This window comes from Impatiens glandulifera, chromosome 5 (assembly GCF_907164915.1).
Source record: "Impatiens glandulifera chromosome 5, dImpGla2.1, whole genome shotgun sequence".
Taxonomy (NCBI): Eukaryota; Viridiplantae; Streptophyta; class Magnoliopsida; order Ericales; family Balsaminaceae; genus Impatiens; species Impatiens glandulifera.
Genome location: NC_061866.1, coordinates 2399187 through 2471275, shown reverse-complemented (window position 1 = coordinate 2471275; position 72089 = coordinate 2399187). Strand labels below are relative to the sequence as shown.

Genomic DNA, 72089 nt, shown 5'->3' with positions numbered 1-72089 from the left:
TTGTTTTTATGACCAGCTCCGTAGTTAGAACTCGGTTTGATTTTTTTTTTATTATTTATTTAAAAATTTTATTTTTTAATAATATTTTATTAAGGTGTTGATTTAAGTGAATTAATATTTTAAAATATTTTTTAATTAAGTATATATATATATATATTATCAAATTTAATAATATTTATTTGTTCAACTTCAACTCCCGTTTATATTTTCAAACATGTCGGTAAGACATGTCGGTAAGAGTAGTAAATAATTTAGGTGAAATATAATGTGTTAAATTTAGGTCTATTGAATTGTCTCAGACTCAGAGTGTTTTGGGTCTTTTTCTCCCAACCACAAATTAAATTTTTTTGGTTCCATTTGAATTAATTAGTCTGACAGTGGAAGGTTTCATCTATCTATTTCACAATCTTTTTTTACAGGAAATATTAACTGCATTGCTTAGATATCACTGCTTTTTTTTCACTTTTTTTACAGTATAATTATCTTTCAACTTTAATACCAAATATCTTGTAGATACTCGAGGAGTTCGCTAGCTGGGTATTTATTATGTCATAATTTACGGCATTATATTTACTGTGTTAGTTAGTACATGGTATAGCTATCAAAGTTCAGAGAAACTGACTGTAATGGTCAAATAAATCTAGGTAGGATCATGAAAAATAGAACAAGTAAAATAGAAAATGGAATCAAAGTTTGTTAGATAAATATATTATTGTGATTATAATATTCTCATAAGTCAATAATTTTAAAAACGAAATCAAATGTTTGTTTCAAGTTTGATTTTCATTATTATTTTTTAGTTCCACCTAATGTTTGTTTCTTAATTTGCATAATTTTTTTTCTTTCTGTTTCGTGCTTTTTCAAGAAGTATATTTGCTTAATTCATGTCTCTCTTGGGTTAGTTAAAAGATTTACCTTCCTTAAATACTATTTGGAAATATGGGTTGGGAATTTGCAAATTTTTTATAGAAATTTTGTCTATAAAGATGTCATTTTAAGGTTTAATTACTCAAATATCTGTTAATTAGTATTTAAAATTTAAATTTAATAAAAATAAAGTAAATGTATTTTAGTGGATAAAATGAGTGATTTAATAGATAAGAGAATAATAATGTGATTAAGATATTTTTTAAAATTAAATATATAAAACAATATGAACCTTAAAAATCCATATAAACATGAGCTTTTAGAACTCTTTTTGGGATTTAAAAAAAAAAATTTGTTAGATAAAAATAAAATTAATTATCAAAGTTTTTAATTGATTTAATTATTAAAATATTTTTAATATTTAAATTTGAATATAATAAAAGTAGAGTAATAATAAGGGAAGCGCAAATTTTATAGCGAGAGTGTAACCAATGACTTACGTGTGATGGTGATTAAGATTGATGACTAAGCCTAATTCAAAATATTAATTTATCCCTTCTCCTTTCATTAATAATTTCTATCTTCTCTTCATTTATATATATATTTTTTCTATATATTAATTTATATTTATATATTTAATTTATTTATATATTTTTAAAAGTAATAACTGGAAAAAATGAATAAATATATATAAAAAAATAAGAAGTTAAATAAAAATATGATTAATTTTTAAATTTAATTAATTATTTTTTTCATCTATTATTAATTTTTTACAGTTAATAATTAAATAATTTATTTATGTATTTTTAATATGAATAATAAATAATAATAAGAATGAATAAATAAAATTAAGAAAATATATAAATATGCATATATTTTTAAAATATATATTAAATTATAAATAAAAATTAAATATATATATTTATAATTTATTAAATTATTATTTCTCTTCTTTAAATTTATCATTCTTATTTATCTTTCGGAGTTTTTTTTCTTATTTAATTTTCTTATAAATATATATTAAAAATTCACCTTTTACATAATATTGTAATTTTCTCTTTTATATAACGTTTTCTTTATATATAGGTTGAAGATTAGTAATTTGAATTATATTTATTATGAATATTAATAATTTTTATTTTGAGTTGAAAATTAAGAATTTATTTTTTTAATTTTAAATTAAATGAATATTTATAATAATTTTATAATAAAGTTAAAGAGAAGAAAAGTATTAAATAATAAAAAAATTAAGAGAGATAAAGTATTAAACGCAGTTTGGTGACATGTACAATTTTAAATCAAATATAGAAATTGATACGCGTCTTATTTCTAAGGTGACATGTACAATGGCACATCATTCTTGCTTCATCCGTAACAATTTTTTTCATTCCCCTATCATTACTCATAAAATTAAAGTACTCGTATTTTAGTATTTAATTAAAGAAATAAGTGATTTAATTGTTAGAAAAACATGTGTTAACAAAATAATTTATAAAAAAATGTTAAAAATTAAAAAAAAAAACAAAATAATCAAAAACATGAAACCAATTTTAAGAATTATATGATTCAAAAGAGTTATTGGGTTAAATAGATCACAAATTATTATTTGATTCTTATTTACAATGTTGTCTTAATTAAAGTACAGATTATATGGGTTGGGAAAATTAGCATCAAATATATATATATATATAAAACACTTTTAAGGTTATTAAACTACTTCTAAGTTTAAAAAATGCACTCTTGAGAGGGTTTCTTGAGCTATCTGTTGGTGTCAGTCAGGGAGGATTATTTTTGACATAGGGTTAAATTTACATACGGCTATTTGTGACAGGGAAAAATGTTACAAGTAAAAAGTTGAAAACATGAAAAAAGATGAGTACAAATTAGATTGAGGTAAATCATTGAAGAGTACAAAAAGTTGTAAATGTATTTATCATGTAATACAATGATCTCTTATCTTATCTGAAAACCTTCGGTTTTGACCCTTCCCTAACATTTAGAATTTTTTCTGCTTTTTTAATCAATGGACAAAATCGAAGGTTTATTTGAAAACCTTCGGTTTTGACCCTTCCCAACACTTAAATTTTTTTCTGTTTTTTATAATCAATGGACAAAACCGAAGGTTTATTTGAAAACCTTCGGTTTTGACCCTTCCCCAACACTTATATTTTTTTCTGCTTTTTTTAATCAATGGACAAAACCGAAGGTTTATTTGAAAACCTTCGGTTTTGACCCTTCCCCAACACTTAGAATTTTTTCTGTTTTTTAAACAATGGACAAAACCGAAGGTTTATTTAAAAACCTTCAGTTTTGACCATTCCCCAACACTTAGAATTTTTTCTGCTTTTTTAAACAATGGACAAAACCAAATTATTGAAAAACCTTTGGTCTTGACCCTTCGGATCACTTATATTTTTTTCTGCTTTTTTTAATCAATGGACAAAACCGAAGGTTTATTTGAAAACATTCGGTTTTGACCCTTCCCAACATTTATATTTTTTTTTTGCTTTTTTTAATCAATGGACAAAACCGAAGGTTTATTTGAAAACCTTCAGTTTTGACCCTTCCCCAATTTTTTCTGCTTTTTTAAACAATGGACAAAACCGAAGGTTTATTTGAAAACCTTCGGTTTTGACCCTTCGGATTTTTTTTTAAAACGAAGGTTTATTTGAAAACCTTCGAAATTACCCCTATTTTTTTGTTAAAAATATACCATGTTCTATAATTTTATCAAATAAAGGCAATCTAATAAATAAAGGAAAGAAACCCTAAACAACATTAATAAACCAAAACCAAAAGATAATAATAATTCATAATTATGAAAAAAACACACCAAAATGTCATCATTCGTACGGAAAAGATAATACATAATTAATCAAACAATATAATCTAGAAATTAGTAGATGTGGGGGTGGTTGATTCTGTCTCATCAACAATTCAAGTTGTTGTTCGAGATTCTCCAATTTTTGCGTCATTTCAGCCCCGTCTGATTTAATTTCAGTAAGCATTTGGCCTCTTTTCGCATCCCTCAATCGGATTTGCTCCAATTCCAACGTCATTTTTCTCACCTCTTCCTCACGTGCCGCAGTCTTTGATTGTGCTAGAAAATTTTGGTATTACCGGGACAGTTTCTCTGGTGTACGTCGAATACTCATCCATGACTTACCCATCATAAATGCATTTCATATATATATATTACTCAAACAAAATTACCGTAATCCAAATCTGATATAACTTAAATCAAACACATGAGAAACTGACCTATACAAAATCAGTTTCTCATTTAACCAAAATATATCATTCATTTAACAAAATCTAACAAAATCATATACATTTAACAAACTAACCTAAATCTAATCTAATCAATAACAAATCTAAATCAAACTGTCAAACAAATAATCTAAACTAACGGCCTAAATCTAGATAATATAAACAAATCTAACCTAATAATTAACAAAAGAAAATAAATCTGACCTGGAACGCGAGAAGAAGAAGATGAGAAGCGGTAGAGGCGACTGTGGCGCGAAAGAGAGAGAAAGGAGAGAGGAGAATAAAAAATGAAGGGTTAGAGTTTGAATTTATAAAGGTATTTACCGAAGGTTTTCAAATAAACCTTTGGAAGTATTACCTTAAAACCGAAGGTTTTCCAATAAACCTTCGGTAATAAGAGTCACGGGATTTAATTTTTTTTTGTCTTTTTTGGGATGGGTCAAAACCGAAGGTTTATAGGATAAACCTTCGCAATTAACAATTTCAGGAAAAGGTAAAACCAAAAGTTTTTAAAAATACCTTCGCAATAAATCATTCTCCAACTTAGAAATTTTTATTATTTTTCTGGGATGAGTCAAAACCGAAGGTTTATTGGACAACCTTCGCAATTAAGAATTTCATGTAAGGTAAACTCGAAGGTTTTTTGAATAACCTTCGATAATAACCAACTTCCAATACTTAGAATAATTTTGATTTTTTTGGAAGGTCAAAACCGAAGGTTTTACAAAGAACTTTCGGTACTAATTAGTAAACCCGAAAGTTTTACACCCCTCTCGGAATCTATTTTTAATAACGAAAGATTTGTTCCTCTTGAGATCAATTAGGAGAGTTTTATAAAACCTTCGGTAAAATCTGTCGGTAAAGGTCATTTTTTACCAGTGTACAAAACTCGAGGCAGTACTAGAGCCTTACAAGATTCGCGGTAGTCGGATCCTTACAGGATTCACATTAGTTGAACCCTTACAAGATTTGCGATGGTCTTGAAATCTAAAATGATTTTTGGAGAGAAATCGAAAAAGAAAAATCTGGAGAACGAGAAGAAGGAAAGAGATGGAGAACGGGTTTGAGGAAAGAAAAAAATTGTTTAGGAAGGGTAATTTGGTCAAACAAATTTTAAAATAGTTTTTTTTTTTAATTTGATCCAACATTAATTTTGAAAAAAATCTAAATACCCACCTCCTCACATGAGCCCAAGTGACCTAATTAGTTCTTACAAGAATCATAACATAAACATGATATTTGAGTTTTGTTTATTATATTGTTTGAGTATTTTTTTTTTGGGATATACTTTACGCCATTAAATAATGACAAATCGTGTCATAATCTATATTAAACGTGTTTTTGTCTAAATCTTTTATCATAGTTTCAATAGATTTTCAAGTTAAGTACAAAATAATGAAACAAGTGTAAGAACACAATCTTACAAATTATAAAAGAAATATCTAGGATAGGCTAGAATCAAATGAATGCAAAACTCACAAATTTTATTACTAACCAAAATAAAATTCTTTATAAATAGTCTACACAAAATACAGGAAATTAAGAGATCATTAACTTCTTATTACAAAAGTAAAGTCTTTATTATTAATTGTAAATTGAATTAACCTATAATTTGAAGATTTAATATACTATTAATTCTCTTTATTATTTATTAAATCAAACAATATTTCTCAAACTAAAAACTAACATTTCAGTTACTTCACTAACTTCAATTAACCCCAACTTCTTCCTTAACTCAAAAGATTCCAATCTTAATGACTTTATCATAATATTTGATAATTGTTCATAAGTAAAATAGTGTACCAATTTAATATCATCATCATTGGACATATTTCTTATGAAGTGATACTTAACATGAATAATGTTCACTTCTCTCATGAAAATAACATATTTGGACAATTTAATGGTTGATACATTATCACAATAAATTGTTGAACCATTATTAGTTGCTGAAGAATTTTGATCACAATCTTCATCTACAATACTTAACAAGTATATGTTGCTGTAGCTATAAATTCAGCCTATGTAGTCGACAATATCTATATGTTGTTTCTTTGAAGACCAAGTAACAATTCCATTACCAATTAATAACATATACCTTGAAGTATTCTTTTTTTCATTTATATCCCATTTGCAGTCACTTAGTAAAGCCCAATAGTTCACTATTTCTATTATTTTCATAAAACAAACAATAGTTCAAGGTGCGTCTAATATATCTTAGCACTCTCTTGACATAATTCAAATTAATATTAGTTGCTCTTGATATAATTCAAATTGATTTTAGTGGGAGATTCTATGTACCTTATAATTAACCAACCCAACAACATACATCAAATCTTGTCTAGTTATAGTTCAATACTTCAAACTTTTCACAATTTGTTTGAAGTTAGTCGAATTGAACTTTATTCCATATTTATCTTTGGTGAGTCTTGTTCCAAACACAATAAAATTTCTCATTGAGTTACAATTACTCATATCAAATTTCTCTAGAATTTTAGAGGTATATTTCTTTGACAAAGTAATTTGTTCTTCATCATTTTCTGTCAATATTAAGTCATATATATATAGACTAATTATCAGAAAATAAATTTTCGAACCTTTTTTAATAAACAAAGTTGGTTTCGAATGACATTTTTCAAATCTTCTATGATTGAAATAAGCTTATATGACTACACCATGCCTTAGGAGTTTACTTCAAACTATATGTTGTATTTCTAATTTATAGACTTTGTACTCTTCATTCTTCTATTTAAAATCTCGTAGTTGCTCAACAAATACTTCTTCATTCAATTCACCATGTAAAAATTCACTTTTCACATCAAATTGATATAAGTTCCAGATTTTGTGAGCAACTGTTACAATCAACATTCGAATAGTGCCCACCTAGCTATTGATTTGAAAACCTCCTTAATAATCAACTCCATATTTTTGGGCATAACCCTTCATGATTAATATGACTTTATATTTTTACACTTCCACCTTTTCATTTAACTTGGTCTTGTAATCTACTTAACATCAATTTTCTTTGTTTTTTTTAGGTAATTCAACTAAATTCCAAGTTTTGTTTTTCTCAATAGCCTGAATTTTAGTCTGCATTGCCTCCTTTCAATGGATACTACCAATATCTTCTTCAAAGGTAGTTAGATTGGATGATAAATGGAGAGCTAGGTTACTCCGCGTCTTCCTCTAATTATTAGACATTGACAATGTAGTTTTCTTGTCAATAAGGAGCTCTTCTTATTATTTTTGACAAAGTTGGCTATGAAGTACATAGTTTTAGACCTTATGGTTGTGAGAGTAATGGTGAGTGAAAACATTCATCTATTTATTCAATTATTGGTTCAAAACTTCACCATCTTTAATTTCATTTTCAATTTCACACCCATCGTCTTCCCATTCTAGTTTCTTTTAAACTAAGTTGTTTTTTTATCAATCTCATCAAACATCTTCCTCGAAGATAACATCCCTGGTCACTACCATTCTTTAATCATAAAGTCTATAAGATTTAGATTCTTTACTTATACCAAATAAAACATAAACAGAGCTCTTACTATCCAATTCAGTATTTTTTTTTTAAATACTCTTAAATGATTTACAAAGGTTTTATATCAATTCAAGCTTCTTTAGAAGTTTTTTCTTTGATTGCACCAGTAAAACTTATGTTCATAATGTGTGCACACCACTACATAACTTTAGCAAAAATAATCATAATCTTATTTATTGGACAACATGCTTCCCACAATATTCATGATTGTTCTATTCCTTCTTTTAGTTACCCCGTTTTGTTGGGAAATATATTGTATAATTAATTGTCTTCTTATTCCATTCACTTTACAATAGTTATTGAATTTATTGGAAGTAAATTCTCCCCCTATGTCTATTTTCAAACATGCATTGTCCACGCACTTTTTTCATTCACTTTACATAATTATGAAGTTTTTACACAAATCAAATGCCTCTGCATTTGTTTTTAAGAAATAAACCCATAGTTTTATGTTGAAATTATCTATAAATGTGAGAATATATCTTCTTCCACTACACGAAGTTGGTATTATGGAACCACATATATCTGAGTGTATGAGTTGTAGTTTTCTAGTTACTCTCCACTTGCTTCTCTTTAGAATAGTATCTTTGTTATTTTCTAGAGAGACAATAAATGCACCTCTTATTGGATGTGGTAATTTTTGGTAATTCTTCAACCATTATCTTTAGTTTCATAGTTTCTAAATTTTATAATTTTGATAACTCATCTTGCAAGCCAAAGATATGACTCATTTTCTATAATAGTCTTATAACAACTTTCAAGCTCTTTATTTGTTTTCCTGTTTTCTACCGGATACTTGATAATTTGAATATTCTGTTTGCGTTCATATGCATAGTAACTTTTTGTGGGTGATACAACTTACATTCTCCACATTTTATAACATTTTTGATCCCTTTCTCATTAAGTTGCCCATACTTAAAAAATTGTTCCTTAGTTCTATAACATAATAGATTTCTAAAATTGTTTGTCTTATACCTTTTATCTTTAATTTTACACTATATTTTCCTATAATAGCCAACCTTGTAATGTTCAAAAGTTTAACCGAGTGTCTAAACTCGATATCCAACTGAGAGAACCACTTTGAGTTCCCACACATATGATGTGAGCACATATAGTCTAAATAACCACATCCCTTCACTCATTTTTTCAAGTGATTCTACTAAAGCCATTAAGAGTAGTTCTTCTTCCACATCAGCTTCAACATATTGCGCATTAACTTCATAGTTTGATAATATTCCATCTTGTGACATTCATAACTTTATTGCGATTTGTCAAAGTATCTTAATCTGCCTCTTTCTCCCATTCCTTCACTTGTTACTCTAAGAACTTGATCATTTTCTTTTGCAAAATACTTGAACTTTTTGTTAAAGAACTTTGAAGCTTATCAACTGTCATTTTAAGAGTGTCATTGTTTTCTTCAATAGCCACCACCACATCCATGAATCTCTTTATTAGTGTTTAAATGATCTTTTCTACCAAAGTAAGTCTTTCATTCTTTCACCATTACTTCTTATTTTGTTGGCTATTACTACAACTCTAGTAAAAAGTCATTTATTGTCTTGTTCTTTTTCATCTCAAATATTTCAAATTCTCTGCGTAGAGTATTTATAATTAATCTTTTCCCCTTCTCATTGCCTCTATACTTGCTCTTCAAAGAGTCCTAAATGATTTTAGAGGTATTTTTGTCTAATATTTGCTCGAACGTCGCTCGATTCAACGTTTGATACAAATAATTCTTCACCTTATAGTCTTTCATCTTCATCTCGTTAAATTTAGTTATGACTCCACTAGTTGTTGGATCGTCGAGCGCCTCGAATCTTGTCTCTACTAAATCCCACGACTTTTGGAGCGAAATAAGTTTTCCATTATCGTAGTGGAGATCGTCAAGCTAGGGATTCTCATTGTAGTTCCCTCAACTCTTTCGTCTGTCATTTCTCTATTATCTTCTTTGATCTCAAAGATTTGATCGACAACCTCAAACTCAATTCATCACTTCAAGATCACAACTTGATTCATTCGTGTTTGAGAGACTTTGGTCTCTGATACCACTTGTTGAAATCAAAAGAATACAAAACGAGTGTATTTTATTACTAACAAAAAGTATTTATAAACTAGTCTAAACAAAATACAGGAAATTAAGGATTATTAACTCACTTATTGCAAAATCAAAATAACCTTGCATTAACCTAGAAATTCAGTACAAAACGTAACTAATAACATTAATTCCCTTTATTATTTATTAAATCAAATAACAATATAATTATCAAGAGTCTTATATAAAAAAAAAATCAAATGTCTAATAAGCATCATCTTATTTCAAAGGGAGTCAGAACACTAAAAATAAATATATATACTTTTAAGCAACTATTCACTCAATCATAATAACATATTTTTTCAAGCAACTAGAATACATAGTTGACTTTAACATTTTAACTACTCTTAACTAACCGTAATGTACATTTATTATTACTATTGAAGTGAAATTTCTAGATATATGACACAATTGTGAAGTATGATTATCGTGTTAATATCGATGTATAGTTATAGTAAATACATTAATGCAAAATGCTTATGCCAAACATGTAATTATTACCTTATTCAATAACATTCATTAAATAAGTAGACAATTGTAACTATATAGCTTACTTTCATATTATTAATGTAGGGTCATTTACAAAAGAAAAACAGTCTAAGCCTAATTTAATCCCATATTTACAATTATATATTATAATATTATTTAATCTAAATTAATATTTAAATAAAATATATTAAAAAATAAAAAATGTAAATAAATTTAGATTTGCTGGTGTCCAGATCCAGTTTTGGATATAAGCACTTCTAGACTAGGCAAATATTTGTGTTAACCTAATATTTATCATTTTTAATATATATTTGATTCCTTTAATACAATTTTATTTTATCTGTTTTAATATACTGTCCAATTTATCTTTTATTGGTAAAATATATTTTAATCTAAAAGCATATTTTGTATTGGTTTAATATATTTTGACTATAATTTTATTACTTAACTTTTTTTTATTATTTAAAAATTTGAACACCGATAAACATAATTTTAGCTTATTTAACAAAATTTTAATTATTTTAAACAATTTTTAATTAAATTAATATGTTTTGTTTTACGGTTTATACAATTTTATAAGTTCAATAACTTCATTAATGCTCAAGGGTGAGTTACCCTAATTTTGCACAACTATGCACGACTCGTCGAGTTGTTAATTTACGGTTAACTTAAACACAAAACTTAAAGCGATACTAAACTAAAATAAAATAAAATAAAAATGATTTTTTTTCTATGTATGTTATTTTGACATTCTTATGTACATTTTGTCACGGGCAGAAACTCAATCACCGAATATTTTCTCGTCCCGCGTGACACTGGTCTATATTGCAACAATACTAGCTAGTTAGTCTTTCTAAAGATGCAAGAAGATGGAACACTTTAAAAGAAAAAGATCTTAGAGAATATCTTGTTTATTACAAGGGTGAGATATAATATTATGAGGTGCTTGGTTTATAGCCAAGACTTGTTTAAATACAAGTGAATGGATCATTCTAGATCCTTCTTAACTTAGGTTTTCTATACTCTTCTATTACTTAACCTAGACCCAAGAATTCCTAAAGACTTCTAGAGAATTCTACTAACTACTTAATCTTGAGAACTCCTAGAGAATTTTAGAGAGTTCTCCTATCTACCACTAGTAAAAAAAGGTCAATATCAACGGTTTTTACTGTTGTTATTAAACAAAAAATGGTTAGTATTGAGTAATACCAACAGCTCAAAAAGCGGTTGACATCCGTTACTAGAGCCTCCGTAGGCATTGCTCAAACATGAAATATCAACCATTTTGGGGCGGTTGTTATTACTCAATAACAACCGTTTTGTGAGCGGTTGTTATTAAGAAATATCAACTGTTTTACATGCAATTGTTATTAAGCAATATCAACCGTTTTAAAAAATGTTGTCATTACTCAATATTAACCATTTTGTAGGCGGTTGTTATTAAGAACTATAAAAGTGGTGTAATTTCTTAATTATAATGGTTGTTGACATTTTTTATTTCAAATTTATAAAAAAAATATTTCAATTATTTAATTAAAAATCACTTTAAAATAAATTTAATTATTTTATACAAAATTTCAAATGAAAAGATAAATTTTAAAAATAATTTCAAAATTAACATTAAAATAATTTAATTCCATTACATACAAATACTACATTTAAATAAAAAAAATTCATAATACAAAAATAAAAAATAATAATTCTATTTTTTCTTCCTTGATCTTCATCTTCTATCACTTCTTCCTTGATCTTCATCTTCTATCTATTTCTTCTTCCTTCAGCATAAACCTCATTTTCTTCATAATTAACTACCTCCTCTTTTTTATAATTAATTCCGTCCAAATTTAGTATACCTACATATAAAGACATTTACAACATAAATAATTAAAATTAAAGTTAATAATATAAACATTGTTGGAGGAATCTGTTTAATCTATTTAACAACTTCTTAGTGTATCTCAAAAACCTGATTATACAATGATAATTTTACCTATAAGGCAAATGAGAAAAGAATTAAGAGCATTGATTTGAAGGAGAGTTGTCTCTGGAATTTGAGAGAATATGGTTGAGAGTTGAGGGATGAGAGAGGTTGAGGGATGAGAGAGAGATTGAGGAGAGAATAAGTAATCGAGGTCATAAAAATAAAGGTTGTGGGAAGAGAGGTGATTGAGGAGAGAAGAAGTTATCGAGGTTAAGGAGAAGTTATTAGATAATGGAGAATTAATTAATTAATTAATTATTTTGTATAACAACCCACGATTTTAATGATATTTTATTTATTTATTTTAATTATATATATATATATTATATTTAACAAATTTCATTACTTAAATATTATATATATATATATATATATTAACTATTAAATATTATATATAAATATAAATTATTAAATTCAAAATATTAAAAAATATTTAATATCAACTATTTTTAAAATGGTAATATTATATATATCTACTCTATTAAATAACAAATCAAATTAATTTATATAAAAATTTTAAATTTTAAATATTTTATATGTATATTTTATTAAATAAATATGAATATTTCAAATTTAATTATACGATTCATACATTTAAATAGTTTTTAAAGTGGTTGATATAGATGTGGTTAATATCAACGGTTTTTAAAACTGTTAATATAGATTGGGTCAATATCAACCATTTTAAAATTTCGTTAATATAGATGAGTTAATATCAACCGTTTTAAGAGCGGTTGATATTAACCCCCTTTATATCAACGGTTTTTGAAATCATTGATATAGAGTGGAGTCAATATCAACCGTTTTAAAATTTCGTTAATATAGATGAGTTAATATCAACCGTTTTTAAGAGCGGTTGCTATTGACCTCCTTTATATTAACAGTTTTTAAAACGGTTGGTATTACCCCTTTAATATCAACCGCTGAACAAACGGTTACTATTTTTGGTTACTATTAATGATTTTTTTACTAGTGCATACTTTAGGAACTCCTAAAGAATTTTTGAGAATTCCACGACTTTATTACAAATTAAGAACTCTTAGAGAATTTAGAGAGTTCCATTTATAAAGAGTTTCACAAAAGGGAAATACAATAAAAAACTAGAACCTTCTAGAGAATGCACATTGTGGGCTTGACATCTTCACCCCATTTGAATGGGACGTAACATTCTGTTAGGGTCTAAAATCAAGGCCTCGGTCCTAGAATAAATTCCAGCAACGTTCCTCGGCACCCGGTCTCGGTCTTAGTGTGCACATGGGCCATATTTCTGTTTTGTTGTATTATTATTTTGTTTTGCTTTCTTTTTCTACTTTACAAACCGAATTCTGTTATTTTCTAGTTATTGTTGTAACCGAATATTTTGGGGCAAGACATCACCTATATAAGGCTGATCTTTCTTCCCCAAGGACCCATGAATAGAATGATGAAGATGTGACTTCGCCCCTATTCGTCTATTATTATTATTATGGACTGTTTGGTATAGACCAACAGTAATTCTCTTCGCACCCTTGATTCTTCTATCTCTTCCCCCCAAATTCTCTATTGAAAACCTTCCGCTGCCCTTTGATTGTAGAATTTCCACCGGTCTTATAGATCAAGAACGTGATTCTTGAACCAAAACTCATCTTACGAAACAAGTCGTAACATTCTTGGTATCAGAGCAAGACGATTCTCAAATGAAAGAAACCAGATAGCAGCAAAGATGGATGATCTTAAGACCCTACTCGAAGGGCTCACCCAACAATATGCCTCCATGAATGCTGCCCTGCAACAAAATATGACCGAACAGGCTGCCTTGCACAATGCTTTTCAGCAAAATATGGACAGAAGGTATGCTGCTGGAAAAAGCTTGACAGCCATTGAAAAGGTGCGTTTAATAATGGCCAAGATCCCCGCACCCGACCCCATGTTATTGCTTCTTGCTACCTTCCTCCAACCCGGCTCACAAATATTGATATTCCTGAATTTGATGGGACTGATTTGGAGGGCTGGCTCTTATTTGCCGAGCAAATATTTAGGGAGAGCAAGACGAATGATGCCACAAAACTGGACATTGTCCGCACTCACTTCTCAAAAGAGACAAGAACGTGGCATGAATCATATTTGCGGAATCGCAACCATATGGAAGCATTGACGTGGCATAAATTCAAGAAAGATCTCTTGCTGCGATTCGGTCGCATGCCCTTGTACAACGCCAAACCGCCGCTGCTGTCCAAATCATACATTGTTAACACGGTCTGGCCGAGCACAAAATGGGAGCCCAATCATATGTGCAAATCCAGATTGTTCATGGCCCCGGCTGATCATCAAGAAGTCCAAGAAAGCGTTCAAGAACCCGTCCAAGAATCAGATTTTTATGTCCCACTTTTGGTGCTTGAGACAAGGGACGAACGTGTCATTATCTTGCACACTTTCTCGGTCCAGCAAGATGCCCCTCGGTCGCGGGTCAACATAATACAAGGCAGCCAACTAGAAAAGGCCTTTGAAAATCATAATGTTGCTGCCACGGTACAAATAATCAGCAAGAACGAATGCCAAAGTGTTTCACTTGTTTTGGAAGACGTTGCTGAAAATTTCCAAAAAATAATCAAAGGGCTAACCCAGCAACCCAACAACCGAACACCAGCCAGGAAGGTAGTCGGAAGACATGGCTATGTTGTTGCGCATGTGTTGCTGGTCTGGATAAAGGACTGTGCTTGGTTGTTTGAAGACATTCTAGAGTATGCCCGGAAGAAAAATGGCCCTTTTGCTGCACTTGGCGTGCTGGGCCGAAGGAAGGACTGGTCGTGGAGCAGGAAGACCGAAGGCTTCTAAGAAATGCGGTCCTAAGACTCCGACACTTGCTGGACTTGCTGAAGTCCGACCGAATTCTTTGAAATATTCAGCATGCGCATTAGAGGCTCGGTAGACTCGGCAGACCACGGTCTTTTTCGTCGAGGGCGACGAATTTCGAAGGGGGAGATAATGTTAGGGTCTAAAATCAAGGCCTCGGTCCTAGAATAAATTCCAGCAACGTTCCTCGGCACCCGGTCTCGGTCTTAGTGTGCACATGGGCCATATTTCTGTTTTGTTGTATTATTATTTTGTTTTGCTTTCTTTTTCTACTTTACAAACCGAATTCTGTTATTTTCTAGTTATTGTTGTAACCGAATATTTTGGGGCAAGACATCACCTATATAAGGCTGATCTTTCTTCCCCAAGGACCCATGAATAGAATGATGAAGATGTGACTTCGCCCCTATTCGTCTATTATTATTATTATGGACTGTTTGGTATAGACCAACAGTAATTCTCTTCGCACCCTTGATTCTTCTATCTCCCCCCCCCCAAATTCTCTATTGAAAACCTTCCGCTGCCCTTTGATTGTAGAATTTCCACCGGTCTTATAGATCAAGAACATGATTCTTGAACCAAAACTCATCTTACGAAACAAGTCGTAACACATTCTCTCCCACCTAAGTCATGGCCGTCCTCGGCACGACCTTAGATTGATGTTTTTCAATTTTCTTCTTGGCATCCCATGAGTGATCTTTCCCATGCTCGTCTAAGTACTGGGTACACTTATGGTTGCCAGCTCCAACCGATATGAGACGTTTCTCACACGTCTCTTGATTGTAAACGGTTCTTCGTATCTACGCTCAAGCCCCTTTAACACAGATTGTAGAGACTTTAGCTATTGTGGGATAACTTCCCCATTCCTCGGTCCCCTTCCTTGACTGCACGCCTCTTTAAATCTGCCTACTTCTTCATCTTCTTGGTGACTTTCTCCAAAGATGCCCGAGCACAATCTTTTTCCTCTTCTACGGATTTGGCGAGAGCGAAGACGGACTGACTTTCGCCAACATAACATGTGGCCAAATCTTGTGGAGATGATGGTTGTCTAGTGCCTTTATCCTTGAGCTCCTTGAAGTCCTTCTCGCACGCTTTAAGGACTCCCTCATGTACTTCCCCTTTCCCCTTGGAATCGCCCCCATCATCCCTCCTAGCAAAAGTGGCAAATGTCCCTTTACCACGTTTGCGACCTTGACTAAATCGCATTGCCGAGAACATGCTCATTCCATCTGATTCTTTCTTTGTTGGTAACGCGCTAGTCTTCCCGTGATTCAAAATGATTAGTGAATCTAAATAAGGCATTATAAAAGTACGTACTTGATCAAACCATTGTAGTTCCAACACTACATCGTAGTCTTCCATAGGGACTAAGGTAAACGAGATTGTCCCATCCAGTCTCCGATCATGGTGTGCACTTTCTTAGCCTCCCCGACCACCGACTTGGCTATATTAAAGGACATGATCGTTCCTCTCATTGGGTTGATGCAAAGACCTAGCGCCTTAGCTACTCCTTCACGCATGAAGTTGTGAGTAGTCCCTATATCCACTAGTGCCTTGATGCGCCTTCCCCCGTTCAAAGCTTTCGCGAACATCAAGCACCTTTTGTTCTCTTGATCGGCTCCACAACACTAGTCTTTAAAGCATTTAGCAGTCTCAAGGATCCCATTTAAGTCCATTCCTCTTCCTCGTAGGACTCTATTCCTTTCACTACTGCAACATTTCCCCCTTGAACGGGCACATAAACTTTATGTGAGTATGGGTACCATAATTATGACAAACTCTTGGCTTACCCGATTCGTCAATTTCCCCTTGAGTTGTTGTGTGCATGCCCCTTCTTGGGTGGGCGGTCTCCTCAACCTTCCTCCTTGTCATGTAGGCGGTCTCCCCCACCATTCTCCTCATCATCTTGGATGAACTTTGGCATGTCCACGGACATCCTGAGCTCGATCAACCTCTCCGCAACTGCAATTGCCTCAAAGACGTTCTACACCTTGACCATTTACAGCTCTAATTGTGCCCAGGTCTTTAGGACATTAAGAAACGCGAACAGGTCCTCCTGTTCCGTTAGACTAGGTAACTCGAACATCAACTCTTGGAACTCCTTCACATACTCTTTGATGGTCTTGTTGTGCACAAGTTTGCTTAGCCGCTTCTATGCCTCAAAATCGGCGTTCACTAGGAAGAATTGGCGTCCACGTCTTCATTCGCAACGTACCTCGTTCAATATTTGCTTTTCGCCTTCTCCACCACAGTAATGTCATCTCTTGTAGAAAGAAGGGTGTTGTTTCCAACTTGGTATGATCATCTAGTATGTTTGATGCTCGAAAATACCTCTCCATATTCCAAAGGAAGTCCTCCACTTCCTTTGCACTCCTCGAGCCTTTGAATGAAGTTGGCTTGGGAATTTTTATCCGATGAGGTGTCACACCTCTAAGTTCCCCTCCACTCCACCTGATATGACCTTCCATTGATTCTAGCCTCCCCATGCTCTCCCTTTGAAGGGCGTCGACCATCGCATGGACTTCTCTTCGGATTGTCTCGAGCACTTCCTTCCGGATATCATTAACCTCCCCTCAAATCGATCCTAGCACTTCCTCACAAATGTTACGATTCGCATTGTTAATGATCCCATGACCTCATTCTCCAACTTTTCACCAGCCTCGTCCAACATTGTCACCCTCTTGGCCACCGCGCTAAACATCTTGAGAGACTCCTTGTGCTCGTACATGCTTTCCTCAAGTCGGGTCACCCGCGCTTCCAGTTGGACATTTCTCTCGACGGACTTGTCCCTCTTGGACCTCTTGTCCTTCTATTTGTCAGTCGAAACCTTTGTGACTTTGGAATTTGAATCCATCTCTTCTTGGAACGATCTTCTTTCAAATACGGAAACACAAATGTGGATACGATACCACTTTCGCTCTAATACAACTTGTCACAGGTAGAAACTCAGTCATCGAATATTTCTTCGCCTCGCACGACACTAGTCTAGATTGCTACAATACTAGCTAGTCAGCATTTTTAAAGATGCAAGAAGATGGAACATTTTGAGAGAAAAAGAGTTTGGAGAATATCTTGTTTATTATAAGTGTGATGTACAAGATTATGATGTGTTTAGTTTATGTAAATAAAAATTAGAAGTTAGTTTTTTACTACAGGAAAAAGTATGTAAATATTAAAACGATGCCGTTTTAGTGATGAGGTCTATTAAGAACGAACTTCGTGTGTGGAGGTCGATCGGTAGAAGAAGACACCAGAGCGGGCGGCTGTTACGTTGCGGGATCAGTACGACATGACTATCAGATCCATCAGGAACAAAACGGGTCTACAACCCGTCGTCCTTCTCCTCAATCGTGTCCTCTATTCGCCGTTGCAACTGCCACGATTGACCAATGCAAGATCACTAGGAACTCTTGCTTTCGAGGAAGTCAGATCTGAAAAGCCGCATACTTTCACAGCTTTTGTGCTTCACGGCCTCTTGGGTTCCGGCCGGAATTGGCGTTCATTCTCTCGCATCCTAAATTCATCCCTCTCTGCATATTCACCTCCTTCCGGTACACCACTAGCTGGATTATTTTAAGTCTGTTGTAATTTGATCTTGAAAATGTTGTTTTTCTGTTGGGTGCGTATGCATACAGATTGGAGGATGGTTCTTGTGGATTTGAGAAATCATGGGAAATCAGCTGAGATAGATAGTCTTTTCCCACCTCATGACATGTTCAATGCTGCTAAGGATTTGGCTAATTTGGTGAAATCACAAGGCTGGGATTGGCCTGATGCTGTAATTGGACACTCTATGGGTGGGAAAGTCGCCTTGCAGTTTGCTGAGAGTTGTGTCAATGGCGATTATGGTCAATCCGCTCAAGTGCCGAAACAGGTTTATAGTTAGAATTCAAATATCCATATCCATTCTAATTCGTTTTAAAACAACATTGCGAAATTGAATTGATAATCCTCTGTTGCAGAACAGCTATGGGTGTTGGATTCTGTTCCTGGAAAAGTGAATCATGAGGATGTTGATGGAGAAGTGGAGAAGGTTCTGCAGACATTGCAAGGTCTACCTAAAGATGTTCCATCAAGGAAGTGAGTGATTTTCATGTTCTTATTGTTGTGCATGTTAAAATTCATATTGGTCTAGATTTGTTCAATTGTTCTCTTTTCGAAAGGAAAACTTCATGAAATCTAAAGTAATCTAGGGAGGAAGATACAATCTTTCATACCATTCCAATTAGAAGTCTTGATATGTTCGTTTATCTTGCTTTTTGCACTTTATGTCACATAAATATATTGAGCCCGAAGCCCCATTTTGAAACACTTTTATTCCCTATATCAGTATCCAGACCCATAAATTATAAGTGTTTCCAGATGGGGCCACTGGCTAGGAGGAGTTAGAAAAATGCCTCATGTCTGTCTTAGAGCTAAGTTTCTATATGGGAACAAGTAACATATGTTTGTATAATGCTTAGCTTATTTGTTTACTTGTCTAATCTCAAACATTAATTGACTCTAGATGGCTAGTAGACCACATGATTGATCTTGGTTTCTCCAAGTCATTATCACATTGGATAGGAAGTAATCTTAAAAAATCCGGAGAACAAGAGACATGGGCTTTTAATCTTGAACCTGCTATTCAAATGTTCAACTCATACAGGTATCTTAACCTAACCTAACCTAACCCATTTCATTCAATTTGCGTAAGTTTATCTTAAAACTCCATTCTTTCTCAATAATCAAATTTCAGAGAAACCGACTACTGGTCTTTGTTGGAGAAAGTTCCAAAGGGTACCGAAATAAATATTGTCCGAGCTGAGAACAGTGACAGGTGGCTGCCGGATGTGTTACAAAGGCTTGAAAGCTTGGATAGCCATGTAAGTGATGATAATATGGGAAAGGTGTTTGTTCATGTTCTTCCCAACTCGGGCCATTGGGTTCATGTGGATAACCCGAAAGGGCTTCTTGAAATTGTGACTCCAAGAATTGCAGCTATGGCTTGAATAAAAGCTTAATTCAAACACTTTAATGGTTGGCAACACTTCATTTTAAATCAAGTTTTATTACACTTGATACTCTCATTTAAGTTTGAGGTTCAATTATTATTATTTTTTAACATCTCTCATTTTGTTGTATATTCTATAAACTTGTATTGCTTTTTATATACCTTCTAGTTTAGTTTAGCTTTATAAGGATATTTTCTGAAGTTGGTCGTGACCTATAATAAATTTGTTTGGTTGTTTTTCTTAAGTTGATTGAGGATCAATGAAAAATACATCATTTTAATGATAATTTATATGTTAAGAAGTATGAGAAATTTATAAAAAATTTAATGGAGAAAATCCATAAATCACACCATTTTTTATTATGATTAGAAAAATGAACTCATTGAGTTTCAAAATCATTAATCTTAGTATGGTATAGAAGAAATCTCTACCTAACTTTTAAACTCGCCAGTGTCATCACTCACTGGATGAGCGTTTGTACCAGTTTCGGACGTCTGCCCAAGACCCACACTTCAAGCCTTGTACCCTACCACCTAAACTCCGCTATGTCTTGGTCTGGTTAATTGTTTCGATCTTACTTCGGTCTGATCCACAAGTCATATATATTTGGTCTTTAAAGACAACTGGATCAAAACTAAAGAGAGGGTTGGTTGTTGACCAACGAAAAACATGGGAGAAAGATGTACAAACAGAAACGAAACTGGAACCATGTATATTCATTATATTTATGCTATTTAAAATAATTTAAATTCATCTTACTTCAACTCAAAAGGAGTAGAGAATGTACATCAAGTGATCAAACAACTTAAACTAGAAAATAAAAAGTACACAAATTAAATATAAATTTAAACGAAAATAAGTGAGGGTTATAATTATCATTTGATTGTATAATTTTATTTGTTAACTAAAAATGAATTTCGATAATTTGAAATAAACAAACACTAATGTCATCGATGCTGATATTCATTTAGGTGAAAAAATCGACTACCTCAATTAATGAATTTTTTTATAAATAAAGTCTTATTAGCTTAGTTGGTTAAAAAGTATACTTGTTTTTTAACTATTTTTCAAAAAAAAATTCAATTAAAATTATAATTTATTCATTGAAAATCAACATTACCGTCAAAATACAAACAAGTTCATCGTTGACATTTACAAATCCGATTTAGACACCCAAAATTTACAAGGTTAAAATTTGATACTAAAAAATGAGATTGTGAAAAAGAAAAATTATATACCAATATAAAAAATGAGGCAAAATTTATTTGTATTAAGTACTACACTTTGGACATTTTTTTTCTCAAATATAACTTGGACTCTGACTTAGAGAATTTCTATGGGCTGATGTATTATGAGGCCCATTTTATGAAACCCTAAAATAGGGAGATATAAACTGCAGAGATAGTAGATTTAGGGTTTTGATTAGCAGCTATTGTAGATCGTTAACTTGAAGCAGTAGAAGATGCAGATCTTCGTTAAGACTCTCACGGGGAAGACTATCACCCTCGAGGTAGAGAGCAGTGATACTATCGATAATGTCAAAGCAAAGATTCAGGACAAAGAAGGTAGCTTTCTTTCCTTTTCATTCTGTTTTCAAATTATATTTCTATCGTTTAGAAATTATCCAAACTATCTTCCTTATGCGATTTGGTTAGGAATCCCTCCGGATCAGCAGCGATTGATCTTTGCTGGAAAGCAACTTGAGGATGGCCGAACTCTTGCTGATTACAATATCCAGAAAGGTATCCACTTGTTTCACTTCATCTATAGTTCATTGCTCTATGCATTCAGATCGAATATTATTGTAATTTACAGAATAGTTTGAAGTTCTTGCTCGAATACAATCAATTTATTCATGTGTCTTGTTTTGTTGCTTTTTTTTCATTAGAGTCCACATTGCACCTTGTGCTGAGGCTTAGAGGTGGTATTATCGAGCCTTCATTGATGGCTTTGGCTCGGAAATACAATCAAGAGAAGATGATCTGCCGCAAGTAAGCTTCATTTACCATTTTATTTGCTGGGTTACCTAGTTCCCTGTAGTTATGAAGTGGGTTACTAGTTCCCTGGATTTATTGTGTTGCAAATTGCAATTGATTTCCTTTGCCGGTACATATTATCTGTTTGTTTTTTTAATGCAGTTACTTAATTCTCTATGTTTAGTCCCAACTTAAAATTTATCAGCTGGATTCATTTTGTTGCCAATTGCAATTGATTTTCTTTGCTGGTACATATTATATGTTTGTTTGAATGTAGTAAGCTAGCACAACCCACATAACCATGGATTTTACTTCAATTTAAAGCATTGATCATTTGGTATTTTGTCTGAAATTGATGAAACACATAGCCTTGCTAAGTTCAATTTCCGAAAGTTATAATGAGAATTCAGACAAAATAGTCAAAAGACTTGAATGATCTAATGATCATTTCCTTTGATCATATGATAATAACAAGCTTAAGTAGATAAACAGACTATTCTTTTGTATAATAAGAATTTTCAAACATTCTTATTCAATTGATTGTACAGGTGCTATGCTCGTCTTCATCCTAGAGCTGTGAATTGCCGTAAGAAGAAGTGTGGCCACAGCAATCAAGTATGATAACTGGGTTTATTGGTTTTGAAACCCTTGTATTCATTGATTATGTAGGTTTTGATTTTGTTCTTTGTTCTTTCTTTTTTTTTTCCAGCTGAGGCCCAAGAAGAAGATCAAGTAGATCATTCCAGTTTACAGTACTTGGTGCTTTATTTATGAACAATGGTTGGTTATTGTTGTTGGATTGGATATATATTTGACCACAATCAAGCACTCATTTTGGTTTATTTGAAAGATCAGACAAACAGACAGATTGACAATAATATGTATTTTGTGCTATTTTCATCACAACTCCCATCCATCACCCATATTACTTCTTTTTCTTTGGTTTAAGTCTTTTTTCTTTAATATAATATTGCTGTTTAGAAAAACTTTCTAGAGAGGTATCAAAATATCTTATATTAGTTCATTTTAATTTATTAAACTATCATATTGGTTCTTAATATTTGAATTAAAGTTTTAAAGTAAAAAATTTTACAATTTTATAAATTATTTTATATTTAGGATTTTTTTACGTCAATAAAGTGCATTTATATTTTTCTAATTTCATTTTTTTTAGTTATTCAAATATAAATGAACTTATTTTCTAAATATAATTTTTTTTATAGTGTTACTTTTTTTTTATTATTTTATACTTAATTTTTTGTAACTGTCTACAAAACAAAATTTAATTGTGACATTTGTTCTTTTTTTATGTAAGTTTTGTATTTCATTTGTTAATAAATTACTAACAATTTAAATAACTATTAATTTTAAGACATTGATTTTGAAAAGATAATTCTTTTTAACATGTTTATAAATGTTTTAATCGATATTAATGAACAATCAATATCATTTTGATATGTAGAATTAGTATTGAATAATAATTTAAATTATAAATTTATAATATATATATATATATATATATATATATATATATATATATATATATATATATATATATATATATATATATATAGAGAGAGAGAGAGGTAATGATTATAATTTATATATGACGCTTAATTAAATGATTCACATCATTATCATAATATTTTTATTTTTTTATATATATATATTTATATATATATATATATATATTTATCTTTATTAATTTGTTTTTCTTTTCCTTACCATATATATATAATAATAAAAAAATATTAATATATATATATATAAGAGTATAATTAATAATGAAACTTCGTTAATAAAATTGATAAAAAAAATATATTTTATATTATTAGTGTGAATATACACTAATAATATAAAATATATTTTTTTTATCAATTTTATTAACGAAGTTTCATCATTAATTATTTTATGTCCGGTTACTCTAGATATTAATACATTTTTTTATTAATTATTTTAAAAATAAACATAATGAATTCTCGTCTAAAATATTTTATATATATATATATATATATATATATATATATATATATATATATTAATCATGCTCTTTTCAAAATGATCCACATTATCCTCATAGATATTTTCTCTTTCTTTTATATATATATATTCTTTTTTTTTTCATAGTTCTCGATTAAATTTCTCAAATTCATAAACGATGTTGGAAGCTAATGATGATGTATATTTTCAGCAGAAAATAAGCTAATGATGATGTATATTCTCAGCAGGATATCGTCTCGCTTTATGTCTTTATTTGTTATGGAGAGTGGTTGATTATACAAATTTTGAAAGGTCTTTATTTGTTATTGATGCAATTATTTTTTTTCTTGAGTTTTTGTTGACGTAATGTTGTCGTTTTCATAGGGAGATCGAGGCTTTCAGTTATTTCAAAGAAGATCCATATTTGTGTAATGTGGTATGAACTCTTGAGCTAAAGTCTAAACTTCTTATCATATATTTTTATTAGTTCTTGAAATATAACTTTTCTTCTCTATTATATTTCGTTTCTCCTTAAGTCTTACTTTGTTACTCAGAGACAGAGACAGATGAGAGCAAAGTTATCTAGAGACTATATATATATATATATTATAATAATTCCTGATTTATTTGGTTGGTTTCAAGTACTTTTAGTCATCACTTTAATAGGTTGATTTTTAATATTTTAATTGATGGAGATGATGGGTTGATTGAATTCAACATTAAACAACTTTGATTTTTTTTTATTAGGTTTTGGCGATAATTGTGTTTTCATGGTTATGCAAAGTTGTTTTGGTGATAATCGTGCTATCATGCCTGGAGGTGTGAGCATTGTAAGTCAGTGAAATTTTGATCATTTTATCATAAAATTCGTTTGTAAAAAGATTTTTTGATTTTTCTATTGCATTAATTCATGATTTTGTTTGGTTTATTTCAAGTACTTTCAGCCATTGTAGGCTATTATACTTCTGGATGCAAGCTATTGTATTTCTGAATGTTTGTTCACTTAAAATACTTTAATTTTGAGATAATTGTGTTTAGCTCTAGATTTGTATCTTCTTATGTATACACTAACTTGGAATAATTGAAGATCAAGTATTTTGTTTAATACTCTTATTTTTAAAGAAATAATAATATGTTTTATGAATTTAATTTTATTGTGCAACTTCTATTTTGATGGTATACTTTGGTTTTGATACTCCTATTTTTATAGAAAATATGTTAGTAAAAATAAACTCAATAAATATAACCTACTATCCATATATATTAATATCTTTTTATTAAATATTTCATCAAAATAATTTGATTATTTATAAATAAATTCAAATAAAATAAACTCTTCTCATCTAAAAAGTCATCTATAATTATTGAGATTTGCATTAAATATTAATATTAATTATGAAAACTATTTAAGAGATTTAAATAGTAAAAAACTATACTTACATTGAATATGTTCATTATTATAACCTCTCATCCATAAAATAAATCATTCAATTTCATTCTAATTTATAACTAATTAATAAAAATAAAAATAACGGATAATAAATATTATTATAACTTTCAATTCATATATATTAATAATTTATCCAAATAATTAACATCAAATAAAACATAAATAAAATCAAACCCTTTCAGTTCTATTTCAGCCATAATTTATAAATAATTAATAAAAATAATAGCAAAAATGTTAGTAAAAATAAACTCAATAAATATAACATACCATCCATATATATTAATATTTTTTATTAAATATTTCATCTAAATAATTTGATTATTTATAAATAAATTTAAATAAAATAATCTCTTTTCATCTAAAAAAACATCTATAAATATTGAGATTTGCATTAAATATTAATATTAATTATGAAAACTATTTAAAAGATTTAAATTATAAAAAATATACTTACATTGAATATGTTCACTAACTGATAATAAATATTATTATAACCTCCCATCCATAAAATAAATCATTCAGTTTCATTCTAATTTATAACTAATTAATGGATATAAAATTAACGGATAATAAATATTATTATAACCTTCAATTCATATATATTAATAATTTATCCAAATAATTAACATAAAAAAAAAATATATCCCTTAAGTTCTATTTCAACCATAATTTATAACTAATTAATACAAATATTGTGGAAATTGGATTAGAAGCATTTCGACACAAAAAAAAGAGTTTCATTTTACAAAATTTTAGACAAATTATTAGGTGGTACAAGTAAATTCATAAAGAATGAATAATTTATTTTATTATTATTATTATTATTAATTTTATTATTATTATTTTTTGACATATTTTAACTTTAATGTTACATTGCTGGTAGTTCAATATTTACTTTATTTTGGTATTTATATATGTATTTGTCTTTACATTTGGTAATAATTTTTTTTTTCACTATTCTATATTTTGGTAATTTAAAATTGAAATAATAATAATATGTTTATTGAGAATGTTACTAAACTCTTAGCTTTTTGATATTATTTTTTCATTCTCTATTACTTTTTTATCTATTCCATTTAAAATGAAATTATCTGCAAGAACATAAAAAGTGAAATTTCGAACAACAATTTATTGTTTGAATGTGTAGAACCACTAAATCCTTATCAGATGATAATTTCAATCGTATTTATTGATCTCTCTAATTTAATTTAGATAAGTTTTGATTGAATCAAAACTATGAATAAGAGTTTTGTTTGATATTTATAGTCTCAAATTGGTAGGATTTTTAAATGATATTGATAGTTATAAATTTTGATAAACTAGAACTTCTGATTCCTCATGTTGTGTCCAATTACGATCCTTACAACCTTAAAAAAATATAGTAAAAAATATTGTTCAATTATAGATATTCATTCTACTTATTATTTCATCTTATATTTGTTTTTATGTTTACAACTTAGACTAACTATTATAATATTATTAATATTAGAATCTCAAAAAATAACATAAAGGAATCCATTTGAATGGTAAATTTAAGTAGCGTGGACAACTACAAACATTCAGTAGTTCGACGAACGACGATTTATTAAGACGAAAAAAATAGAAAATTATTTTTTCTTTTTCGATTTTCATTTTTTTCATATTTTTTTAATTAATATAGGTTAACTTACATTCGTGCAAACGCATAGACTTTCTGCTAATTATATTTAATTTCTTGTTTTTCTAATATTATCATAAATTATAAAATAAATAAAATGATTTAAAATACTTTTAAGGGGACAATTAGAATGAGTCTCACTTTTTTTAATCTTAATTGGGTTGACGGTTAATATTTGTGTTTATTCATCGGTTTATGGATGATAATGAATACTCATATACACGATACCCGTAAGTACCTGATGATTGGGTTCGAGTATTTTAAATTAGAAATATGCGAAACTAAACCCAATGCGTGTAATATTAATATATATATATATATATATTTATTTATTAAAGTTAAAAATTATTTTACAAAATTCATGTCATTAAAAATTTATACTAAATATATTATTTATGTTACTAATACCCACACTTCAATATCGTTTTAATTTCTCTTTTCAATAACCCTTAATTTTTTTCTAATAACAAAATGTTTTCACTCACTTCTACCTCTCCACTTTTTATTTTCAAGTTCAACCATTATTCAATATTCTTACTGAACTATAATATATAATAACAACAAAGTTGTTCAAATTTTTAACTTCTACAACATAACTATAACTATGTCATGTAAGTAATATTTTTATTTGTATTTTTAATATTTAGTATTTTTAAAAAATAATAAATATAAATTCATATTTTAATCGGGTAATGGGTATTCGACGAATCGAGGATATGATACAAATAGAGATACTCGTCGGGTTTGGGGTCTAAATTAAAATCGAGTTCGGTGATGGGTATTTCATTACCCGACGGATAAGGTATCCGTTACCATCCCTGCCCCGATTCCATATACTAAATAAATTTATTTATATTTTATTTGTAAAAATTATAAGTTCAAATATTTATAACCATATAAATTTTAATATATTAAATTATATGTACAATATATAAAAATACCATTTATCATAAAATGTTTTTCACTAGCATTATTCCTAGTGCAATTACATTGAAATTCAAAGTATATAATTAAAGTAAATTCAAATTTCAAATATTGAGTAAAATTATAATTGTAATTTAAAATTTGTGTAAATTATTAAATGCTGACTAAAAATAATTAAATATTTATTTACTCATACTTATAATATAATATCTAGGGTATTTAATTAGTGGATAAGAAAAGTTCTTATTTTTGGGGTTAATTTATCACCCCTCCATACCATAGTTTCTAAAAATAACTCAATCTGTCCATAATAAACTCTCTTTCCAGATTAAGATTATAAATATATAAAAAAAGCAATTATGTTTGTCCATTTAACCAGAATGCTAACTGGTTATTTCTTTGGTTAATTGAGAATTCGATTAACCATAAGAAAATAAAGAAAAAGGCGAGAAAAGGCCCATGCTATGATGATGGGTGACTCAAGAATTTCTTCATTTTTACTATCAATATTGTTATTTTGCTTAGCATTGATTGACAATATTGGAGTTGAAGCTTCTCATCATGTCTACATTCACTTACAAAATTATACACCTAGAAAAATCAATAAATTACTCCGAACCACCTACCATTTCCAACCCAAAAAACATTGGATGAATGATCCAAACGGTGAGTTCTTTTTGTTTATTATTTAGAGTAAGTTTACACATTATAATGAACTATATTATTCGACAACAGGACCAATGTATTACAAAGGATTGTACCATCTATTCTATCAATACAATCCAAAAGGTTCAGTTTGGGGAAACATAGTTTGGGGTCATTCGGTTTCAACGGATCTGATAAATTGGCAGCCGCTTGACCCGGCTATACACCCTTCTAAGAAGTTCGATAAATTCGGTTGTTGGTCAGGGTCAGCCACCATCCTTCCCGGAGACAAACCTATCATGATCTACACCGGCATCACAGACGAAGAAAACACGCAAGTCCAAGCCTTCGCTGAGCCCGATGATTACGAGGACCCGTATCTTGAAAAATGGGTCAGACCATCATCAGGTAACCCGATAATTGAACCCGACGAGAAAGACATGAACAAAACAGCTTTCCGCGACCCATCAACCGCCTGGTTAGGCCCGGACGGGGAATGGCGGTTGGTGGTCGGAGGGAGAATGGAGGAAAAGGGTATTGCGCATTTGTACAAGAGCAAGGATTTCAAGAAATGGACCAAGGCTGAAGACCCTTTACATTCTAAGGAAGGGACCGGAATGTGGGAGTGCCCGGATTTCTATCCGGTCAACCTGACCGGACAGAACGGAATGGACACGTCGTCTAACGGGAATGGCGTGATACATGTTCTTAAAGTTAGCCTTGACGAGAAGAGATACGAGTATTACACCATCGGGATGTACAACACCGACAAGGACAAGTTTACACCTGATAAAACAAAATCCATCGATGGACCTGGCGGTTTGAGATACGATTACGGAAATTTCTATGCTTCGAAGACGTTTTACGACCCTTCGAGAAATCGTAGGGTCTTGTGGGGTTGGGTTAACGAATCGGATTCGAGTGATGATGATGTCGGCAAGGGTTGGGCCGGGATTATGGCGTTTCCCCGTAAGGTATGGCTCGATGGGGGCGGGAAACAATTAATTCAATGGCCGGTCGACGAAATTAAAATGTTGAGAGGAAATAACGCCACCATGAACGAAACTAAGATAGGCAAAGGAATGCATGTTAGATCTCGAGGAACAACAGCTAATCAGGTATACTTTGAACAAGCCCGATTCCATTCCGAATGTAGGATATCGATAACAGTCCGGTCAAGGGCGAAGTAAGAATTTAAAATCTGGTCTAAAATAATAATAATATCAAACAAACATACTCGTTTAATATTGCTAATTCTCTTAAGAATATCAATAACAACAATATTTTTCTCCATCGTTACTGTCATTTACCTACAAAATATTTTGAACAATACAAAATATTTTGAACAACTCGCACGGCTTGAACATAAATCCGACTTTTGAGTCTAAGAAATTCTTTACAAACACACACATACACACAATAATTCTAAACTTAATTCGTATGTGAAGTTCAAATCTTGAAAATAACATGTTTTTTTTGAAGTGGCCATGTTACTCTTTATAAATATTTGCATAACTCTAGAACCGATTCTATATAGTCTATCAATTTAGAACCGGTTCTATTCAAATATATAAGTTGTGTTACTCTATAATCCACCATGACCTAAAATAAATTATCATTCTTAAATATTTAAAATCTTGAAAAAAACATGTTTTAAGTATTTTTACCCTAGAACCGACCATTACCTTTAATAACCCATCATTCTTAATGACCTAAAATCTTGAAAAAAAAATGTTTTAATATTTCTTTTAGTTGGCCTTGTTTGTCTTTAATTAAGTGGTGATACATATGCTACATTACTCTAGATTTCAATAACCTGTTATTCGAAAATATTATCAGGCTGATGTAGAGGTGACGTTCTCATTCCCAAGTCTAGACAAGGCAGAAAAATTCGATCCGAGCTGGAACTCGATGGAGGCCCATGAACTATGTGAGTTGAAAGGATCATCGGTTGAAGGCGGAGTTGGGCCGTTTGGATTATTAACACTTACTTCGCCGAAATTTGAAGAGTACACTCCGGTGTTCTATAGAATCTTTAAAACAGTTGATAATAGTTATAAGACTCTCATGTGTACCGAAACTGGAAGATCTTCGTTGAAGAACAAGGCCGGTTACAAACCAACCTATGGTGGCTTCGTCAATATTGACTTGTCCACTAAGGAGATTTCCCTTAGGACATTGGTAAGTGTTACATAAATATTATTCTCGATGTTTGATTATTAGTTAGTTAATTAATTAAACATATATTCATAATGTTTTGTTTTTGTATATAGATTGATCATTCGGTTATAGAGAGCTTTGCAGCAGGAGGAAAAACATGCATAACTGCTAGGGTTTATCCAAGTATTGCTTTGCATAAAGACTCCAATTTATATGTGTTCAACAATGGAACAGAGATTGTTACAATTAAGTCATTTACAGCATGGAACATGAACAGACCTTATCAGATGAATAACTAAAAACTCTGTCGATTGCTGGATCAATGTGCATTTTTTTAAAAAATTTGTACTCTTTTTTTATAATTAATATTATTATTATTATCATATATATATTTGTTGTTTCAATCACAGAAAAGAAGAGGCCATGTTCTTGAACATAGATGATGGTGTAATAAAGGCTTTTGAATGTAATTATATGTATTTATATGTATAATCCATTGTTTGCTGAGATCTTCCTTATAACATGTTTGTTTGTTTTTTTCCAATATTGAAATGAACATTACTTTTATCTTTGGTTGTATTATTAATTTGGATGAAGTATTAGATTATTGTTTAATTAATACAAGATAATTTTTATAAATGATGGGTCTTCAAAAATTACTTAAAGAAAATCACTAGACTAGTTAGAAATGCATATTGACATACTCTCGTCAAGAAGGGATACGATTTAGTGTATAATAAATCATTAGATGAGTGATAGGGGAGAGAATTTTGGAGAGGGAATATGGGAGAGAATGACGTGTCACCACATCACTAATTAAAATAATAAAGGTTGAGAAGAGAGAGAAAATTTGTTATTTTTTCAACGAATTAGATTGCGCCACATAATTCTCTCTCCCAACTTCTCTTCCATAATCATTATACGGATATAGTAAGAAATCGTCGATATATACCACTTAAAAAATCCTCGGTATTTGGGGCTTTATAGCGAACACTTAAAATATTATCTATATTGTAACCACCATACAAATGGTTTTGAAGAATACTATATATCAATTTGTTGAATTATCATAATATTTGAAATTATTTATTGACTCTACAAAAAAAACAAAGTCTGATTTGCAATACATTTTATCAATTAAATTATAAAAATAAGTAAATTTACTTGATAGGAATAAGTTCAGTGTTGGAAAACAACATTGTTGGAAATATTGCGATTAGATTTTCAGTTTGAAATTGATTACATTATAAGGAATATAAAATATTGTTAAAGATGTTATTAAGTTTAATTTATAATATTTATCCCCATTTTTTGAATAATTTGTTTTAATAGTAAATCTTTTATGAACACAGCGACGGTTAATGTTTATAATATTACCCTATTCAAACGCAACTTTTCAAACTTTCACTTTACTTTTGAACGCTAAATGATTAGTGACCTTGAGATTATATTTGTTTGATGATTGTGCGACTATTTAATTCATGTCACAAATTAAGTTTAGTTGAATGACTTATGAGTACATAGTGATTAATCCAGTAATACATTAATAAACAATATATATGCGGTGATATTTTAGTTTATGATGCATTAACAATTGAAGGAGTGAATGATGTGGCTGAACATAATGTTGTAGTTCTTGTGAATTTCAAAATTACATCCTAATTTACCTAGGGAGTGGGCATACATATCGCATAGGGCATGGGCGTGACTAATCTTAATGTTCTAGTTCATTAAAACATGTATCTTCTAAACTATTTATGTATTAATTTTAATGTTCTAGTTTTCCTAATATTATAAAAATTTTATTTAACAGAAACCTAAGAATGATCTAATCTTGAATGTTAGCCGATTGAGAGTAGGAGTTCGTCAGAATTATATAAGTCATGAATTATTTCAACTTGTCAAGATAATGTAGAAGTTCGTATGAATTCCTAAAATACATCCAAATTACCTTTGGGAGTGAGCAAAGATATCGATAGGGCTTGTGTGTGGATAATTCTAATATTCTAGTTTTATTAAAATTATGGGTTACAAACTAGTGGTGATTCAAGTGAGTAAGACAAATTAGTATATATAAAATACAAAATTAATATCATCTAATAATAATTAATTAAATTTTTGTTGACAGTTAAAAGTTAAAATAAAAATCATAATTTAACAGAAACATAAGAACTATCAAATCTTGAATATTATCCGATTAGGAGTAGTAGTTCGTCATAATTATTTAAGCCTGAATTATATTAGCCTAAATTATTTAAACTTGTCAAGATAATATAGAAGTTCGTAGGAATTCTTAAAATATATCCAAATTACCTTTGCGAGTGGGCAGAAGTATTGCATAAGGCTGGTGTATGGCTAATTCTAATTTTCTAGTTTCCTAATATTATAAAAATCCTATTTACCAGAAACCTAAGAATCATCTAATCTTGAATGTTAGCCGATTAGGAGTAGGAGTTCATCAAAATTATATAAGTCCGAATTATATAAGACTGAATTATTCTAGCTTGTCAAGATAATGTAGAAGTTCATATAAATTCCTAAAATACATCCAATTACCTTTGAGAGTGGACAGATGTATCACATAGGGTTTAAATGTGGCTAATTTTAATGTTCTAGTTTCCTAATATTATAAAAATCTTATTTAACAGAAACCTAAAAATTATCTAATCTTGAATGTTAATCGATTGAGAGTAGGAGTTCGACAGAATTATATAAGCCTGAATTATTCCAGCTTGTCAAGATAATGTAGATGTTCGTATAAATTTCTAAAATACATTCAAATTACCTTTGGGAGTGGGCAGAAGTATCGCATAGGAATTGGGTGTGAAAAATTTTAATGTTCTAGTTTCTTAATATTATAAAAATCCTATTTAACATAAACCTAAATATTATCTAATCTTGAATGTTATCCGATTGGGAGTAGGTGTTCATCAGAATTATATAAGCCCGAATTATATAAGCCTAAATTATTTTAGCTTGTCAAGATAATGTAGAAGTTCGTATGAATACCTAAAATACATACAAATTACCTTTGGGAGTGGGCAAAAGTATCGCATAGGTCTTGGGTGTGCCTAATTTTAATGTTCTAGTTTCCTAGTATTATAAAAATATTATTTAACAGAAACTTAAGAATTATCTAATCTTGAATGTTAGCCGATTGGGAGTAGGAGTTCGTCAAATTTATATAAGCCCGAATTATATAAGTCTGAATTATTCCAATTTGTCAAGATAATGTAGAAGTTCATATGAATTCCTAAAATACATCCAAATTACCTTTGGGAGTGGGCAGAAGTATCGCATAGGACTTGGTGTGGCTAATTTTAATGTTCTAGTTTTCTCTACATCTCTTTCAAGACTATTATCAAACACCTCCTGGAATATTCAAGATAACCAAGATCCACATACATTTGGATTAAAGAACTAATATCAAAATATAATTTACAAACTCCTCACCGGATTTCATGAGCAATATATACATAACATTAGAAATCTTGTGATCTCCAATTTTAAAAAGAGTAAGGAAATCATTAGTATATGAATTCATTTGCTTCAACCTCAACTTGTTCTAAGTCGTTTGAATATATACTCCCACCCGAGTCAAAGGAAATTTTTGATCCATTGTGAACTTCTTATGATTCAATATCATCCTCCTTATTTTCCCCTTCCACCTCCATGTAGATAAATTTATTAGGGTCACGCAGCTCACTTACATCGTACGATCGTATATCTAGTGGCAAGTTGATATGAATACTAGTTATAGGAACCTCTTGTTGATACACCACATTAACATTGGTCCATTGTTCCTCCACTTGTCCTCTAGCCTTAGTTTTACATACGGACATCTAAGAGGATTGTCTCGATGTTCTGCTTGGATATGGACTATAGAAAACTTGTATGGCTTGTTGTTCTAGAATGAATGGATCGTATCTAATATACTTTTGCTTCATGTTGACCTCAACAAGTCTACCGTTCTTGTTCATTCTTGTCCCCTTGTTGGGTCAAACCACAAACACTTAAATAAGACAACGCCCGCACACGGTCCTGGATATTAAAGTTGTATGATCTTCTAGTAGTCCATAGTATTCCGCATCATTTTCTTTTACACATACACCACTATTCATGATTGATCTATTAGACCCGTAATCTTTTGGCCTCCAAACATATCCGTTAAGGAAATATATGAGAATAAAGGTAACAGGTGTTAGTGGCCCATAGGAAACATAATATAGTAAGTCACTTGAATCTTCTATTGTAGTATGTTCATTTTCTTCATGAATCTACAAAAGAGACCATGCTTGAGGTATTCATTCATTAGGAATTGCAGAAGATATGGAAAATCAAATATATTCACCTGGCATCGGAATCAAGTGGAGAGTTCTCTATCTATTGATGCAACTTGTAATCCTCATTTCAACTGAAAAAATGTACTGGATAGATAACAACATAAAATTCCATTTTAAAACATGTAAGCAATGTGCGTATAAGTACCAACAGAATCAACATCAACGCACATGTAATACGTATGTAGAGGTCAACCATTTAACTTAAGGACAATGTTGTTATGAACAATCAATGATTTTCTAGCTTATGTAATGTTTTATGGATGGAGTACTCATGGTATCCATGGATGCCCGATATATATGAAGAGTTCTAATTCATTTTGCCTTAAATTTGGTAAGAAACCATGCTATTTTATTTCTCATAGGCATTTTTTGGCACAAGATCATCCATATAGAGTCGATACAAGATCATTTTTTTATAATGGAAGACTTCCATAAACCAAATGCCTTCTAGGCCTACTGGAGTCAAACTATGGAATGCTATCTCAGGATTGAAGTTTGCATTTGAAGACCCTGATGGATATCCACCGGGTTATGGAGTATCCCATAAGTGGACGAAGAAGAGTATTTTCTGGGAGTTGCCATATTGGGGACGTTTTCTCATAAGACACAATATTGATTTTATGCATGTGGAGAAAAATGTTCGAGAATATAATCAACACTATGATGAATGTTAAAGGGAGGATAAATGACAACATTAATGCTAGGAATGACATATTCTTTCTTTGTAACTGTACAAAGAGCTTCACATAGACCCACAAAACGGGATGAATAGGATGATTAAGGATGTGTACACTTTAACAAGAGACGATAACCAAATTCTTTGCGAGTGGTTTGAAGGGTTTGAAATTTCCAGATGGATACGCATCCAACTTATCGCGACGTGTAGACTGAAGTGGTTGTAAGTTGATCGGTCTAAAGAGACATGACTGTCATGTTTTTCTAGAATGACATTTACCAATTACTTTTAAGAATTTTCTCCCCAACTTTGTATGGGCTACACTGACAGATTTAAGTAATTTATGCATGACCTAAGCTCTACCACTTTGTCGGAAACTAGTATGAATAACTTGGAAGTTGCGGCTCCGGTAATTCTTTGTAACCTAGCAAAGATATTTCCACCAGCATTCTTCGACTCAATGGAGCACCTCCTCGTGCATTTACCATACGAGGAAAAAGTTGGAGGACCAGTTCAATACCGATGGATGTATTCTTTCGAACAGTAAGTATTTCAATTTAAATAAACTAGTTTATAAATCATCTTATACTTTATAAGTGTTTGCTCCTATCGCAGGTTTTTTCACACCACAAAGCAAAAAATTAAAAACAAATCCCGAATCGAGGCATCCATTTACAATGCCTACATTCTTCAAGAGATCACAACATTTTCTTCTCACTATTTGAACCAAATATTCAATGTAAACAACGAATGTCATAGAGAAATACAGAAGGACCAGTGAACATTAAACAACCACCAATTTCTATTTTCAATTATCTTGGACGTAGTAGATGAGCTAAAAGTAAAAGATACTTAGATAGTGAAGAGTTATTGGTGGATCACATATATGTGCTACTAAATTTCCCCAAGGTTGAACCGTATTACATGTGCGTTGATGTTGATTATGTCGGTATCTATACGTACATTGCTTACATGTTTTAAAACGGGATTTTTTGTTATTATCTATCTAGTATATTTTTCCAATTGAAAGGAGGATTAAAGGTTGCATCAATAGATAGAGAATTCACCATTTGGTTCTGATGCCAGGTGAATAGATTTTATTTTCCATATCTTCTGCAATTCCTAATGAATGAATACCTCAAGAATGGTCTCTTTTGTAGATTCTTGAAGAAAATGAACATACTATAATAGAGGATTCAATTGACTTACTATATTATGTTTCATATGGGTCACTAACACTTGCTACCTCTATTCCCATATATTTCGTTAACGAATATGTTTGGAGGCCAAAAGAATACGGGTTAAATAGATCAACCATGAACAATGGTGTATGTGTCAAAGCAAATGATGCGAAATACTATGGACTGTTAGAAGAGATCATACAACTTCAATATCAGGGACCGTATATGGGCGTTGTCTTATTTAAGTGCATGTGGTATGACCCAACAAGGGGCATACAAATGAACGAGAACTATAGATTTGTTGAGATTAACATGAAGCAAAAGTATCTTAGATATGATCCATTAAATCTAGCACAACAAGCCATACAAGTGTCCAAAGACGAACATCGAGACAATCTGATGTCCGTATGTAAAACCAAGGCTAGATGAAAAGTAGAGGAACAATGGACTAATGATAATGTGTTGTATCAACAAGAGGTGCCTCTAACTAGTATCCATATCGACTTGCCACTAAATATTCGACCGTATGATGTAAGTGACCTGCGTGACCCTAACAACTATATCTACATGGAGGTGTAATGGAAAATGAGGAAGATCTATTGGATTAGAAGAAGTTGACAATAAATCAGAAATTTCCCTTGACTCGGGTGGGAGTACATATTCAAATGACTTAGAACAAGTTGAGGTTATAACAAATGAATTCAACATACTAATGCTTTTCATGTTCTTTCTAAAATTGGAGATCACAAGATTTATAATGTTATGTATATATTGCTCATGAAATCTGGTGAGGAGTCTATAAATTATATGTTACTGTTAGTTCATTAATCTAAATGTATGTGGATCTTGGTTATCTTGAACATGCCCAAAAGGTATTTGATAATAGTCTTGAAAGAAATGTAGAAGAAACTAGAACATTAAAATTAAACACACCCAAGATCTATGCGATACTTCTGCCCACTCTCAAAGGTAATTTGGAGTATTTTAGGAATTCATACGAACTTCTACATTATCTTGACAAGCTGGAATAATTTAGGCTTATATAATTCGGGCTTATATAATTCTAACGAACTCCTACTCTCAATCAACTAACATTTAAGATTATATAATTTTTAAGTTTCTGTTAAATTAGATTCTTATAATATTATGAAACTAGAACATTAAAATTAGCCACACCCAAGTCCTATGCGATACTTATGTCCTCTCCCAAAGGAAATTTGGATGTATTTTAAGAATTCATACGAACTTCTATATTATCTTGACAAGCTGGAATAATTCTGACGAACTCCAACTCTCAATTGGCTAACATTCAAAATTAAATAATTTTTAAGTTTATGTTAAATAAGATTTTTATAATATCAGGAAATTTAAACATTAAAAAGCTGGAATAATTCAGGCTTACATAATTCTAACGAACTCCTACTCTTAGTCGGCTAACATTCAAGATTAGATAATTCTTAGGTTTTTGTTAAATAAAATTTTTATAATATTGGGAAACTAGAACATTAAAATTAGCCACACCTTAACCCTATGTGATACATCTACCCACTCTCAAAGATAATTTGGATGTATTTTAGGAATTCATACGAACTTCTACATTATCTAAACAGGCTAGAATAATTCAGGCTTATATAATTCTGACTTATATAATTCTGACTTATATAATTCTGACGAACTCATACTCTCAATCGGCTAACATTCAAGATTATATAATTCTTAGGTTTTTGTTAAATAGAATTTTTATAATATTAAGAAACTAGAATATTAGAATTAGCCTCACACAAGCCCTATGTGATACTTCTTCCCACTTCCAAAGATAACTGAGATGTATTTTAGGAATTTCTATGAACTTCTACGTTATCTTGACAAGCTAAAATTATTTAGGCTAATATAACTCGGGCTTATATAATTCTGACGAAGTCTTACTCCTAATCGACTAACATTCAAGATTAAATTGTTCTTATATTTCTGTTAAATATAATTTTTATAATTTTAGGATTTGATTTTTGTTTTTGACTATCAATTGACATTTAATTAATTACTATTAGATGATATTAATTTTGTAGTTTATTTACAATAACTTGTCTTACTCATTTGAATCACCACTAGTCTGTGACTCATATTTTTAATGAAACTAAAACATTAGAATTAGCCACACACAAGCCCTATGCAATACATCTTCCCACTCTCAAAGGTAATTTTGATGTATTTTAGGAATTCATATGAACTTCTACATTATCCTGACAAGCTGGAATAATTTAGACTTATATAATTTGGGTTTATATAATTCTAACGAACTCCTACTCTCAATCGGTTAACATTCAAGACTAGATAATTATTAGGTTTCATTTAAATTGAATTTTATAATATTATGAAAATTAGAACATTAAAATCAATACATATAGAGTTTAGAAGACACATGTTTTAATGAACTAGAACATTAAAATTAGCCATGCCCAAGCCCTATAGAATATGTATGCCTACTCCCTAGGTAAATTAGGGTGTAATTTTGAAATTCACAAGAACTACAACATCAACATCAACATCAACATCAACATCAACATCAATATCAACATCAACATCAACATCAACATCAACATCAACATCAACATCAACATCAACATCAACATCAACATCAACATCAACATCAACATCAACATCAACATCAACATCAACATCAACATCAACATAAACATAAACATCAACATCAACAGCAACAGCAACAGCAACAGCAACATCAACAACAACATTATGTTCAACCACATCATTCACCATGCATTAGTTAATGCATCATAAACTAAAATATTATCAAAAATATATTATTAATGTATTACTAGATTAATCACTATGTACTCATAAGTCATTCAACTAAACGTATTTTGTGACATGAATTAAACAGTCGAACAATCATCAAACAAATATAATCTCAAGGTCACTCATCATTTAACATCGAAAGTAAAGTGAAAGTTTGAAAAATTGCGATTGAATAGGGTAATGTTATAAATATTAATCGTCGCTGTGTTCATAGAAGATTTACTATTAAAACAAATTATTCAAAAAATGGGGATAAATATTATAAATTAAACTTAATAACGTCTTTAACAATATTTTATATTCCTTATAATATAATCAATTTCAAACTGAAAATCTAATCGCAATATTTCCAACTCCAACACTGAACTTATTCCTATCAAGTAAATTTACTTATTTTTATAATTTAATTGATAAAATGTATTGCAAATCAGACTTTTTTTTGTAGAGTCAATAAACAATTTCAAATATTATGATAATTCAACAAATTGATATATAGTATTCTTCAAAACTATTTGTATGGTGGTTACAATACAGATAATATTTTAAGTGTTCTCTATAAAGCCCTAAATACCGAGGATTTTTTAAGTGGTATATATCGACGGTTTCTTACTATATCCGTATAATGATTGGGGGAGAGAAGTTGGGAGAGAGAATTATGTGGCGCAATCTAATTCGCTGAAAAAATAACAAAATTTCTCTCTCTTCTCAACCTTTATTATTTTAATTAGTGATGTGGTGACACGTCATTCTCTTCCATATTCCCTCTCCAAAATTCTCTCCCCTATCACTCATCTAATGATTTATTATACACTAAATCGTATCCCTTCTTGATGAGAGTATGTCAATATGCATTTCTAACTAGTCTAGTGATTTTCTCTAAGTAATTTTTGAAGACCCATCATTTATAAAAATTATCTTGTATTAATTAAACAATAATCTAATACTTCATCCAAATTAATAATACAACCAAAGATAAAAGTAATTTTCATTTCAATATTGGAAAAAAACAAACAAACATGTTATAAGCAAGATCTCAGCAAACAATGGATTATACATATAAATACATAAAATTACATTCAAAAGCCTTTATTACACCATCATCTATGTTCAAGAACATGGCCTCTTCTTTTCTGTGATTGAAACAACAAATATATATATATATATGATAATAATAATATTAATTATAAAAAAGAGTACAAATTTTTAATTCGGGTTTATATAATTCTGACGAACTCCTACTCTCAATCGTCTAACATTCAAGACTAGATAATTCTTAGGTTTCATTTAAATCGAATTTTTATAATATTATGAAAATTAGAACATTAAAATCAATACATATAGAGTTTAGAAGACACGTGTTTTAATGAACTGGAACATTAAAATTAGCCACGCCCATACCTTATAGGATATGTATGCCCACTCCCTAGGTAAATTAGAGTATAAATTTGAAATTCACAAGAACTACAACATCAACATCAACATATCAACATCAACATCAACATTATGTTCAGCCACATCATTCACCCATGCATTAGTTAATGCATCATAAACTAAAATATTATCAAAAATATATTATAAATGTATTACTAGATTAATCACTATGTACTCATAAGTCATTCAACTAAACTTATTTTGTGACATGAATTAAACTGTCGCACAATTATCAAACAAATATAATCTCAAGGTCACTCATCATTTAACGTTCGAAAGTAAAGTGAAAGTTTGAAAAGTTGCGATTGAATATGTAATGTTATTAACATTAATCGTCGTTGTGTTCATAGAAGGTTTACTATTAAAATAAATTATTCAAAAAATAGGGATAAATATTATAAATTAAACTTAATATAACGGAGGCAGTCTGCCCTTTCCTTTTCATTCCTAGTATCTTTAATGAAAGGATGAATTAAAATTCACATCACCCTCTCTTTCACATTGTGTTAGACTTTTAAATTATGACCGAGCCTTTCAAGTTCTTTAATTCAAGAAACGGGTTCTTGATGATGGAATTCAACACTCAAGCGCAACGGACATAGAATGAGAGTAGAATTCGAGGTTAGGGAGAGAAGAGCCGAAGGGGAGGAGAGAAATACCACTAGATTACACCTAGCGGTCCAAGAAGGGGGAGGAGGGCCGAGAGATAACTTAGAGCACCAAGTTCCAAAATATTCAATTCATAGCCCCAAAAAGTGGGGTGGGCATCACCATTTAAAGAGGCTGGTTTACCCAAGAGTATTCGGTTACAACAAACTTTCAAAATAACAGAATTCAGTTCAAGAGAAATAAGAGAGAAAGTAAACAAAACAGAATTATTCCATAAAAAACATAAACTGGCCCATATGGACACTTGGGCCGAGAGACGGGTGCATAAAATATTTTAGGACTGAGGTTTTTGATGAGCAGCCCGTAACATAATCCTCCCCTTCGAGGTTCGTCGCCCTCGACGAAAAGAACGTGGACTGGTCAGCCTCTAATACGCATTTTCAACTTCAAAACTATCGTTCGGTCGGGCTTCGGCACATTCAGCAAGGGTCGCAGCATAATACCGTATTTTCTCAAAAAACTTTCGGCAAAATCGCTTCAGTAGTGGAACTGGCCGGGTCCTTGCGGTCTTTTGCGCTGCCGGGTCGCTTGCCACTCCGCCCCTATCTAGAATTTCTGTGCACCCAAGGTCGAGTTTTTCAGTGTTTAGAGCTGGTCTTGGTTGCTGCAATGTCCCCAGCGCTTGATGCAAAAATAGTTTCTTCCAACTTCGATTAAACTCCATACTTTGCTGAAAAATCCAGGCCAAGTCTTTTTCCCGAACCAGCAAAACAGCAGCATCGAATGAGCCATAGCTTCTAATTAGATCGTTAGGAATATCTTCTAAGGTCATTGCCGCGAGTGAAACAGTTTGGCCTTCGGGCTTACTCTTTACTTGCATTTTGGCAGCAACAATATATTCATCTAAGGTCTTTTCCAACTGGTTTCCATGCATCAAACTATCCTGCGACCGAGGAATCCCTTTTAGGACCGTGGTTCTGTCTTGCTTATCATAGGATAGGGTCAGCTTTTCAAAGTCCCAAGAAGACGGGCCTAGAGTAATCAACCATTCAATTCCCAACACAATATCATAACCGTCCATGGAAATTACCTTCATTTATGTTTGGTATTCATTGCCTTCCATCGACCACTTCAAGTCCTTGCAAACACTAGAACATAACACATTAGACCCATCAACCACTCTAACCGATTGCACCTGGGTTGCTATGCTTTTGTGGTCTATTTTCTCCAAAATCCTGCTATTGATAAAATTGTGGGTGCTGCCTGTATTGATCAAGATCATCACCGGCAGGTTCCCAACTTTGCCAAGAATCTTGAGCGTTTGGAAGGCTTTAGACCCGGTCAAGGCATGTAAGGATATGGCTGGTTCATCCCTTGGGCCGAGCAATGAAGGTAGATCATCCAAAACAGGTTCTTGATCTTCTTGATTGGCCGAGACCATGAATAACTTTGATTTACACCTATGATTTGGTTGCCATTTTTCATTGCAAGAATAGCATAGGCCCTTCTTTCGCTTTTCATCCATTGATGCTGGGTCTAATTGCTTAACATAGCCCTGGTTTGCATTTGAAGAGGACCCGTATGATGAATTCTTGAAGTCGTTATTGGTGTTCGGCCCGGCTGTGTTGATATTGGACGGCGTGGGCAGCAACGATGCTTCAGCGTTGTACAAGTTACCACTGCTCATTAAGGACCGATATGTTGCTTCTTGGACTTTAGCCATGGCCATTGCTTCGTTTAAAGAATTTGTGAATCGCAACCTGATGCAGTTCGCAATCTCTTCCCTTAGACCGGACGAGTAGCAATCTATGACATATTCTCTTGGCATGCTGTAGAGTTTTTGAGAGATCGACATGCATCGCAGATTATATTCTTAAACCGACCCAACCTGTTTTAAATTCATTAGCTGTCTCATTGGTGTATCATGTATAGATGGCCCAAATTGAGTCATAAGGTCTCTTTTGAACACATCCCAAGATAAGGCTTCCATATGATTTCGGTTTTGAAGATATGACCCGTACCACATTTTTGCTTCGCCAGAAAAATGAATGGGGGCAATTTCTAATTTAGTTGCATCCTTAGTTTTGTCCACCCTGAAAAATTGCTCGGCATATATTAGCCAACCCTCGACATCTGACCCATCAAACCGAGGAAAATCGACCTTGGTTAGCCGAGTAGGAGGAGCATAGTGTTGGTCGCGGTTCTGGCCAGGGTGCGGGGGCCTAAATGGTGAAGGACCGTGGAAAGAATTGTCATCATAGGGTTTGTGGCGGGGTTCTTGCACGTTTCTAGATGCCCCGCTCTCAAAGGCTGCCATTCTTTCTTCAGTCGCATCAAATCTTCGGTCTATGGCAGCTTGCATCGCGGTTGTTTGTTGGGACAGTTTTCAATAAGGGCCTTGAGCGCATCCATTTCTGATTGCTGGCGAGTTTCTATCATGTTGAGAATCGGCCAGCTCTGATACCAAGATGTTAGACTTTTAAATTATGACCGAGCCTTTCAAGTTCTTTAATTCAATAAACGGGTTCTTGATGATGGAATTCAACACTCAAGCGCAGTGGACATAGAATGAGAGGAGAATTCGAGGTTAGGGAGAGAAGAGCCGAAGGGGAGGAGAGAAATACCACTAGATTACACCTAGCGGTCCAAGAAGGGGGAAGAGGGCCGAGAGATAACTTAGAGTACCAAGTTCCAAAATATTCAATTCATAGCCCCAAAAAGTGGGGTGGGCATCACCATTTAAAGAGGCTGGTTTACCCAAGAGTATTCAGTTACAACAAACTTTCAAAATAACAGAATTCAGTTCAAGAGAAATAAGAGAGAAAGTAAACAAAACAGAATTATTCCATAAAAAACATAAACTGGCCCATATGGACACTTGGGCCGAGAGACGGGTGCATTAAATATTTTAGGACCGAAGTTTTTGATGAGCAGCCCGTAACATAATGTCTTTAACAACATTTTATATTCCTTACGGTGTAATCAATTTCAAACTAAAAATATAATCGCAATGTTTCCAACAATGTTGTTTTCTAACACAGAACTTATTCTATCAAGTAAATTTACCCATTTTTGTAATTTAATCGATAAAATATATTACAAATCAGACTTCTTTTTTCTTCCTTTCTCTAGTAAATCAGTTATCTTCCTTTCTCTAATAAATAAACTCAAAATAAATATATTAGTGTTATTTTCTTACTCGTTCAAACCCGTATGAATGGACCAGTTTTTAAAATGTATTGGTTGTGCCAGTGTTAAATGGAAGTTGTGGATCAATTAAATTTTCTTATTAGTAAGTTTAAAAGATGAATTTAAATTTTGATAAAATAGAAAGGGTTTATCTTAAAATTAAAACAATAAAGTTTGAGGTTCATTCTAGTTATTCCTTGCTCCTTGCTCTAGCTCCCTCACAAGTAATCAATCTCCTTCTTCTCCATCCTCTTTATTTCCTGCCGGAATTGATCAAATTACGAAATTCGCTTCTCTTCTGACGACAATGTAAGGCTCCAAAACTGTGGTGAATCTTGTAAGACTCTAGTACTACCCTAAATCTTGTAAGGCTCTAAGATTATAACGAATCTTGATTGAGTTGTCTTGATTTATTTATCCATTATTCAACAATATAAGTTTGGTTCACATCATCTATTCCATTTCTCCAAACTAATCATGCAATAAGAGAGAAAACGAGAAACGCTTAGAAACTCCATGTCACAGTCGAACGATCGTCATCGTAGGGACTCACAACCAACAGTACTATTCATCAACCTCATCGTAACCGAATCATTCATCGTCCAAACTCATAGACTCAAACTTCCAAGTATCATTTTGATCTATTTATTGTTGAGTTATGTAACCTACACTTATAATAAACTATACAGAAGTTAATTATAGTTTATAGAGTTTGTGTTTGAGTTTGGGCATGATCAGGAGTTATTGATCTTTATTAGCTTAATATAGACCAACAGTATTTCTCTTCGCACCATTGGTTCTTCTATCCCCTCCTCCAAAATTCTCTATTGAAAACCTTCCGCTGCCCTTTGATTGTAGAATTTCCACCCGGTCCTAGAGATCAAGAACTTGATTCTTGAGATCAAGAACTCATAAACACACCTTACGAAACAAGTCGTAACATTCTTTGTATCAGAGCAAGACAATCCTCAATTGAAAGAAACCTGACAAGATATGGACACTCTTAAGACCCTACTCGAAGGCCTGTCCCAACAATATGCCTCCATGCAAGCTTCCCTGCAACAACACATGACCGAATAAGCTGCTTTGCACAATGCTTTTCAGCAAAATATGGACAGAAGGTTCAATGCTGCTGGGAAAAGCTTGACAGCCATTGAAACGGGTGCGTCTGGAAATGGCCAAGATCCCTGCACCTGACCTATGTTAATGCTTCTTGCTACCTTCCTCCAACCCGACTTACAAATGTTAATATTCCTGAATTTGATGGGACTAATTTGGAGGGCTAACTCATATTTGTCGAGCAAGTCTTTAAGGTGGGCAAGACGAATGGTGCCACAAAACTGGACATTGTCCGCACTCACTTTTCAAAAGAGGTAAGAACGTGGCATGACTCATATTTGCAGAATCGCAACCATATGGAAGCCTTGACGTGACATGTATTCAAGAAAGATCTTTTGATGCGATTCGGTCGCAAGACCTTGTACAGTGACAAGACGCCGTTGCTGCCCAAACCATGCAATGTTAACACGGCCTGACCGAGCACAAACCGAACAACCGATCCCAAGGAAGACCTGTGTTATACTTGCATTGAAAATTGGGAGCCCAATCATAAGTGCAAATCCAAAATATTCATGGCTCCGACTAATCAACAAGAAGTCCAAGAACTCGTTTAAGAACTCGTCTAAGAATCAGGTTTATGAAATACATGTTAGCCTCGTTGTGACAGAAAATAAAAATAAAGGAAAAGATAAAAAAGGTAAAAAGAATAAATATAATTAGTTTTTATTAAATATTATTTTTGTTAAAGTTGTTTGGATAAGATTCTTTTGTTATTTTTCTTTATAAAATAATTTCTATTTCAAAAACTAGAATCAATTTTGTAATTTCATGATTATGATAAAAATTTTAGTTGAATTCATAACTTGAATATAAAAAAATATTTTGATTTTATTAATTTTATTTCTAAATAATCTGGTACAACACTCAAAAGCATCGACGGATCTAAGCCCACCAAAATAAACAATTTTTTAGTTTTAAGGTTTAACGTGACACCACACCTAAATTTTTAATTCACGGTTTATTTATCTAATTATTAAAAAGATAATAAAATTTATTTTATTCACTCGTTTTATCAACAAAAAAAAATTATTTTTTTAGGTCTACCATAATTTTTTTTCAAGTCCACATCATTTATAAATTATGTGTGTCGCTGCTCAAACGGATGATATTGACAAAATCTAGCGAATTTCGGCACGACCAATTGAACCACTAGTTATATTTTAAAACTTATATATATTGTAAAACACAATGAAATTAAAATAGTATGAAATAAGTGTGTTTACTCGTTAATATATATATATATATAGTATCGAGAATGTCAAATGAATTCAACATCATTGATTCATTCAATTCTTTAAAATAAAATAAATTGAAAGATAGTTTCAAAAATAATTCCTGAGAATTGTTTTTATTTAATTTTTAACTTTAAATAGTTGTTCACCATATTTACTCGTGTCTTCCGTCTATTGTCATTCTCGATAAGAAAGATCGAAAAAGTAAGTGAGAAAGAGAAAAAAGAACATTCACAACTCACAAGCTACCATGATAATCAAACTTTTCACGAATTTTGCAATCTTGTGTTTGTACAATCTATTCTTATCTAGTATCCTTGAAGTTACTTTACACGATAATCAAAAGATCGAACGGTGAATTCCGAAAACCAAAGCTTGTATCAGATTCAATGAAGAATGTATGGAAGTTGTGGAAGCTAATTAGCTAAGTACCAAATGGGCGACACATTTTGGCGACGAGAAATTACACAAGTTATCGAACACGTAAAAGAAATTCTTTATGATCGAAATAACTTCTGGAATCAAAAAGTTATCGAATGAACCAGATTTTGACCGGTTAAAAAAATACATATGAAAGTCATAATTCTTAACCACTGTACACCCGTTTCGGTCAAACCGCGTATTTTAGATGACGTTATAACATTATTATATTTAAAAATATAATAATAAATAAATTTAGAAAAGAAAAAGGAAAAAAAGTTTGAAAGCAAATGTAGCTTTCATAGCTATCAGCATCACACAGGTGTTAATTACCGCTCAGGGATGAGATGCAGAGGATAACTTTCACCTCGAAGCTCTCTCCCTGTCTATGCTCTCACTAGTCTCCTCTACCCACCACCACCACCATCATCATCTTCATCTTCAAATGGAGCAAATCAGCGATGGAATTTACAATCACCGCCAATCTCCTTCCTCCGATCGATTCCTCACCGTCTTCTCTCCGCCGAAACCCGATCATCACGGAACTTGCGCCGTTTATCTCATCGGTGACGAACTCAACGAAGCAGAAGTCTTCTGGACCGAATCAAATCGCCGTCCAATCTCTCCCTCATCCGCTGATTCTTCTTCTACCGGTAAGATGCACCATTCCTTCCGCAAGCCGGAAAAGTTTGGAATCCTCGCCGCATTGCCAGAAGAGGATTGTAATCTGAATCCGCCTCTACTGTGTAGAAAACCTTCTATTTCGTATCCATCGGTTCATTCAACAACACCAGCAGCGAGAGAATATTCTCAGTCTGCACCGGCTAGGAAGTTCATGCAATCGGCTCCCGTAACTGTTCCGATGATGCAGAAGAAGATTCGTAACACTGATTTCGATGAGATTGATTCGATCGATGACGACGATGAAGACGAAATCCTGCCGCCTCATGAGATCGTAGCTAAAGGATCGACGAAATCATCCCAAACAACTTTCTCTGTTCTTGAAGGCGCTGGGAGGACATTGAAGGGAAGAGATTTGCGTCAAGTCCGTAACGCTGTGTGGCGCAGAACAGGTTTTGTTGACTGATACCTTAACTAGTTGTTGTTTTATGGAGTGAAAATGTCTCTTTTTTTGCTAGGTTTTATCAGTTCTTCACCTTGTTTTATACATCATAACATCATTATACAAGATCTTGGATTTTGCTATGCTTTAGTAGTTCTTGGATTGGAATCTAGATTGAATCAGACTAAAACTTTTTACTTATTTATCATCATCCTCTTCTTCTGGTTTATCTTCTTCTTCTTCTTCTTCTTCTGGTTTCAATTGTGATTTTGATTCTTCTTGCAAATGGGTTTGAATTGATCTATCTAATCTTATACAATCTGACTCATTTTGCTTCTTCTATCTTTAACCAATCCCACCATGGGTCCATGACTATATGCTTCATTTCTCAATGAATGAATGAAAATGATGTTTCTTCAATTATTCAGCTTACCCATATGTAATTCTTTCACTATTTAGCTAATTTATTTGAAAGAATCAAATATAATTCATCTTTGTTTCTTTCATAATTTATCTCTAAACTAAAATAACTTATAAAGGTTCAATTTCATCTTCCAGATTTTGCAATTTCAGTGTTTAAACTTTCTTTAAACTACTTCATTTGATTATATAACTTTCATGTTAAAGTTACCTTATAAGTTATTTTTCTTGGATTTAATTCAATGTTCTTAAATTATTACTTAAAATACCCTGTTTATGAAATTTGATGTTTCTCAACTAAAATTTTGTTTTTAAATAATTAAAGTTTATTTTAAATGAGTTGAAAAAAACAAAAGTTTATTTTAAATTTATGAGGGCAGTTATTCTCCTGACATACAACAGCCTTAGATAGAGAATATTACAATTATGAGACCTGCTCAAAGTCTTTATTGGCATTATTATATGGCCCATAGATTAAATAATTTCATCTAATTAAAGAAAGTATATTTTGATTATGGTCTAAGGTTTGTTGGGTTTGGACTATTTGAATACTTTCCATCTAAAAAAAAAAATTTTTACCAAATAATTCAACTTTATTTTATAATTATAATTAGGGTTGTTTGATTTGGCTTGAAGAAATTAATAGTAATGTGAATAAGTTTAAGGATAATTAAATCTATGTAACCCTAGATGTTAAAATGAAGAACATGGCAGTTTACTTAAATGATGATTGTAGAAGAAAAGTTGAAGAAACATCCATTGATGATGAATTCGGACTTTTATTATTTATTAGTACGGGGAACTATTATGCTTTTCTTCAATAATTTAATACATCTTTCACCTTTAAAAACAAAGCAAATTAAAGTCCCATCTCATAATTTTAGCAAGCTTTTATCAATATGCATTACAAAAAGATAACCAATCAATTTTTTTTTTAATTTACAATATTAAATGGTTTGATAATATTATTATTATATCTACTTTTCTTATATAAACAATATAATATATATATAAATGTATTTTCATTAATATTATTAATATATTTTTAATTGTAAGAGGTTAGCTTAGTTCTCCAAATTCATACTTTAAGTAAGACGTTTAAGTGGTTAATATATTTTAATTAAGCAAATTTAAATGAAAAATCAAAACAAAAAATAGTTGATACAAACACTAAATTAATATTTGAAAATTAAAAATACTTCACATCTCTAAGAATATATTAATTTTATAATCATACATCTTATATTGAAACATATGAAAAAGGACCAACAGTACAACATAAATATTAAACTATAAAATTTTAAAATATTTATTTATAAAATTTTGAAATATTTAATTTACTTTCAAACAAATATTATCTCATATAAATTAATATTACTATAAGATATTCAACAAAAAATAAATTAATATTCAATTTGTTTTTGTTAAAATCTAGTTACAACTCTATATATTATTTTTAAGTGTATAAATTGATTTTTTTAAATAACTTAAATTATTTAAAAAAGAATGATTTAGTGATAATTTAAAAAAATAAATATTTCTTTATAATAATTTAAAAAATATTAATATATAATTATAAAATAAAAAATAATAATTTAAAATATATAATATTTTAATATTTAATTAATGAATTAATGATTTATTAATTTAAATTATTTAAATAACATAAATCAAAACAAAACCCTTCAATGTATTTTATGTTATATTGAAATAAATAATAATATTATATTATAATTAATAAAAATATTTGGTTTACTATGTTATTACTATCGTTACAATTAAAAAAAATAAAAAAAAAAATAGAATGCCTGGAAGGGATGGGTGGTCCTAGCCGACTGACCCTCATCTTCGAGGCCACCGACATGAGTGTGAGAGTTGTGAGATTGTGTTTTTTTTTTTTTAAGAATAAACTCTTATTTATAATAAAAAAAAATGTATAGCTTTTTTAAGATTTAAAATATTTAAATAATTCAATTATTTAAATGATTGGAATGATTTTGAGATAATTAATTTTTTTTAAGTAAAAAATATTTAAAAATTATTAATATATAATAATAAATAAAATATATAATATTTTAATATTTAATTAATGAATTGAAGGTTGATTAATTTAAATTATTTTATGTTATATTGAAATAAATAATAATATTATTTTTAAATTAATAAAAATATTTAATTTACTTAGTTAAATACTATTATCACAATTAAAAAAGAAAAAGAAAAATAGAATACCTGGAAAGGATGGGTGGTCCTAGCCGACTGACCTCACCTTTGAGGCTTATTATTATTATTTTGTAAGAATAAAAAATAAAAACAAAAATTAAAGTTTATTAATATATAATAATAAAAAATAATAATTTATAATAAAAAATATTTTTAATATTTTAATTAATAAATAAAATGATATAATAAAAGAGGGAGAATGACCAAATATATTTTGGTTATTATTATTTATTTGACTTAGAAGAGCTATAGAAAATAAATTAGTTATTATGGAAGGGAACCCATTAAATTAAAACTGTTAATCTTACCCGGATTTTTTTTTGGCTAAAACTTTCCTCAGTTAGCATTTTTAAGCTAACCTCAAAGTTCAACTTTTCATAATAATTATTTTTAAACAAACAAAATTTATTATTTAAACTCAGTTATAATATTTATTTTTATTAATATTATATCTTATTATTAAATATATTATAAATTTAACTACTTATATTATATATATATAAATTATTGTTTTTATATAATATAATATAATAAATATTATTATCACTTCCTTTTCTTATAAATACTTTTTTTTTAAATATTTATAATATAATAACTTAATAATTATTTTATTTTAAAATTATTAACCTCATATTCAACTTATATATGACTATGTCATTTTTTACTATACCTCCTACATCTTAGTTGAACAACTTTGTGTTGACATCTTTATATATTTTTTTTAAGGTATACTTGTTTATTAAATATAAAAATTATTAATTTTATAATATAAATATAAATTAATATAATATTTAAAATTTACCAAATTAAATAAAATATAAAAGATGATAAATTAAATATAATTAAAATTATACTTATTCTCATATTATAAACTATATCATATTATTTAAAAATAATAATTTAATTGTGTAAATATAATAAATAATTAAATTTATGAAACCTCTTATTCTACATTTCTCACTCCATTCGTTGCCATCACTCATTTGTTGCCACTGAGCCTTGTGAGTTCTCTATTAGGGATTTGGATATCCAAATAGTATATTTTAGTAAATCATAATAATAATAATAATAATAATAAAGAAAGAAAAAAAAAAAAAGTAAATTATACGAAGACAAAAATTTATAGTGATTTAATTAAAAGAGCCGCGTCTACCTTAGTCACCACCACCAAATTTTTTTTTTTTGAGAAAAACGACTTAGCGTCATTTCATTAAAAATTCCCCAAAACGGGAAAAAAATCACGAGTTTAAGAGATCATTCTAGACAGGCCTAAAATGATTTTGAAGTCGTAACATTCTGAATTAAAGCTAAAAAGCTAAAAACGTAAATGAATTATCACACTGTTTCTATTACGAAGAAGAAATAATACAGAGTTTTGTCTCACACTATTTATTATTTTCACTTTATCGTAAACCCTAAATAATAATATATTAACATATTTATAGGTAAGCATCCAGCTAAACAAATATAAAATAACTCTTGGTCAAACCCAAGTTCAAACTTAAACATAAACCTAATAAACTCTAATTAACTTTTTAAAGTTTATTATAAGTGTATGCTTCATAATTCAACACTCACTCCTATTCGTTTCTCCGAAGAATTTCAGCGGTCGAGGTTTACGTACAAGGCTACACATTGCTCGCTTCTCTATTAAAGATGTATTGCAAGTGCTCCTCTCTATTTTTCCGATTTCCAGTGTTGGTGATGTATTCTCTTTTAACCATAGTTGTCGTGACCCACTAGTACACGATCCGAGAAAATCGTAACGTAACTCCAACAGAAGTAAAATGTAGAATATGTAGAGAAGAAGAAGGCAGAGAAATAAATAGATTTGGTGAAGAAGAACAAGAAATAAAAAAAAATCAAGAACTAAGGTTCAAGATGTTTGTATAATATCATATTCTAGCCTAGCGACAACAAGATGTGGATATTCCCGCCTCCCTGAGGTACTGAGTCCGAGCCCGTCAGACGACAAGTTCTACGCTTGATTAAATAATTAACTGTGTTTACAGAATATGTACTTAATCAACGGGGATTAGTCGTACTCCAAAAGAAGAGCGGAACTCAATGTTCTCAAAAAAAGAAAAAAAAAAAAAAGATATTTGTATATTAGAAGAAAATGTGAGTGTTACTATAAGCACTAGAAATTTATATACCAATTTAAAAAATTAAAATAATTATTTTGATTTATTTTTGAATAAATAAAATCAAAGTAAATTAACCCATAACCAAAACCCAATTAAATAATTAATTAGACTCATTATTGTGATAACTTAAGCCTAATTAATTAATAAAAATTGTCAAAATAATAATAAAAAAATTATTTGGGACAAATGTTTTACTCATTTATCTTAAAATAATTTTAGAAAAAAATCAGGAATTAAAATAAATAATTTAGGATGAAATGAGGTACCATTTCATCTCTCAAAATTATTTATTTAACCCTAAAATATGCAAAAAAAAATTTAGTAAAATATTTGCCATATTTATTTTAATATTTTGTGTATTTAAAAAAATCATAAATAAAGTCGAAAGGGTGAAAGAAAAATCAATTTCAAACAAACTCTTAGGTTTTAAAATAAAAATAAAATTCGCAATCGGGTGTAACCGAAATCGGAAGATAAAGTTACAACCGCGATTGAAGTCATCAGATGAGCATCGAATCTCCATCCGACGCACCAGGCGCACCAGCGTAGCTCATTGTAGCGGAAGGAGCGCGCGCTCGAGAGGCACAAGATTGGCCAACGCCCGTTAGTTAGATCGCTGACGAAACGCCTAGATGCAACGACACCTTGACGGATCGCTCACAAAACGCCAAACACGGCCAAATAGACGTCATTTTGAGCGCCACCATCGTCTTCATCGCGACACCGAAGAAGATAAGATCAAAGATCCGTGTTTGATTTTGCCAATTTGGAACTCAAACGATAATCCACCTTTTCGGCTGTTTCAAAAGCTAAAATGATCACCTTACTTTGGTGATCATTCTACTACTTTCATACGGATGATTCATCCCTATATCTTCAAGTTGGATCAATAAAAGTCAAAACACCATTAATGGATTTTGGCTGATTAGATCCACTTGAAGCCTTCATCGACTCAGGGTTTCTATAAATACATCCCCTAAGTCATTCCGAATCCAAGGAATCCACTCTCCACCTTTAAATTGAAGAAAATCAAAAATCCGCCATTAGAGCTTCAAGCTTTCAAGTATTTTGAATTTTCTGTTTGAGGTCTTAAAGATTGGATCTGAACATCCTAAAAGCTTCCATAAGAATCAATGAGTATTTTCCAATCTTTAGTAAGGTTCCAATCACCTTTTAATTCATATTTACAGTTTGAATTTGAAATTTTTATATTTTAAATTGCATAAGCTTGTATGATTGCTGTTTATAGTGTTTTATGGCTGGAAATCATTCTTGGGATCATTTATCAAATTTATTTCAAGATAGGTTAGAAACAATCAATCATCCTAAAACAGAAAAAACCAAATTTGAATTTTAAAAATCAAAAAAACGTATTTGCTGTTCTTGGGCTAATTCTCTTGAATCACGACCCAGAAAACTTTCCAACATGATTGTAAACATATTAAGCAACTGTTTGGATCATGTTTGATCCATCCCGATCATGTTTGATCAAAATCAAAATTTTCAAAAATAATTGAAATTTTGAGTTCTTGATTTGGTCAAAACAAATAGTTAGTATTTTTGTTTTGTTACCAATTAAGTATATAAGAAATAAGGAAGTTATTGGGTAGCTCTTAACTCCTCCAAACAACTTTAAAATCAAAAATTAAAATTTTGATCACAAACTGTTTTGAATGATTTAATCATCATCCAGGTTAAATGATACCTTAAGATGATGATCAACACGTTCATGGGTACTTTGTTAAGCTACCCAAGTTCTTGGATCAAAGAATCCAAACTTAAAAAAACTTTTTAAAAATTCTACTTTTGGGTATATAGGAACGAGGCTTGTTAGCTTAGGACCGAGAGATCCAACTGAGGATCCTCGGTCCGGACCGAAACCTAGGACCTAGAAATTCGAACTTAAGATCGACACCCAAGACTAAGAATTTAAATAGGACCAAGAGGTCCAACCAATGTTCTTGAGATAGGACCGAGATGTCCGACCGATGTTCTTGAGTTAGAACTGAGATGTCCGAACGATGTTTTTGAGCTAGGACCTAAAGGTCCAACCGATGATTTTTATATCCAAGACCGAGAGGTCCACCCTAAGACCGTGAATTCTAGAATCTAGGACCAGGAGGTCCAACCTAGGACCGAGAATTCCAAGGCATGGGACTAAGAGGTCCAAACTCAAGACCGATAACTCCTAAACCTCATATCGAGGGACTTAGCCCAGAGCTAACCTAGGACCGATAGGTTTGACACCCAGACTGAGGATCTTAGCCAAGGATCGAGAATTCTTAGAACATAGACCTCGGGACCTCAGCACTCTAACCGAAGATCCCGAGCCTTGACCCAAATTGAGGGTTTTAGATCCCAACCCACAATAACGAACCCAAGGTTAAGGACTCTGGTCCTAAGGTTTGTTTGATTTCACTTTTCAAAATTCAAAATTATTTTTGTAATTTTGGGACTTCAAATCATTTTCTAAAAATCTTGAAAAATTAAAAAATATTTTTTTTGAAAATATTTTTGGGATATTTCCATAAAATATTTTGACAAAGGCTCGTTTCATATTTATGTTTAAACCTTATTGCCTTTAAAAATGATTGATGTTCTTCATGTATTTCCTACCTAAGTCAACGACATCAGCAATATGTACCAACATTTAATTATTGTTATTACAATATTTTAAATAACGCACAAACCTTATGCATGCTTAGGACCGAAAGAATAATCGGTGAAAATAAAACATGATACAACTGATTTTCAAAAGCCAAATTTATAAATTAAAACTATTTTTAAAACGGGTAAGGAGGATGAAGCGTGAAAGTCCTTTCCCGAGTATCACCAAACTACGAACTAAATGAAACAATACGTTTATACACGTATGCCAACTTATATTGATTTTCAAAAATTAATTGACGACTCTATCTCAAAATAAATAATATTTTAAATTAATTATGTTTAATTAATTTAAATCAACGAGTTTCTAAACATCAAATTATGATTTGATTACCGTGAATCGCTATTTTATTTAAAATTGAACTCCAAAATTAATTATTTTTAATTAATTTCAAAAGTTGTCATGGATTGTTTAAAAATCTTTAAAATAACATTTTATTTTAAATGAAAATTCATGACAAACAAACCGTGGTTCGAAATTTTCGAACCACGAGCTTTTCCGCCGAACCGAAACTAGAAGGGTTTTTCCGGGGGTTACAGTTACATTCAAAAAACATATATCTAAAAGTCAAATGCCATAATATTTATACTGAGAGGGGGTTGGATATTGTTGTATAAATTATCACTTTCAATTCGATTTAATCCTGTTAGAGATGGAAATTTGTTTATATATTCTTTGACAAATCGTAGTAAGCTCTTGAACGATTTTAAGTGTGGAAATTACTTGCCAGATTTGTAGCGGAAGATAATCGACTGTTAGATGCTAAAATGAAATAACACTAGAGTTTTATGGATGTTCGGAGATAAAACTCCTACGTCACCTCTTCTTCTATTTCCAAAAGGATTTCACTAGAAGACTTTGATTCGTATAGTGACTACACAAACCCAGTCAAAATACATGACTTAACAACTGCCTGTTTTGAACTCTTAGCTATCACTCCGTTGAACAGACAATGTTCTGTTCAACTTACAATACTGAAAAACACTCAAGTAGAACAATAAAATTATCTCTCAGCTTAATGTAGTGAATTACATAATGCACTTGAGAAAGGTGAGCTCGAGAGAGAATGAATTGCGCTAGAAAGAGTTAGTCAAGAGATCAACCGTGAGATTAGAGAGATTCGTCGTTGTACTCTTATGCCTTTAAATCTGAAGTGTAGTAACGATCGAATCTATTTCTTGGATACATGTCAGCTTTCCGTTCGATGTACGCCATGTGTACGGGATCGCACGCAAGATTATATTTGTTGGATCGTGGCGTACCAGACTGTAGTGCACAGAATATTCGTTGGAACGTGGTGTACTAAATAGTACTGCGCTGGCTAGTGGAATAATATCGTACGTGGCAGTTGTACATTTGAGTCGTGATAAGCTGACTTGGCAAGACTGTTGATAACGAATGTTGTTGTTCGCAATGCTGATGAGCTATGCAGACAAACAAGCGCTTCTTCAGACGACTACTAAAGCAAGGCGTCTTCTTGCGCTTCTTTAGACTACTACTTAATCAAGACATCTGCTCGAGCTTCTTTAGACTACTTCTAATGCAAGGTGTCTGCTCGCGCTTTTTTAGACTGCTACTAAAGCAATGCGTCTGCTCGCGCTTCTTCAGACTGTTGCTAAAGCAACGCTTCTGCTCGCGCTTCTTCAGACTACTTTTGAAAAAGGTGTTTGCTCGCGCTTCTTCACACTGCTACTAAAATAAGGCGTCTGCTCGCGCTTCTTCAGACTACTACTGAAGTAAGGCGTCTGCTCGCGCTTCTTGAGTTGTATCTACACATTAATCATTTGCACAACTTAGTTTTGTTCACAAACACATCATTAAAACTATGTCGTATTGATTAAGCTTATTTTTATTCACCTAAGTTCATTTTAATCAATTGAAACATTTTTTCTTATTTCCACTTAATTAATTATTTCTCTTATAATTAATTTTACATTTTTCTTTATTTAACTTAATCTAACAAGTTCTCCCTTTTTGATAATATTAAAACTAAGTTAAAATCAGAAAATTAAAAGGCAAATAATATATTTATATGAATATAAAATGTTCAAATTAAGAAAAAAAATCCCCCTTTTAATCTTTGAAGAGAAGTTTTTCCCAGCCTCCTCTTCTTCCTCCTCGACTTGGTTTTCTACCAGTTCGACTGCCCCAACCGCAACCTTCCCTTCCCCCTCGATTGCTCCCTTCCCCCTTTTTAATAGAAGGAAAATATACCAAAAGCGCCTTTACCCTACCCATTTTTTTTATACCGATAGGGTAGCAGGTTCCTCAAATAGATCTTTAGCCACACTATTGAGTGGCTCTTCGCATTCGCATGGGCTAGTGACATGATGAGAACTACAAATGCGGTTTATAAAAGTGTCCTGAACCACTCCATATACCAATTTAGATCTGGTGTCCAGATAGCTGACGGGGTTTCAAGCAAGGGTGACATAGCCAACCCCCACCAGGTAGAAAATCCAATCATAAAGCAAGTTTGTATGGGGCTAAAATGATGATGGAAGAAAGCGGGAAGGTAAATCTAGACCTTTTAAGAAAGAAATTGTACCAAATCTCTTTCGGATCCTGTATTTATCTATGATGCTTTTGTTTTTCCGGCCTGAACATTGATTTAAAGTTATTTTGTTGTCTCTACCCTACTGTACTTCTCCCCTACACAGAGATGTCTCGGGACTCTTGTACCAAAGACAAGACATACAACAGTAGAACGACATTGTATATGTTTAAAGATGGATATGTATATGTTTAAAGATGGATATGTATTCCCTTTTTATTTCTTTTATATGAAATGTAGGCGGCATATCCAATAGTATCATTATGTGAAACTAGGAATTTTTCCGTGCGATGCACACGAATAAAAATATTAAAAAAATTGTATTTAATGTTTAAAATTCTTAATAAATTACGAATAATATATTAAAATAAAAATAAAACGCTCTCATTCCACATTTTATTCACTTCGGTAAAACAACTTATCTTCTCACATATATCATTACATTTTTTTCCGAATGAACCTCTTATCTCGTGCCATTACACTTTCATTTTGGTTAATCAAACATTTGATTCATATTTTTTAATATTTAACATCGTGACCTCACACTTTGGTCAATCAAATATTTGATTTATATTTTTTTAACCACTTTCAATTGTTACTGGCCTATTATTCCTCGGCAAACTACATCCCAATCACACTTGGTTAAAGGGTTGTACTTGTTTTGTTATGTTGCAAGTTCGAAACATACATATAGCATTTTTAATTTTATTTTAACCGTTTTCAGTTTATGGGTGGGTCAACTCACAATCCGACCCATATATTCATATACTCTCACATATATATTCAAATTAACCATAACTCTCGATCCGACAATTCAGACACTTTAAAAATAAGCATCATTATATATATATATATATATATATATATATATATATATATATATATATATATATATATATATATATATATATATATATATATATATATATATATTAGTTAGATAAAAAGTTGAACTTATATTGTTAAAATGTCCCGCGTTCATCAAATTTGGTGTTGAATTTAAAATATAAATTGTTATTAGCTTAGTTAGTTAAAGGGTTGTACTTGTTTTGTTAGGTTGTAAGTTCAAAACATACCAATAGTATTTTTAATTTTATTTTTAACAGTTTTAAATTTAAAATTAAGCATCAATATATATATAGATCATTTAGTTAAAAAGTTGAACTTATATTATTAAAATACCTCCATTCATTAAATTTGGTGTTGAATTTTTAATTTTTTTTAGATTAATTACAAAATTAAGAAAAGAAAGTGAAATCAAATTAGTCTAAATTTTTCTTGACCAACCCTACATTTTCTTGATTTTTTTATCTTCTTTCACAAAATGATGAATATTTGTTTCTATTTATATTAATAATAAATTTGTACAAATGTTATATATAATAATTATATTTATATATATTAATAATTGACATATCTTAAACATATTGTTTCTTATATTTTTTTAAAAATTGTTCGATGTATCCTTATTATATTTGATACGATATTCGTGTGCATTCAATATAGGGAGCTGCTAAATTAGGGAGAAAATGATGAATGAGGTAATTATTTTTAATTACAAATATTTTATTGGAAATTAAATTCAAACCAAATTATCTTTAAGGGTTTGAAGTCAAACCCAAAAATATTATCAACCATAGTTAGAAATAACCAATTATTATAAAGCAGAGAATAATCTTATGTGTATTTTTTTTTATTAAAATGTTTATTCATTTCATTATATGCAATTGGTGTGTGTGTGTGTGTGGTGGGTTTGCTGGAAGGGTAGGTCAAAAGAAAAGTCAACTAGAAATTAAGAATTATAATGGGTTCAAAAGAAGTTGGGTTGGTTGAAATTCATCATATTTTAAAATTAAAACAGAGAATGAAACAAGGTCTATATTCTTGGATAATAACTTAAATCCAAATTATATGTTCTAAGCTTAAAGATATTGATAATGTAGTTCCAGAAGTCTTACTCAAAGTCATTATTATGTGTTTGTTCAAAAGGAAGAGTCAGCAAACCACCTCCATTCTTGCTCCATTACCTTATAGTAAGAATATAGATATATTGTTAATGTTAATAAGTTATTCATTGAAGTCATGTCCCTAGTATAAAGGTCGACCCATGTACCCATTTCTTTCACATTCATCTTCAAAGCTATCTAGCAATGGAAAAGAGCGGAGAACTTAGACCTATTAACATTGAACAAGGAGAGGGCAGCAGCGGCATTAACAATACGAAGAAAGGGAAAGCTATCTATTTGGGTGGTGGTCCAGCCAGAGATGGATACAAAAAAGGGGTGGCTATCTTCGACTTCATTCTTAGGATAGGTGCTCTTGTGGCTGCTCTAGCTGCAACTGTCACCATGGGAACTACTGATCAGACTCTCCCATTCTTCACTCAGTTCTTCCAGTTCCAAGCCAGCTACGACGATCTCCCAGCTTTCGAGTAATTAAATTCATTCATTCATTCAATCCTTCATCAATAAACATGCATTCATATGATTAAAATGTTGCAGGTTTTTCGTGGTGGCAATGGGAATAGTATGCGGTTACTTGGTTCTCTCCATGCCCTTTTCCATAGTTTGCATTGTTAGGCCACATGTTCTTGCTCCAAGACTCCTCTTAATCATTTTGGACACTGTATGTTGTTACCTATCAATTTTTTTACTCCTCTTTTTGTTCGATTCTGTATAATTAATTAGTAGGAATATTATATGTATGTATGTATGTTGTAGGTGATTGTTGCACTGACCACATCAGCAGCCAGCTCAGCAGCAGCTATAGTCTACTTGGCACATTCAGGGAATGCAAGTGCCAACTGGCTGTCGATATGTCAACAGTTTGATGACTTTTGCCAGAAGGTGAGTGGTGCAGTGGTTGGATCCTTTATTGCAGATGTTACACTCATCTTCCTCGTCATTTTGTCTGCTTTTGCCCTTCGCAAACAATGATTAATAATGTCTTTTTCGATGCTTTTCTATTTGCATATATTTATGTTTTTTTTAATTAAATGGTGTACTTTGAGAAACTGAAAATGTTTTATGAATTACTTTATCTGGTTTGTGATAATATAATTTACTTATTTTTCTTTCTTGGTTACGAGTATATATTAATTAAATCTCATATAGTAGTCTGAAATGAAAATGAATGATATGTCTATGGATGTCACTCTAGATTCCTAGAATTTATGTTAATTAAATCATAAGTATTGCAAGATTAAATGAAGGATAAAGTAATAATTAACAAGGACTTCCTAGAGTATATGTAAATTAAATTAGTAGTATTGAAAGATTAAATAAAAGAGAAAGTAATAACAATGACTACAAACATTTTAAGTTTAAGTAAATGATATGATTTTGAAGTTATTCTGATTTCAACATTCTTCATTTCAAAAAATAGCAATATAAATTTGAAAATTTATGGATATAATGCTCATTTTGAAAGAGTTATATATAAATAAGTAAATTAGGTTTAACTATTAGGAATTAGGATTATATATATAAATAAATTAGGTCTAGCGACTAAGTAGCTTAAGTAATAAGAATAAACACTAAATTAATATATTAATTATTCTTATAATTTTATTATGAGTGAAAATTGATTAATTTTTTATTTATTTCAAACTCCTTCTTCACTAAATAAGGGCCCTCAATATGTCTAGATCCTATCCTATCTTGCACTTTTATTGTTATTCAAATGGGCCTCTACTTTGGGCTAGAAACTTGAAGTATCTCATGACTTTGGGCTTAGCATTGTCTCGTAGCCCTGTAAGTAATTAGTTGAACAGTTTGTCAGCCTTTAATTTTTGATATTATAAAGGAAAAAGGGTTTTTGATGCCTTATTATTTGAAAATTAAAATTTTATTGTTACAATCTATATACTATATTAGATTATAAATATAAAATGATTTAAATTAATTCAATAATTGAATAAATAAAATATTTTTTAACTTACAAATATAATTTTATTTTATTTATTCTAAAATTTAAAGAATTTGTATGCTTTATAAAATAATAAAATATTAACGTCATACAAATTTACCTAAATCACTTTCTTTCTTATAAAATGTTAAGATTTTAAAGTCATTCAATCTGTATTAGTCAAAATTATAAAGCTTATTTTCTATCATTTTTATTTTTATTTTATTTTAAATCAAAACAATTATTTTCATCATAAAATAAAATTTATTTTTTAGTTTGAACTAAAAAATTATATAAAAAAAATCAAAAAATTAATCTAATTTTTACCAAAAAAAATTAATTTAATCAAATTTTTTAAAACAAATAAAAATAAAACAACTTTTATTTTGATAATATATATAAACTCTAATTTATCCATCACTTCATTGGAGTTTACTATATTAAACCACATAGTTTATAAATGATCAGTATAGATAAATGACCAATTACTAAATTGGTGCTCTTTGTTGAATTTAATAAAAATTGCAGATAACTTTTTTCAAACATTATATGAGATTTCTTAAAAATATGATACAAATTGTCCATTAAAATAATTAAAACTAAATAAATTATGCATCATTAAAAGTGAGACTTTTTCATTCTAATTAATATTATAATAGTGTAAACATTCATTTTATTACTTAATTTATAATTTTTAAATAATTTCAAGCCTAAAAAATTTATTTCATGAAATATTTATAATGAGTTCATTGCACGTATTAAAAATAAAATAACTAATTTGAAAAAGTTTGCGTATCAATTAAATATCCAAATTATTTATATTTTGGACTAGTTATAAGTAAATAAAACAATAAATATATTATATATATATATATATATATATATATATATATATATATATATATATATATATATATATATATATATATATAAAAAAGATGATAATAATAGTAGTAATGAAGTAATAAAAAAAATACAAGATAATAATAAAACAATATATGTATATAATAATAATAGAATAAGAATAGAAAACAAAAATTTGGTATTAAGGAATAATCTAAGTTACAATAAATGAATTGACTTGAAATCTAATAAAATTGAGGAATTTTATTTTTTTAAGTTTACTCACTATTTTCATATCATTTTCATCGACATTATTAATGATACCAAATTTCTTCTTTCTATCCTTACTTATAATAATAATAATTCTAAATTAGTAATAACATTAAAAATACTGATAAATTTTAAAAAATAAAATAATAATAAAACATAAAAAAAATATATATATTAATAATAGTAATAAGGATGAAAAAAAACAAAAAATTATGATAATAATTTAAATAAATAAATAAATAAAGATGTGTATTAATTCTAATGTTTGATTGTGTATTGTAGAAAAAAAAATTAGCGATTTAAACAAGGCCTACCCCAAAGAGACAGTCTAACTTGTACATTTGGAGCAGGCAACCAAACAAGTCCCAATAATTGATCCAAGTATATGCATGATCTCGATTTCATTTTGAGCTTCATGTAGATGAAGGTTGCTTAACCTTTAAAGGGAAGGAAACTAGCCTAGACACACTTAGGTTGGCTAAAAGATTGATCGAGTTACGGATGTCCAAACCATACAAATAAGGTACTGAAATGATCACGATGAACTAGGCAACAATCTTGAACTGAACCGGACCGGTTCATCACCCAAAAGGCGGGGAATGCGTTGGAAATTGGGAATTAGGAAGCGACTAGAACTAAAGACCATCGAGAATTCCAGCAGTGATTGATGAAGCTATGGTTCACCAACTGTTACCCATGAGTTGTTAACATATTCACAAGAATCACAACAAGAAGAAGAACAACTTGGATGCACCCCCGATCCTTTGTTCAACGTCTGTCAGCCTAGAGGACCCTGAAAGTTTGAAGTGGTGCATCAGATGAATTCATCAAACGAGCGACGAAGCTACAATGCACCAATGTGCATGCATAAGATGCTTAAATGACGCTTGGGAGGTCATTTATGACATGGATGCAGCCTCCTGAAGTTATTATCGCCTATAAACACGCTAGAAGCAAGGAACATATCAACGACGTCCCGAGCTGAAGATTACCTTGGCTTCCATCATTGTTAAGTTAGGCTACAATGCACCCATATGAATGTGCACGAATGACCTACATAAATGATGCTAAGGGATCTAGCTACAATGTGGAAGCAACGGTGATCGGTCATGCAACACCGTTCATCCTAGAGACGTGCCCAAACGGTAAATGTTATAGTTAAAACAATTGAAATTTCAAACGCCAAAAACAAAGGGTACAAGGTACAAGATTGCGAGTTTAAACATTGTTTGTCAGCAAATTGAAAGTTGTTGGCCTTTATTGTCTTTTATGAAATTAGAACTTATTTAATTATTAATAGGCTTGAGCTAGTACCTATAAGTAATTTAGGGTTTCTAGGCTAATTTACTCATTCATAAGGGTTGTTTATAAAGGTTGATATATAACACTCAGTTTTTCTAATCTTCTTTCTTTATAACTGTTCTTAAAAGATCCGATAATCGGAACCAATATTTGGTACTGGAGCCTATCTAAATAACATGTCGCCGACAAGATCAACAAGAGATGCGACGACAATGAAGATCAGAAGATAAGGGATTGTGACGCTCTCCTATCCGTTACTCACAAAGAGTAACTACTCAGTGTGGACGTTGAAGATGTGGGTATACTTACATGCACAAGGAGTGTGGGAAGCTGTGATGCTCGACGAGGTCGATGAACGGAATGATAGAATGGCTCTTGCCTCCATCTATCACGCGCTTCCCAAGGACGTCCTTTTCATGGTGGCCAAGAAGGATTATGCCAAACTAGCGTGGGAGACTCTAAAGATCGTGCATGTTGGAGTTGAGAGAGTCAAGGAGGAAAAAGTGTAAACCTTGAAGACATAATTCGAGGTGATTCGCATGAAGAATGGAGAATCGGTGGATGATTTCTCCATGACATTGACATTGGTATCCGCTCGTTGGGAGAGAAGGTAGAGGAGATCTCCGTCGTCAAGAAGTTTCTTAGAGTCGTACCACAAACATACATGCAAATCGTTACAACGATCGAGTAATTTGGTGACCTCAAGAATATGATCGTCGAGGAGATCGTTAGTCGTCTCAAAGTCCACGTGGAGAGACTTTGCGTCTACGGAGACCAAGAGGAGGAGCACCTATTACTCACACATGATGAATGGATTTCCTTAATAAAGAAAAATAGAGAGGCCAATTTTTCTTTTAGATCGTCGAGTCGCAATGACAACGGTGGAGATAACCGAGGTCGTGACAAAGGGCAAGGAAAAGGGTGACATCGTGCAGAAAGCTCACCCCGATAAAAAGACACCAAGCCCCGCAAAGACAATAGCACATTGAAGTGTTACACTTGTCAAAAGTATGGGCACTACGCGTCTTAGTGCCCTAACAAAATGTTTGACGATGAGGCAAACCTCACTAGCTTCTAAGATGAGGAGCCACCATTAATGTTTGTTGAGGTAGTGACGAATGCTTTGCCCAAAGACGATGAGGAAAACCTCACTAACTTTTATGACGAGGAGCCAGTATTAATGTTTACTAAGGGAGTGACAACTTCTTTTTCTAGAGACGATGAAACAAACCTTGAAAATTTCGTGCAAGAACCATCCAAGGAGGAATCAAATGTGGTGTTTCTCAATGAAGAGAAAGTCATGAAGAACCTCTTCGCAAGTGGCGATGAGTATAATCACATAGACGTGTGGTACCTTGACAATGGAGCAAGAAATCATATGATGAGCCATCGAGAGAAGCTCAATGAGATCAGCTAGAAGATCAAAAAAAATGTGAAGTTCGATGACAGAAGCAAGGCACACAAGTTTATTGATCCAGATTGTGGGAAAATCCGTGTGACTATAAATTCTGTGTTTGAGTAGGAGAAGAAGTGGGAGTGGTGTAACGACAACAATAAGCTCGTACAAAATTCCGTAGAGTTCGGAATCCTACGAGATGTCTATGCGGAAGCACCACTAGTAGAGATGGATCTTGATGAATTTTTGTTGCTCACCACCGACGAGCCAACAATATATCACAAGGCAACAACCGAAGAGTCGTGGAATGAGGCATGAAGAAAGATCTCGAGTCCATTAAGAAAAACAAGACACGGGAGCTCACCGACTTACCACCCGGTCACAAGATCATCGGGTTAAAGTGAGTTTTCAAGTTGTAAAGAGATGTTGAAGGTAACATCCTCAAGCATAAAGAGAAATTGATAGCGAAAGGCTATGTGTAGAAGTAAGATGTTAATTTTGAGGAGACCTTTACACCGGTAGCGAACTTGACATAGTTAGGCTAATTCTTGCCATCGTAGCTCACCGTGGATGGGAGATTCACCACTTGGATGTCAAATCAGCATTTCTAAATAGTGATATCGAAGAAAAATTCTATATCGCTTAACCTAAAGGCTTTATCATCAAGAATCAAGAACACAAAGTGTACAAGTTATACAAGACTCTTTATGGACTACGTCAAGCATTAAGGGCGTGGAACACTTGCCTCAACAAAAGAATGACGAGTCTCGGCTTCGTGAAATGTTCTCAAGAGCAAGTTGTGTACACAAGAAACAATGGAGAAGTACTCATTTTTGGCGTATACATCGACGACTTGATCGTGATAGGATCAAGCGTCAAGGGTGTTGAGGAGTTAAAAACAGATGATTAAGGAGTTCGAGATGAGTGATTTTGGGATACTCTCGTACTATCTTGGTATTGAAGTGGACCAGAAGAAAGATAACATCGAGGTGAAGTAGGAAGCGTATGCGAAGAAGGTGTTGAAACAGTTTGCAATGGAGAATTGCAACTCGAGCAAGTATCCGATGAAAGTAAAGTTGTAGCTCGGAAAGGATGTGGAAGGAAGCTTAATGAATCTAAAGTAGTATAAGCATATCATCGGGTCTCTCGGGTACTTGATGCACACTCGACACGATATCTCTTATATAGTTGGCATAGTGAGTCGACACATGGAGGATCCTACCACTCTATACCAACAAGTAGTAAAACACATTCTTCCTTATGTGAAGGGAACGACGAGCTATGTGATTCAGTTAAGAAGAGGACGAGAAGCTGAAGAACTCATTGGTTTTACTGACAACGTCCTAGCTGGTGACATAGACGATAGAAAAAGCACTAAAGGGATGGTGTTTTATCTTAACGGGAACCTGACCATTTGACAATCTTAGAAGCGGCAAACTATTGCTTTATCTTCATGTGAGGTGGAGTTTATGACAGCTACTGCAGCGTCGTATCAAGGACTTTGGCTAAGAAACTTGTTAAGCGAGGTGCTCAGATGCGAGCCGAGGCCGGTAACCCTTTATGTCGACAATAAGTCCATAATAACATTAATGAAGAATACAATGTTTCATGGACGCAACAAACACATCGACACTCGGTTCCACTTCATTTATGAATGTGTCGAGAACCGGCAGATCGTTGTAGAGTCGTAAGCACTAGAGGCCGATAACCCAAAATTTGATTTTGAAAATTTTCAAAATCGGATTTATGTTAACTCAAGAACAATAACCCAAAACCTTCCTAGCATGTTTCTAGACGTGTTAGGAGTATGTTCAGATCAACTTCTAATCGTGTTAGGAGTATATTCAGATCAACTCCAAGTAATCCCGATCATGTTTGATTAAAAATCAAAATTTTTATAAAAAATATTTTTTTATAATAATAAAAATTTCAATTCTTATATTGATTAAAATGAATAGTCAGTGTTTATATTTTGGTTTTATTTAATTATAACATGAATAAGTATTAGTAAATTCTTTATACCCAATCAAACCTTTAAAATCAAAATTCCGATTTTTGTTCAAGAATTATTCGAATCGAATGAAACATCATCCTAATCAAATAATGCATCAGGATGATGTTATAAACGATCATTGAGGTCAGATGAAGCTCTCCATCCCTTAATTTAGATAGAAGAATGGAGGCTTCAATAAAAATCACCAAACCTGTAGTTTGGCGTTCTTGGCGTCCGACTAAGGAATTCAATTGAGTTCGATTTCTGGTTGAGAAAATCGAACCCTCCCTTGCACCCGACCGAGAAATTCTAGCCCCAACTGAGAAATCTCGTACCGATTGAGAAATCTTGGCATCTGACCGAGGGAATTTAGTCTGTGCTTGATTTTTGATGTGGTTTTCGACCGATGAATCTTAGCCTCAACCGAGGAATCCTAACCTCGACCGGGGATCCCCACATTTAACCAAGGGGCCAGCGCTTGCGACCAAGGGATTAACACCCGCGATTGAGGACCGGTCTTAGGGCCTATTTGTTTGAGATTGTAATTTTAAATTTTATTTTAAATTAGAATCTCAAAATATTTTCTAAAATTCTGAAAAAAAATATTAGAAAATAATTTCAAAATATTTTGATATAGACCTGTTTGAATTTATTTTTAAATTTGAATGCCTTAAATTGATATTTTTCATGTACTTTCCTCAATAACTATCGACATCAATCACATGTACTAGCATTTAAATATTATTTTATAATTTTAAATTCAAGAAAAATCTGTGCATGTTTAAAATTTGAAAACTAATTGATAAATAAAACGTAATAAAATCAATTTTTCAAAAAGCCAAGATTTTATAAAGTAGAAACAATATATTGCAAAAACCTTTTCTCGAATATCACCGACATCGAACTCAATCGAATCTTTGGTAAAACTACGTTTATACACATATACAGATCTTTTGTTCATTTTAAATTAAAATCAATTGGCGATTCTTTCATCAAATAAACAATCTTTTAAATTAATTATTTTTTATTAATACAATTTTCTTTTGATCAAAATTTGATTTAATTATTTTAAATCTAAAAGATTATTTAAAATTGATTGTAAAAATGATTATTGTTATAATTAATTTTAAATATTAAAGTATTAAATATTTTAAATAATATTTTATCAAAAAGATTTCTTACACGCAAACCGATGTTGAAATAATCGAATCTCGAATATTTCTGGGATAAGAGATTTCTGCAAATTACAGATGTAAATGACGTTGCGGAGATGATTGAAAGTTAAGATTTTAAGAATTTGATATATTTTGGAGAAGATTTATTTTGCATTTATATAATTATTTGTGAGTAAAGGATGAAAAAAATGAAGATGCTAAGGAATCTATATATTTTGAGTATTTTGTATTCATTTAATTATTTTATAGATTAATTCGAGTAGAGTATTAGTCTTATTTTCTGGTTAGATATAATTTTTGTTTTGGTTAAAATTGAATATGACAATTAAAATAAATGAAACAATTTAGTCATGTTAATGGTTAATTTCTTTACTTATAATGCAAATTTTGAAAGGTACGTTTTAGATATATATATATAATGATGCTTAAGAAATAAAATGTAGGGTGATATCTACGCTCTCACTACATATCACATAGGTTTATTATATTTTATAACTGTTTCTCTCTCTTGTCATAATTACATATTCATAATTACTAATTTATCTCTCATACTATAATTATTAATTTACCTTTTCTAATTAATTTTTATTTTATTTTACTAATTTTTCTTTCCTAATTATACATATTATCTTTCTTCATTAATTTTATATAAACTTATATTTAATATTATATATATATATTTATAATATACATAATAATAATACTATATATATAATATATAATAACGTTTAAATAATTTATTAAACTTAAAATAAAATTACAAATTTTACTTTTATATTCATTTATTTCTCATATTCATAATATACCTTCCTAATTAATTTAGGTTTTGTAACACTAATAATTAATTTATTTTTTATTTTTTTCCTCATTTATATATATATATATATATATATATATATATATTTTCTTACACATCATTTTTATAATTTTTTTCATAAAATAAAAATTATAAATATTTTATTTTATTAAAAAATTAATATTAAACGTTTCTCTCTCCTAAAATCTATATATAATATATTTTATCATTAATTTTATATAAATATTTTTTTTTCCTATTATCCTTCTATGCATATTTATTATTTATATACTTAATTAATTATTTTAAATTCAATTTAAAAAATACAAGTGGTAATGATTAGAGTATTCACATATTTATTATTTATATAATTAATTAATTAATTTTCTTTTATTCATTATATATTTTATCTATTATTAATTAACAAGGATTAAATATTTATACATACATAAAATTTTAAGTTCAGTTTAAAAAATACAAGTGGTAATGGTTAAAGTGTTCACATATTTATTATTTATATAATTAATTAATTAGTTTTCTTTTATTTATTATATATTTTATCTATTATTAATTGACAAGGATTAAATATTTATACATACATAAAATTTTAAATTAAATTCAAAAAACACAAGTGGTCTAATGATTAGAGTGTTCACATTTCATATTAGAGACATGTTGGTATGAGTGGGTGAATTTGTGATCGATGTGAATAGCATGTGTGAGTCCCTACATAGTGGGTGAATTTGTGGTCGATGTGGATGGCATGTGTGAGTCCCTATGTGAATTTGTGATTAATGGGAAAGGCCAAAAGTAAGGGTAAGATGACATGTGTGAGTCTCTACATAAATGCGTATGTGAATTTGTGATTGATGGGGAAGACCAAAAGTAAGGGTAAGATGGCATGTTTGAGTCCCTACGTAAACGAAGATAATATATATAAAAATGTTTAAAAAAAAATTTAGGGTGATATTTATCAAAATTTTACACATTTTATATGAATTTCTCATCAAATTCTCGCAGTATAATTATCTCTCTTTTCTCCTTAGGAGGTGGGTGTCGACAACGGAAGAAAGACCAGAGAAAAATATTCGATATTGATTTGAAGAAAAAATGGGAAGCGAATGAATACGAGGATTGAAAATTAAAAGGAAATCGAGGATTTCTCTACCTCCGTGGATTCTGAATTTTTTTTAAAAACAAATTAAAATTAATTAATTTTTTTATTTTTACACATTTTATATGATTTTCTAATCAAATTCTCACGGTTTATTAAATTTTCGCGTTACATTTATCTCTCCTTTCTCATTAGGTTTAGGTCTTTCTTAAATCGACACTCCTTTCTCTTTAGGTATATGTAGCATGAGTAGAGGAGGAGGGCGACGCCGACGTGATGGAGAAGAGCGACGATGATGCAACGGAGGAGGGCGACGATGACACAAGAGAGACATAGAGGAAAAT

General features: G+C 31.0%; 4 protein-coding genes and 1 pseudogene across 4 annotated transcripts; all 5 read left to right on the top strand.

Moving 5' to 3' along the window:
- The first annotated feature begins 18304 nt into the window (after nt 1-18304).
- On the top strand, nt 18305-20313 carry LOC124938495 (protein ABHD11). The gene is made up of 5 exons (XM_047478937.1): nt 18305-18626; nt 18711-18949; nt 19043-19155; nt 19583-19723; nt 19814-20313. Exons 1-5 carry the CDS (start codon nt 18365-18367, stop codon nt 20064-20066), a joined length of 1008 nt encoding a protein of 335 aa, XP_047334893.1. The 5' UTR covers nt 18305-18364; the 3' UTR covers nt 20067-20313.
- Nucleotides 20314-21472: 1159 nt separating this feature from the next.
- LOC124940389 (ubiquitin-60S ribosomal protein L40) lies at nt 21473-22959 on the top strand. Its single transcript, XM_047480903.1, has 5 exons — nt 21473-21634; nt 21725-21811; nt 21958-22060; nt 22594-22660; nt 22755-22959. The coding sequence occupies exons 1-5, from the start codon at nt 21532-21534 to the stop codon at nt 22779-22781; spliced, it is 387 nt and encodes a 128-aa protein (XP_047336859.1). The 5' UTR covers nt 21473-21531; the 3' UTR covers nt 22782-22959.
- Nucleotides 22960-28344: 5385 nt separating this feature from the next.
- Nucleotides 28345-31437, top strand: LOC124938313 (beta-fructofuranosidase, insoluble isoenzyme 1-like). Its single transcript, XM_047478732.1, has 4 exons — nt 28345-28722; nt 28792-29819; nt 30541-30882; nt 30975-31437. Exons 1-4 carry the CDS (start codon nt 28521-28523, stop codon nt 31158-31160), a joined length of 1758 nt encoding a protein of 585 aa, XP_047334688.1. The 5' UTR covers nt 28345-28520; the 3' UTR covers nt 31161-31437.
- A 16682-nt stretch (nt 31438-48119) lies between these two features.
- LOC124940187 lies at nt 48120-49122 on the top strand. The gene has a single exon (XM_047480671.1). It carries the CDS (start codon nt 48264-48266, stop codon nt 48960-48962), a length of 699 nt encoding a protein of 232 aa, XP_047336627.1. The 5' UTR covers nt 48120-48263; the 3' UTR covers nt 48963-49122.
- A 2053-nt stretch (nt 49123-51175) lies between these two features.
- LOC124937833 lies at nt 51176-61886 on the top strand (annotated as a pseudogene).
- The last annotated feature ends 10203 nt before the right edge of the window (nt 61887-72089 follow it).

Excerpts from the sequence above, each read along its gene's own strand:
- LOC124938495 (XM_047478937.1), top strand. The coding sequence starts at position 18,365 with ATGACTATCAGATCCATCAGGAACAAAACGGGTCTACAACCCGTCGTC. Across the intron at positions 19,156-19,582 it reads AAAGATGTTCCATCAAGGAA|ATGGCTAGTAGACCACATGA; the intron begins GTGAGTGATTTT and ends AATTGACTCTAG. Across the intron at positions 19,724-19,813 it reads CAAATGTTCAACTCATACAG|AGAAACCGACTACTGGTCTT; the intron begins GTATCTTAACCT and ends ATCAAATTTCAG.
- LOC124940389 (XM_047480903.1), top strand. The coding sequence starts at position 21,532 with ATGCAGATCTTCGTTAAGACTCTCACGGGGAAGACTATCACCCTCGAG. Across the intron at positions 21,635-21,724 it reads AAAGATTCAGGACAAAGAAG|GAATCCCTCCGGATCAGCAG; the intron begins GTAGCTTTCTTT and ends CGATTTGGTTAG. Across the intron at positions 21,812-21,957 it reads TGATTACAATATCCAGAAAG|AGTCCACATTGCACCTTGTG; the intron begins GTATCCACTTGT and ends TTTTTTCATTAG.
- LOC124938313 (XM_047478732.1), top strand. The coding sequence starts at position 28,521 with ATGATGATGGGTGACTCAAGAATTTCTTCATTTTTACTATCAATATTG. Across the intron at positions 28,723-28,791 it reads TTGGATGAATGATCCAAACG|GACCAATGTATTACAAAGGA; the intron begins GTGAGTTCTTTT and ends ATTCGACAACAG. Across the intron at positions 30,883-30,974 it reads AGATTTCCCTTAGGACATTG|ATTGATCATTCGGTTATAGA; the intron begins GTAAGTGTTACA and ends TTTTGTATATAG.
- LOC124940187 (XM_047480671.1), top strand. The coding sequence starts at position 48,264 with ATGCTCTCACTAGTCTCCTCTACCCACCACCACCACCATCATCATCTT.